General features: G+C 44.2%; 1 protein-coding gene across 1 annotated transcript; it reads right to left on the bottom strand.

Moving 5' to 3' along the window:
• Positions 1-24,068: 24,068 nt before the first annotated feature.
• On the bottom strand, positions 24,069-62,615 carry LOC137379420 (CD9 antigen-like). The gene is made up of 8 exons (XM_068050201.1): positions 62,434-62,615; positions 53,682-53,784; positions 41,962-42,059; positions 37,604-37,678; positions 35,227-35,325; positions 31,713-31,781; positions 27,082-27,165; positions 24,069-26,998 (listed from the first exon to the last, which is right to left on the bottom strand). The coding sequence occupies exons 1-8, from the start codon at positions 62,494-62,496 to the stop codon at positions 26,936-26,938; spliced, it is 654 nt and encodes a 217-aa protein (XP_067906302.1). The 5' UTR covers positions 62,497-62,615; the 3' UTR covers positions 24,069-26,935.
• Positions 62,616-72,089: the final 9,474 nt, after the last annotated feature.

Genomic DNA, 72,089 nt, shown 5'->3' with positions numbered 1-72,089 from the left:
TGTAATAAAGCAGGGCATTTAAAAGCTGACTGCTGGAAACTAAAGGGAAAGCCGGTAGGGTTAATCAGGGCACACCTGCTCAGTGAAGACGGGACAATTATGGAAAGCACAGCAGAGCAAGCTGTGGCTTTAACTGCAGTAAGAGTGAGACCCAGGAAACTTACGGCTGCAAGTGCAGGAAAATTTAATAGGATTCCTGAGGGTTATCAAGGTTTTGTGTCTGAAGGGAAAGTAACTCCATACCCCTTAAGCAAGCCCATAGTAATTCTCAGGGACACAGGGGCCACTAGATCCCTTTTACTGGTGAAAGGCCTGATCTTTCCCCCAGAGAGTGCAGTGAACACCAGAATGGTGGTGAATGGTATTGGAGGGCAGTGTATGCCTGTACCTGTACACCGGGTACACCTAGAGTGCGTCCTAGTTTTGGGACCGGTGACCGTAGGGATTGTCCCTAGTTTGTCTGTGGACAGGGTTGCCCTGCTCCTAGATAATGATCTGGCGGGGATAAAGGTGGTAGTCCTCCGAGTACTGAAAGAAAGACGGCAGCAGGTCAGAGAGACAGGGCCGTGGCAGGAGACCGGCCCCTGCAGTTTCCCTGAATGTGTAGTGGATCAGTCCATGATCAAACCAGCTCCCCCAGAGGAGACTGAATTGGCACTGCAGGCAGATGACCAGGTCTGTCTGTCTGAGACTTTCTTTGGAAAGTTAGGACACCCAGGGAGAGAATTAAATGGATTTTCCATCGCTGAGGCTCTGTGATCCAATCCAGTATTGTGAGAGTTAGCACAGGCTGCCCAGTCTGAAAGTGAAGCAGAGGGAGTTCCTGATTGCTACTATTTAAAGAATGAGGTACTGATGAGGAAATGGAGTTTTCCTCACAGACCTGAGGGCAAGGAGTGGTAGTTCACCAGTTAGTGGTGCTGCAGAGGTACCGGAGAGAAATATTAAGAAAGGTCCACAAGACTACAGTGGCTGTACATGCCGGTATACAAAAGACCAAAGCCTGCATAAGACAGCAGTTTGACTGGCCAAAACGCCACAAAGATGTGGTGGAGTACTGCAAGAGTTGCCACATGTGCCAAGTTGAGGGGAAACCCCAACCTACGGTGAAACCTACACCCTTAAGTCCTATTAGGAGGACCCTTCAGCAGAGGGCTGGTGAACTGTAAGGGACCCCCGCCAAGAACAAAAAGGGACAGGCGGGCACAAGGCTGGCAAAAGGTTAGACAGGGAAGGGGTAAACGTGACCAAGAGGGCAGGTTAAAGAAGTCCGGGAGGAATCCTTTATGAAAACCCCTACTGTCCGGTCAGCCAACCCTGGAAAATGTGAAAGGTTAGACCCACATCCTCCTTCTGGACACTAGAAGCAGACCACCAGAGTTGCTTGTTTACAGAAACCTGCAGAGAGAAAGAAAGATCTCTAGGGGGCTGAGAAATCATGAGGGTGATGTCTCACCTAGCCGAGATGCCACAGGGGAGTGCAGTAGAGTCTGCACAAATACCTGCAGGCAGGAGTGTCCCAGATGACAAAGGGGAGATTAGCAAAGAATCCTCCCCCGCAGTCAGAATAAAGGGAACCACCCATCCCCTGAAGTCCAAAGCCTTTGCATGACTCAGCAAAGCACTGAAAGAGAGTTCCGGATAGACCCGCCCGCTACTGACTCTCCTGAAAAAAAAAATTTAACTCAGGGCTAATTAAACCTAACCATCTCAAAGAACCTCGGCAGTCATGGAAATGGGCAAACTGAAGAAAAACATCCCCAAAGAACCACATGTTTACCGGGATGCCAAAAAGGGGGCAATTAAGGCAGCACTGGCACCAAGATAAGACAGGCTATAATAAGTTTTAGGATTTATGAATGAATGGGAATGAATGAGAGAAATGCATGTTTTTTTCTGTATCTTATATTTTGTCTTGACCCTTTTAATGAAATGTGCTTTTCTCAAATCGCATTTCCTTCTGCTTTGTGTGGAGGTGTCATGCTAGGCCCCCACCTGCCAAGAATGAACATTAATTTTTAACTGTTGTTGGAGCGAAAAAATGACTTGTTAAACAGATCAGCCGTGGCTGGAAAAGAACATTTACATATTAACATTGAAGATGAGGAAGTACATTCCAGGGCCTGCTAAGGAGCATACAATCCACAAGGACCAGGACTGGTTAGATCAGCTTTTCACATGACTAACTGGCTGTTCCAGGGTTTTCCTTTGAATTGGCCACAGAGAGTTTGAACTCAGAGTGTGCCTGTTTGCTCCTGGACTGAGAAGAACTCTCCTGTCTGCTCCCATCTCTTTCTCACAAGCCTCTGAATCCATTGAAGACACATGAACCCCAAGAGAGAAAAGTCTCCTACAGCGGACAAGGTTTAAGAAGAACACTGGGCCCCAACGAAAAGCAAGATCTGCCTACAATCAAGGACTCGACAGTGAGCTCGAAGAACAGTAACAAAATTCTTCAGATATTGCCTCAAACTTTTTCACTTTATTTTTCTTCTGCTCTTTTCTGTCTCTATTTGCATGTGTGTATTGCTTTTGCATGCAAGCGTGGGCGCGTCGTGTATCCCTAGGCATTAACCAAATTAGAGTATAAGTTTAATAAATTTCAACTTTTCTTCTTTAAACCTAAGAAAACCTGTTTGTGCTGGTTTCTTTGCCTGATAATTGGAAAGCGGTGAACACGGATTCACCAAGGAGGAGCTAAAAACACAGTATTTAAAATTAAACCCTGTTACGGTAAGACCAGGTGAATGCTAAGAGGGACCCCTAGACACCTTTCTCACCGGATCGTAACAATATGTTCAAAGAACATTTCAAAATAAATCAAAATAAATTCCATATTAGGTACAAAGTCTTACCTTCCGGGCGGGCAGCAGACAGGAGTGGAGCCGCAGGAGCAACATGGAGCAGAGAGCAGTTATATAAAGGCTGAGCATCGCGGCCTACAGCACTTACCTTCCGGGAGAGCAGTGGACCTGTGGGAAGAACACGGAGCGGGGAATAAATAAATACAGCCCGAGGATCGCAGCCTACAGCACCTACCTTCCGGAAGAGCAGCGGAAAGGACTCCAGGCGCACCAGAGTTTGAAAACAAAGTGAACAGTGACATCACAGGAAAGCTGTAAGGTGATTGGTTGGTGAGTAACTGCTGTTAGGGAATATCAGTAAATAGCTGGGTTAGTACACCACAGATGGGGTGGGTGTGTAAATAGCTGAGTTGTAGCATCTCAACAACTGGCAGACTAAAAATGAGTAAAAAATTAAGTATTAATAATAAGGAACAAGTGAGTAGCTGGTGAGTATTTTTTTGAGCAAGGTTTATTTTAAATAGTGACCTGTATTGATTTTTTGTCGGATTTATCTAATACTAGTAAGATTTTATTAATAATTCTAAGGTGTTATATTATTATTAAGGTTTTTTTTAGCAGCAACAAAGGGTAAACTAATAAATAAAGGGGTGACAGGAGTGCCTCAACCTCGAGAGTGCACCTGCTGTGCTATGTGGGAGCTCCAGGCTGCTTCCCATATCCTGGAGAACCATTTGTACTGGTTGTCAATTACGGCAGCCTGAGCTCCGGGTTTTGGAACCTGAGCGGCAGCTGGCAACACTACGGTGCATTCATGAGAATGAGAGCTACATGGACAGCACATTTATAGATGTAGTCGCCCCACAGCTTGAGTATGCAGGGAGAGAGGGAATGGGTGACCACCAGGCAGGTAGTGCAGGACACCCCTGATTGCATCTCACTCTCCAACAGGTATTCAGTTCTGATTACTGAGGAAAATTATGCTTCACCTGGGGAGTGCTGCCAGAGCCAAGTTCATGGCACCATTGGTGGCTCAGATGCACGGTGGAGTACAGGGAAAACTGGAAGGGCCACAGTGATAGGTGATTCAATGGTCAGGGGAACAGTTAGGCATTTCTGTGACCGCAGACGTGAATCCAGGATGATGAGGTTCCTCCCCGGTGCCACGGTCAAGAATGTCAAGTGGCTGCAGAGCACCCTGAAGGGGGTGGGTGAACAGCCAGCAGTTGTGAAAAGTTTTTCACCAGAGGTGGTGAGGGTGTGGAACTCACAGCCTGAAAGGGTAGCTGAGGCAGAGACCCACAACTCATTCAAAATGCAGCTAAGAGGAAAGATTGGATAGGCTGGAGTTGGTCTCCTTAGAACAGAGAAGGCTAAGGGGAGATTTGATTGAAATGTACAAAATTTTGAGGGGCCTGAATAGAGGGGAGGTGATGAGCATATTTCCCTTAGCAGAGAGATCAGTGACGAAGGGGCATAGATTTAAAGTGATTGTCAGAAAAATTAGAGGGGAGATGAGAAAACAATTTTTACTCAGAGGGTGGTGGGCGTCTGGAACTCACTGCCTGAAAGGGTAGGTGAGACAGAGACCCTCAACTCATTCAAAGGCGTCTGGATATGCACCTCAAGTGCTGTAATCTGCAGAGCCACGGACCAAATACTGGAAAGTGGGATTAGAATAGGTGGATCGTTTTTCAGCCAGCACAGACACAATGGGCCAAGTGGCTTCTTTCTGTGCCTTAAACTTTCTATGATTCTATGGTTCATTGCGAGATGCCCCTCGTCCACTAACCCTAATAATTTCTTTGTAATGGCATTGTTTTTAGTGAAACAATCGGATAGCTGATGACTTGCATCTACCCATTTAAGTTTGGAGATTTCCTTTCTCTCCAGCATTTGTTTTAATCCAACAATGTTAATACGTGGTCTTTTCTCACTCACACTCTTTATAGAGTGTACATTGTCCCACAAAGAACAATTATCCACATAACAGTCAATGGCTATCCTGTCTTCAGGATGTCACTTGTTCAGAATTTCACCTAAAATATTTGACAAATGGAACCGTATACCCACTTCCTCCACAAGACCCAGTGTTTCTGCAGCTAACGTGCTTTTAATGACCCATTTTATTTTCTTAGCTTCCCAAACTAAAGGACAACATTTCCCATTTGCACCCATCATAAATATAATGAAAGCAGCTGCACTCGAATCCCCATCAGGAAGATTAGCATGTGAAGCATCACTAAAAATGATTAGCTTCATGTTCTTTGCATCACCTAGGATGGGAACTTCAGCATACATTTCTCCAGTTTTAATGTTTTTAATGTTTTATTCGCCCTTAAAACTTTCTCAACTTTCAGGTGTTTCATCATCATACTTTGCTCCAGCACATCAAATCTGGCATCACGCTTAGTCTGAGTGCACAACCAATTTAATTGACCAATCAAGCTTCGCCGTTGCTCAGTCTCTGCTTTCGATACATCATCATCTTTCTGTGATGACCTAACACAATTAACTGGGAAGGGGAGTAACACTCTCCTAATAGGATTGTTGATTTAAAGTTATTCCAGGCTTAGTCTGCTTAATAAAAACAAGAAATGCTGGAAATACTCAGCAGGTCTGGCAGCATCTGTGGAGAGAGAAGCAGAGTTAACGTTTCAGGTCAGTGACCCTTCTTCAGAATTGGTCTTCTTATTCTGCTTAATATCTAAACCAATATATTTAAAGGCCCCACAAGCCTGACTCCCAATCTTAAATTCTGCCCTAATCTTATTAATAACATATTTCTCAAAAACCGCAGTACCACTCCTTAAGAAATCATCAACATGCATCATGAAGATGTCTGAAAGTTTCCCTTTATGATGCCAATAAAATGTTGCAGGATCTGCTTTTAATTGAACACAAACAATTTTCAACAAAACAGATCTCACCGAGAAATATCACACCCTGGAAGCATCATTAAGGCCATAGACACATTTGTTCAGTTTCCATAGTTTTCCTTCAGCATCTGCTGCCTCTTTGGGTGGTTTCAGAAACACTTTTCTCTGAAAAGTATCACTCTACAGAAATGTGGCTTTTATGTCAATGGATCTACACTCCCATGAATATGTGGCCAAAAGAGCCAAAAAACATTTTCAAGATTAATTCTCCAGCTATGGGAGAGTCCACTCTAACATTGGTATCACCCAGTCGCTCTTCAAAACCCATCGCAACTAGCCTTGCTTTAGCTTTATAAAATTCCATTGGGGAGGACTTTTTCAGTACAAATCCATCTATGTCCCCTATCTGGTACCTCAGAATAAACACCAAATCCTCTGATTCCTTATGTTTTGCTTCGCTTATTAGTTTATCCTCAAGTTTATTGGCAGCCACTAAAACTTCACGGTCATGAGAACTGCTGCTTCTAGTTCAATTCTGAGACTGCCCTCTAGCCTTTGTTTCATTGTGGAATCTGTTCAAACTACGGCCTCTATTAGCACTGTGGTGTCTTTCGGGACTGCTGCTAGAAGATCTCCCTCGCACATTATCGGAGGCTCTTTCTCCAGTACAGGGTCGTTTCCTGACACAAGAGTCACTTCCAGGCCCACTATTAGAACTTGCACTGTGCTTTCTCACCATCCACTCTTTCACCCCATGCTGCCAGTCCATGGATCTGGCTTCTTGGCCATCATCTTGAACATTTAACCAATATTTAAAGCTGCCTGTAGATTTTCCTGCACATCCCAGAATTGCTGCATCCCTCCATCTATTAGACCCCTCTGGAATATAAGTCACAGGAGTACCTACTCAGGGCAATTGTCCTTTGAATGCGATAGCTCATTCTTGAGTGTCATGATCGGTCACATTACTATCCAACCCTTGATCAACATCATTCTGTTCCTCAGGACCTTCATCACAAAACACATGATCATTTAAGGTACAAGGTGCCTCTGTTTCCTCTATCAGCTGCTCAGATTTAGAGATTTTCTAATCAACCCCAATTAATCATGAGGAATGAACCTTAACAGTTTGATTTCCATGCTTGATAACTGCTGTCTTACCATCCCGACCTATTACCTTATCAGGGCCCTTCTATTCCCCATGACCCTCTCTTTTACAACACGCCAAATCTCCTGAATTAAATTCTACCTCAAATGGCCTTATACAATGCCTCAAAGCTCTCTGAATTTTCTTAGAGACTCAGCCCTTGATCTAAGCCCGTCTCCCAGCATATAAAGCATTCAAATTAGCAGAAAAAAATTGAACTAATTGTAGCACCTTCTAGAGCAGAAGAACAGTACAGAAGATAATTTGGGATTCTGTCCATAGACCAATTGATCAGGACTATATCCTCCAATCATCTGAAGTGAATTCTTCGCAGGAAGTACACATACCAGGGCAGTTGTCAACTTGTAGTTTGGCTGGTCAGTTAAGATTTTATGCAGCATTTCATTAACCACTGCATGATTCCTTTCACAGAGCCCATTGCCGAAAGGACTTTCAGCTGCAGTACTCATAACCATAACGCTCATGTCTTCACACATGTCTCTGAACTCATCATTGGAAAATTTCCCTCCATTCTCTGTCAGAAACTTAGCTGGTGCCCCAAGTCCAGTTCCCATCCAATGCTCCATGATTTTATCGATAATCACCCTTTTGTCCTTGCTATTTATTTTTGTAGAAACAATAAATCTAGTTGCTAGGTCTATAAAATATAGAATGAAAATATTCTTGTTTTTGTCCCATACCTTTAAATCCATGGCAAATATCTCATTAAAGCCATGTGCCAATGGAAGGCTGACAATAGAACATTATGGTGCTCTCCAATACTTTTTTACAGATTTCACACTTTTCACTAATCTCTTCTATTATCCTCGTATACACTTCATCAATCACACCTGCATCCTCTAGCAGGCTTTTAAGGACGAGCAAATTTTCTGTGCAACTTTCAGACAATTTGCTTTTTATCTCTCTGTTTCTTATCACCTGATCCCCTTAATAATGCTTTAACACTCTTAGTAGAAACATCAGGTTTTGTTAAGGGGATGCAATAATGCTTTGACTGGGTAAACTGCAAATTCATTGTCTTTCCAAAAGCAATTGCCTTACCATGATCGATTTCAAGTTTCATTTGTGCCTTTTTCATTGTAGATTTACTCAACAGTAAAAGTATCTGAATAGAGACTGCATCAGTACTGATAACTATTTTACATGGACTTCAGTGACTTCAATGTGTTGTCATCACCAAACCTAAAGCTAGTGGTACTTTTATACTCCTTAACCTTGGTCAATCCTCAATACTGAGTGAATCCAGATAACATTGTAAATAATCTGTTCTACATACTGTCGATGTGCAAGCACTATCTAAAACAGCACAGTTGAAATAATCTGCAACTAACACATTCATCACAGGACTAAAATGCCTTGTGACCACTACAATTCAATCAGATACATCTGTATCTTCCTCTTCTGCCTCAGAATTCTTTGTGCCTTGTGTTATTTCAAGGACTCTGCCCCTCCACTTTGGGAAGTTCATTGCATAATGACACTTTGAGTCATACCTGAGGCACCTATTAACTGTTTCTTGGGCATTCCTGGGATTAACTTGCCTATGATTGCTGTTCCAATTCTGTAATAGTCAGACCTGCTAAAGGTACTTTCATCCTCCTTCCTCCTGTCTTTAAATCTTCCATTATACTTATGCCTGCTTTCAGTATCTGGACCATTTTGAAATCCAGTAAACATTGAGTCCTCCATAGTTTGTGTCACTGCAGAATGCCTTGTTTGTTCTACCAGGGCTGCAGGAAATGACTGTTTCCCCAGGAATTTCTGTAAGACAGCAGACATTTGATCCAACAGGGAGTCTTTGTCCAAGAACCAAGCTCCAGTTAAAACCAAGAGTCTGTCCATATGCAGCACCCTAGCACAATCTAGCAATTTAAATGCTAGCACTGAACGAGGGATCTCCAAATTGAATTTCCTCAATCTTCTAAACAGTCTGTTAAAGCCCATGATATATTCCTCCATTGCATAACCATCTGTTTTCCAAAATCTATCAAAGTCTGACCATGCCCTTAGGCATTCAATAGGTCACCATTCTTGTAAATTTCTTCCACGAATTCTAACAGGAGATCCAACCCTTCATCAGTATCCAACTGATGAGCATCCAGTTCAGAAAACACGTTACTTCTGATTTTACTTTTCGTAGGAAGTGACAACACCAAGGCCGTACCTTGCCTCCTCTTTGGTAGAGATGTAACCCATGTCCACATATTCACTTCATTCTTCCACTGGTCATATGATTCAGACTCAGACAGCATCGGAAGGTAATCATACCCTGACAATTTACACTTGCTTTCTGCCATTTTCCTCAATAGCCAGAGAGATTTTGTTTTTTTATGTAAAAAGAATTTTCCTAATTTCCAACCTTCAGCTTTAGGCAACCATCCTCTGCTACCATGTTAAATTCTGGAAAGCTTGTTGTGGAAGACTGATATTCATTATAAGCCCACCAACTCCCACATCTACCTTGAATACATTTAATCACACCTTGCTTCCGATAAGGACTCCATTCCATTTTCCCAATTTCTCCGTCTCCAACCGCATCTGCTCTGATGATGCAACCTTCCACAACAGCACTTCTGATATGTCTTCCTTTTTCCTCAACCGAAGATTCCCCCCCACCCACCCCGCCCCACTGTGGTTGACAGGGCCCTCAACTATGTCTGACCAATTTCTCGCACTTCTTCCTTCACCCCTTCCCCTCCCTCCCAGAACCGCGACAGGGTACCCCTTGTTCTCACTTTCCACCCCACCAACCTCCACATCCAAAGGATCATCCTCCGCCATTTCCGCCACCTCCAGCGTGATGCCACCACCAAACATATCTTCCCCTCCCCTCCCCTGTCAGCATTCCAAAGGAATCATTCCCTCCACGGCACCCTTGTCCACTCCTCCATTACCCCCCACAACCTCATCCCCTTCCTATGGCACCTTCCCATGCAATCACAGCAGGTGTAATACCTGCCCTTTTACCTCCTCTCTCCTCACCATCCAAGGCCCCAAACATTCCTTTCAACAGAAGCAGCAATTTACTTGTACTTCTTTCAATTTAGTATACTGTATTCGCTGCTCACAATGTGGTCTCCTCTACAGTGAGGAGACCAAACGCAGATTGGGTGACCACTTTGTGGAACACCTCCTCTCAGTCCGAAAACATGACCCTGAGCTTCCGGTTGCTTGCCATTTCAACACACCCCCCCTGCTCTCATACCCATATCTCTGTCCTGGGCCTGCTCCAGTGTTCTAGTGAACATCAACGCAAGCTCGAGGAACAGCACCCCACAGCAACAGCCTACTGGACTGAACATTGAGTTCAATAATTTCAGAGCATGACTGGCCTTGTTTTATTTTTATTTTGTTTTGTTTCATAATTTTTTAACCATGTACTTGCCTACTGTTTTTTTCCATGTTTGTGCTTTTGGCCTGGGCTGCTCATTATTCTGTCATTAACACTCCCTCTGCACTAATGCTTTGTCTTTCACCACGCCATTAGCACACTCCCTTTGCCGTTGCCCCATGACCTCGTTGTCAGATAACCTCTCCGGCTCTCTGTTCTATCACACACCTCTTTTGTGTTCTTTTCCCCACCCCCGCTTCACTTGCTTAAAACCTATCACGTTTCTAACCTTTGCCAGTTCTGATGAAAGGTCACTGACTTGAAACAGTAACTTTGCTTCTCCCTCCACAGATGCTGCCAGACCTGCTAAGAATTTCCAGCACTTTCTGTTTTTATTTCAGATTTCCAGCATCCACAGTATTTTGCTTTTATTACCTGAATGAGCCAATCCTACCAGAGGGAGTTGTGGCTCTACATGCACTTGCCTTAGGAATGTAGGCATTGCTGTATGAGAAAAGACCAAGGTCCATCTCGTTCACCTGCTACCATCCTGGTAATCACATGATATAATGATAATGGAGTTGTTGACCAATCACAGCGATCAATCTCTATCAATGAGTCTACAGCAGACCCACACGACATGAGCAAAACCCCCAGTGGTCGAGAGCTTTGGGAAGCAGAGGTGCAAAATACAATCCGCTCACCACACGTCATGTCTCATATTACTCATACTATATTCCAAAATGTTATTTTGGAAAGGGAAGGATAGAGATTCACCGGAAACTGCAAAGACGCAGTGCCATATTCCAGCAGAGGTGTTTGTGCCCCCAGAAAGTGTGATTGTCAGGAGGCTGAGGAGAGCAGGGCTTTGGAAAGTTGAAGCAAAGGCGGTGCGCATCATCAATTCAGGAAACGTTAGTGTCCAGCAAACCGCAGGAAACAGATCCCTGACTTCCGCACCCCAAATTCCTGACATACCCTCGCCTCACTCAACACTCTGGAAAGCAGCAAATTGTAAAAGATTTTCCCTGCTTTCGTTTCAGCGCAGAATCTGTATTTAAATACTTCAGTGAAAGTGCGTGCTCGAATAATGCTCTGGATTACTTCAGTGTGAATAATATCGTTATCTCAAGCAAGCAGACAACTCAGAGAGAATTAGATTTTGAGATTGGTTCCGCAGACAATGGAGATGTTTTCCTGCAGACCCATGTAATCTCAAATTGCTGAGACAAATAAATTCTCAGAAAATGGGCAGAAACATGGACCATGGAATTTTTGAAATCGACAGAAGTCATGTATCTGTTCAGTTATTCAAGTGAGCTGATAGCCAGCTTATACGATCAGGCCAGGGGAATGCAATCGGAGCCAAGTGTGTCGGCAGCTTAATTCAGATTTAATAGTGTATAGTGATTGCTTCTACCACTTAACCATTAGAATAAGCCAGGTAAACAAAAACAGTGAGTACATTCACAGATGTAATAGGACTAAGTACATCAAAAAAAGTATAAAGTGTTGATTTTAAAGGTTTGATCCCTCAGTATGGAATTTCTCACATCGGGAATGTAAGTGAATCACATTGCAAAACTTTTTAGTCTCTTATTGAACATAGAACTGTGTGGGGATTCTGACTTTTTTTTCCTCTGGTGCTTCAGTACACAATGTGTTACTCTGGGTGTCAGCTGTGGCTTAGTGGGTAGGACTGTTGATGGAGTTTGGAAAGTTGTGGGTTCAAGTCTAAATCCAGGTTTTAGCCACCAAAATCAAAGGCTGACACTCCAGTGTTGTATTATTTTCCCAAAAATATACTTTATTCACAAAAAATTGTAAAAATATATTACAAAGCAATTCAAATTGGGCATAAAGTGAAATCAGTTTCTTTCAATGCAGAACATGAGGTAAAAGTAAAATACTGCAGATGCTGGAAATCTGAAACAAAAACAGAAAGTGCTGGTCAGGCAGCATCTGTGGAGAGAGACGCAGAGTTACCATTTCAGGTCGGTGACCTTTCATCAGAACTGGTAAAGGTTAGAAAAGAATTAGGTTTTAAGCAAGTGAAGTCGGGGGTGGGGGGGGTGGTGGGGGGGTGGGGGGTGAGGGTTGGGGGGTGGGGGTTAGATGGGTGGGGGGTGGGGGGTGGTGGTGGTTTGCTGGGGAAGCGAACAAAAAGGAAGGTGTGTGACAGGGCAGAAGGCAGGAGAGATTAAATAACAAAGCTGTCATGGGACAAAGGCAAAGGGTGTGTTAATGTTTGTGGTGAAAGACAAAGCATTAGTCCAGAGTGTTAATGGCAGAATAATGAGCAGCTCTGTCTATATGAAAAACAGGCACATGGTTTAAAATAAATTAAAATAGAATAATTCCAAAAATATAAAAAAAAGGGCCAGCCATGCTCTGAAATTATTGAACTCAATGTTCAGTCCAGAAGGCTGTAGAGTGCCTAAACGAAAGATCAGGTGCTGCTCCTCGAGCTTGTGTTGATGTTCACTGGAACACTGCAGCAGGCCAAGGACAGGAATGTGGGCATGAGAACAGGGGGGGGGGGGGTGTTGAAGTGGTGAGCAATGAGGTGCCTCATTACTATTGACATTCCAGGCAATATTTGCAATGTACATTTGCATTACATGCCAAAAAAACATTCTCTGATGCATGCAGCCCGAGGGGTTTTACGCAGGCTCCAGCCCCTCATTATACTATGGCTGCAGGACCTTACACTGTGGTCTTTTGGAGTGCTGTACTGTCAGAGCTGTTGCCTTTCAGATGAAGTGTTAAAATTAGACCCTCTCAGGTGGGTGTAACTGATACTCTGTGTAACTGATGGCACTCTGTTGAAGAAATGGGGAGGAGGGTGGTAGTGGTGGTTATCCCTGGTTTCCTGGCCAATATTTTATCCCTCAATCAACATCATTGAAACATATTAGGTGGTCATTATCACATTGCTGTTTGTGGGAGCTTGCTGTGTGTAAATTGATTGCCACATTACAACGGTGCTGACACTTTGAAAGTGCTTCAGTGGCGGCAAATTGCTTTGGGTGATCCTGAAAGGTGCTGTAGAAAAAGAAGTTCATCTGTTTCTCCAGGAATTGTCCCTTAAACCACAACAGTTTTTATTTACAAAATAATCTTCCAAACTTCTGCACTTGTCAGTGACACTGAACTTTCCTATCTCCAGGATCGCAATGTAATAAATCCTTGTCTGAATCACAATTTAATTCCACCTCATCAATTATTGTTTTTTTTGACAGATTATTTCTCGGCCTATTTCCCGGTTCTTGTAACTTATCAGAGCCTCAAAGTTTTCTGATTTACCATTGGCTTGTAAGGTTCAGTATATTCAGGCAAAGAAAAATAATTTTATCTCAATTTTCAGCTGTTTTAATGGTATGTAGAAGAATGCATTCACAGGATATGGTGCAAATTCCCAGAACTACTATGTTTACAGCTTTCTGGAAACTCTTCAATGTTTAATCTCAGCATATTCATTTTTCAGCAAAGCTGATTAAATGAACTTGTTCCATCAATTGTGAAATTCAGAAAAACAGGATGTGCTTTCTACTAAATCAGATCTGTAAAGGCTGCCGTCATGTGCTTAATGCCTTGTCATAACCCAACCCTAACCTTAACCCTCAACCCAAATTAATGATTTGTGCCATCCTATGACTGCTCCTTCCATTAGTTCCTCAGTTGTTTCAAAAGGTGCATGACTTTCATACAATCTTACAGCACAGGAAGAGGCCATTCAGCCCACCGTGCCTGTGCCAGCTCTTTGAAAGAGCTGTCCATTTATTCCCACTTCCCCTTGCACTTTCCCCATAGCTCTGCAATTTTTTTTTCTTTTCAAGTATTTATCTAATTCCTACTTGAAAGTTACTCTTGAATCTGCTTCCACCACCCTTTCAGGTAGGACATTCCAATCACAACAACTCGCTGTGTGAAAATATTCTCTTCAACCAGCCACCTTCCCCCACAACTCCTGTTCATTTGCCAACTATCTTAAATCTCCACCCTCTGTTACCAACTCTCCTGCCAGTGGAAACAGGTTCTTCTTATTTACTCTATCAAAACCCTTCAGAATATTGAACTACTCTCTTAAATCTTCCCTTAACCTTCAAAGATTTGTGTACATACACCCTTAAGTCTGTTTCTGCACCTCCTTAAAAATTATACCAGTTAGTTTATATTTTGCCTTATTTGTTCTTCCAAAATGCATCACTTCACAAATCTCTGTGTTAAACTTCATCTGCCATGTGTCTGCTCATTTCTCTTGGCACTATGTCCTCTTGGCACCTGTTACTATACTCCTCACTGTTTGTGCCCAATGCCAACTGTTACACTGACCACAGACTAGTCTGAGCAAAGGTCACCCTCAAAATTAAGCCACCTCTCAAGAGAAAGATCCCAGTAACAAAAAAACTCCAAGTTCACCTAACTAGGTTTGCCGGAGGTTAAAGTAGAACTTGGAGCAAACTGGTAATTAAGCTTGACTATGGCATGTTCCCAGATGCTGAAACAGACCCAGGTGAACAGTGGAAGCAACTGTGACTGGTTCTTCAGGAAGCAACAGAGAAAGTGGTCGGTTACTCACTGAGGAAGAACAGATACTGGTTCACCGAAAACAACGCTGGAATCCAAGATTTGCTCCAAAAGAAACACTCCTGCTGTACGAAACGGCTTGTGAGACCAGGTGACCAATCTGCAAAAGCCACTTATAAGGAAGCCTGCAGTGCCCTACAAACTGAGCTTCGAGTCATTCAAATCAACTGGTGGCGAGCAATGGCAGAGAAGACAAAGTTACACAGATAGTGGAGACATGAGATCTTTCTACAAGTCCTTGAAGACCATTTATGAACCGTTCCACCTGACACAGGCACCACTGCAATCATCTGACGGCACAACCTTACTTACTGACAAAGAGGCCATCATGATTCAAGGGTCAGAGCACTTTGGGACCCTCTTTGGGGACGTAAATATGGTACAGGAAGCTTCGATAGTGAGGATACCACAAAGAGAAACAAAGTTCGAATTGGATGAGCCCCTTATCCACAAAGTGCTTGTGAGTGCTATAGCACTATTGAAATCCCACAGGGCCCCAAGTATCGACGGTATTCCAGCAGAGGTGCGCAAGCAGGGAGATAGCACACTTCTCAACAAGTGGCACAGTGGCGCAGTGGTTAGCACCGCAGCCTCACAGCTCCAGAGACCCGGGTTCAATTCTGGGTACTGCCTGTGTGGAGTTTGCAAGTTCTCCCTGTGTCTGCGTGGGTTTCCTCCGGGTGCTCCGGTTTCCTCCCACATGCCAAAGACTTGCAGGTTGATAGGTAAATTGGCCATTATAAACTGCCCCTAGTATAGGTAGGTGGTAGGGAAATATAGGGACAGGTGGGGATGTGGTAGGAATATGGGATTAATGTAGGATTAGTATAAATGGGTGGTTGATGGTCGGCACAGACTCGGTGGGCCGAAGGGCCTGTTTCAGTGCTGTATCTCTAAAAAGAAAGCTCATAGAGCTGTTTACGGCTTGCTGGGAGAAAGAGACAGTGCCACAGGACCTTCGCGATGCAGTGATTGTCATCCTTTACAAAAACACGGGGGAAAAGTTGGACTACTCAAATTACAGAGGGATTACCTTGCTCTCCATTGCAGGCAAAATCTTAGCAAGAGTACTTCTAAACAGACTTGTGCAAACAATTGCCAAGGAAACTCTCTTGTAGATTTTGGCCAAGCACAGGAACCATTGATATGGTCTTCGTACTGAGACAGATCCAGGAAAAATTCAGGGAACATAGCATGGGACTATATGCTTCCTTCATGGACCTCACAAAGGCCTTTGATACCGTCAACTGAGATGGGCTGTGTGAAATACTGTCTAGACTGAGTTGCCCACCTAAGTTCCTGGAGATACTCTGAAAGCTGCATATAGGATAGAAAGGTCAGGTGAAAGTGAATGGAGCTCTCTGACAGCTTCGCTATCTGCAATGGTGTAAAACAAGGATGTGTTCTTGCACTGACCCTCTACCCATCTTCTTCAGCATGATGCTTCAGGAGGCCAAGAGCGATTTGACAGAGGGCATTTACATCCTTTTCTGAACAGATGACAGTCTTTTCAATTTACGACGACTCTTGGTGTTTACAAGGACCACAGCAGTGCACATCCTGGAACTTCTTTTTGCTGATGATTGTATCCTTGTGGCCCACACACAGGAAGCACTACAGCTCATCGCAAACTGTTTCTCAGAAGCAGTAAAGGCATTCAGCCTTACCATCAGCCTGAAGAAAACAGAAATGCTTTTCCAATTTCCACCACAGATCAGTATCAATGACACAAGTATCAACACTATTGATCAAATCACATATCTGGGCAGCATTATTTCAAACAATGCCTCCATCAGTAAAGACATTGAAAATTGATTCTCCAAAGCCTCTCTAATCGAGCCTGGAAAAATCACTCTGTGTGCATTTCCACAAAAATCCAGGTGTACAGAGCTGTTGTTATCACTGCTCTCTTGCATGGCTCAAAATCTTGGGTCCTGTACAGTAGACAAATTAAGCTATTTGAATGCTTCTATCAACGCTGCTTGCACTCCATCATGAATATCAAATGGCAGGACTACATTACAAATATTGAAGTCCTTAGAAGAGTGCATTTACCCAGCATTGAGAGCATTCTCCTACAAGGACAGGGCCTGTGGCACACGTGGAGGACACCAGAATGCCTAAAGTAGTGCCATATGGAGAACTGTACCTCGGGAAGTGGAATTGAGGTGCTCCATGTAAACGTTTCAAAGACCAGTTGAAAAAACATCTCTCCTTGGCTGACATCGAACAAAGGAGTGGGAGCAGGAAGCTGCCAACAGGAACAACTGCCACTCAAAAATCAGGAATGCTACACATAGGTTTGAGCCCTTAAGACGCAAAGCTGTAGGAGAGAAATGTCAAAAACAGAAGAAAACTGCTTCTGCCCGGGGCTCCCCCAGCTCAAGAATTCCTGTGCCCCAAACGCTCAAGAGCTGCAAATCTAGAATTGATTTAGCCACCAGTGAGTGTTCCAGCACCTGTAGAGCCGAATCTTCCCTTGATCATTGCCTTTATCATCATCATTATGTCCTCTTGGCATCTGCTATTATCCTGCTCACTGTTTACAAGATTTCTGAGTTTCGTGTCATCTGCAAACTTTGAAATTATGCCGCGTGTACCCAAGTCCAGGTCATTCATGTATATCATGTCCTATAAGCAACCCTTGGGGAACACCACTGTATACCTCCCTCTGATCTGAAAAATAACTATTCACCACAACTCTCTGCTTTCTGTTCCTTAGCCAGAAATATCAACAGCAAATGCTGTAAATATGCAGCAGCTCCACTGGTCCCCAAAAAGTGAAGATGTGGGCTTTATGTTTAGAATGTGTATCCTTCATCAGGACTGGAAAGTCAAATATGTGATCCTCCAGCAAAAGACTGAATAGAAGGAAGGGGGAAAGTGAATAACAGCGAGAAATCCCAACTTCTATCAGAGGACTGAGTGAAATGATTTGCATGGCCAGCAAACTGCTTTATTTAAAAATGCAGTGGATGATTTATGAAGACCATTTCAGCAAGACAGCAAAGTATTTTTGCCAACAACAACAACAACAACTTATATTTATGTAGCGCCTTTAATGTAATAAAGTGTCCCAAGGCACTTCTTGGGAGCATTATAAAATAAAGTCTGACACCGGGCCACAAAAGGAGATATTAGGTCAGATGACTAAAAGCTTGGTCAAAGAGGTAGGTTTTAAGGAGCATCTCAAAGGAGGAAAATGAGGTAGAGAGGCAGGGAGGCATAGGCAGAGTATACCAGAGATCAGGGCCAAGGTAACCAAAGGCACAGCCACCAATGGTGAAGTGATTAAAATCAAGGATGCTCAATTGACCAGAAACAGAGGAGTGCAGAGATCTTGGAGGGTTGTGGGGCTGGAGAGGATTGCAGAGATAGGGAGAGGTGAGGCAATGGAGAGATTTGAAAGCAAGGATGAGAATTTTAAAATCAAGACGTTGCTTGACCAGGAGGCAATGTAGGTCAGCGAGCACAGGGGTGATGGGGAATGGGACTTGATGTGAATCTAAAAATGCACAGCCGTGTTTTGGATGACCTCAGGTTTATAGAGTCATAGAGTTATACAGCACAGAAACAGGCCCTTCGGCCCATCGCATACCCGCCGGCCATCAAGTACCGACTTATTCTAATCCCATTTTCCAGCACTTGGACCGTAGCCTTGTATGCTATGGCGTTTCAAGTGCTCATCTAAATATTTCTTAAATGTTGTGAGGGTTCCTGCCTCTATCACCCCTTCAGGTAGTGTGTTCCAGATTCCAACCACCCTCTGGGTGAAAAAGTTTTTCCTCAAATCCCCTCTAAACCTCCTGCCCCTTACCTTAAATCTATGCCCCCTGGTTATTGACACCTCCGCTAAAGGGAAAAGTTTCTTCCTATCTATGCCCCTCATAATTTTATATACCTCAATCATGTCCCCCCTCAGCCTTCTCTGCTCGAAGGAAAACAACCCTAGCCTTTTCAGTCTCTCTTCATAGCTGAAATGCTCCAGCCCAGGCAACATCCTGGTGAATCTCCTCTGCACCCTCTTCAGTGCAACCACATCCTTCCTATATTGTGGCGATCAGAACTGTACACAGTACTCCAGTTGTAGCCTAACTAGTGTTTTATACAGCTCCATCATAACCTCCCTGTTCTTATATTCTATGCCTCAGCTAATAAAGGCAAGTATCCCATATGCCATCCTAACCACCTTATCTACCTGTGCTGCTACCTTCAGTGATCTATGGACAAGTACACCAAGGTCTCTCTGACCCTCTGTACTTCCTAGGGTCCTACTACCCATTGTATATTCCCTTGCCTTGTTAGTCCTCCCAAAATGCATCACCTGACATTTCTCAGGATTATATTCCATTTGCCACTGCAGGATAGAATCACAGAATCACAGAATAATACAGCGCAGAAGAGGCTCTTCGGCCCATCGAGTCTGTACCGATACATTAAAGAATGTGGGAGGTCAGCCAAGAGTACATTGGAATAATCAAGTCTAGAGATAACAAAGGCAAGAAAGAAGGTTTCAGCAGCTGAGACAGGGGCTAAGTCGGGCGGAAGTGGAAATAGACAGTCTTAGTGATGGCATGAACCTGAGGTCAGAAGCTCAATCGAGTCAATGGAAGCATTCAAAAGGGAACTAGACAGTTATATGAAAAGGAAGAATGTGCTGGGTTATCGTGAGAAGGCAAGGGAATGGAATTGAGGGAGTTGCTGTTCCAGAGAACTGATGCGGACATGAAGGGCCGAATGTCCTCCTTCTGTGCTGTAAAGATTCTGGGACACATGTGACACCAAAGTTGCAAACAGACTGGTTTAGTCTCAGATCGTTGCCAGGGACAGGGATAGATTCGGTGCTAGGGAACGGAGTTTGGAATAGGGACTGAAAACAATGGCTTCAATCTTCCTAATATTTAATTGGAGAAAATTTCTGCTCATCCAGTACTGGATGTTGGTTAAACAATCGCATAATTTAGCAACAGTGGAGGAGTGGAAGAGTTGAGAGAAGTAGTGGTGAGATAGAGCTGATGTCATCAGCATACATATTAAAATTAACTTTGTGCTTCCGGATGATGTCACCAAGGGCAGCATGTTGATGAGAAATAAGAGACGTCAAGGATAGATCCTTGGGCAACACCAGAGGTAACAGTGCGGGAGCAGGAAGAGAAGCCATTGCAAGTGATTCTCTGGCCACGATTAGATAGATAAGAAGGGAACCAGGTGAGAGTAGTCCCACCAGCTGGACGACAGTGGAGAGACATTGGAGGAGGTGGATGTGGTCAATGGTGTCAAAGGCTGCAGAGAGGGCAAGAAGGACAAGGAGGGAAAGTTTACCTTTGTCACAGTCACATAGGATGTCATTTGTGACTTTGATAAGTGCTGTTTCTGTCCTGTGGCAGGGACAGAAACCCGATTGGAAGGATTCAAACGTGGAGTTCTGGGGAAAATGGGCAAAGATTTTGGAGGTGACAACATGTTCAAGGACTTTGGAGAGGAAAGGGAGTTTGGAGTTGGGGAGGTAGTTTGCAAGGACGGTGGGGTCGAGGGTTGGGTTTTTTGAGAAGAGTGTGATGACGGCTGATTTAGAGAAGATATGGACAGCATCTGAAGAGAGAGAACTGTTAACAATATCGGCTAACGTGGGGGAAGTTGGGTGATCAGCAGTTTAGTGGGAATAGGATCGAGGGAACAGGAGGTGGGTCTCATGGACAAGATGAGCTCGGAGAGGGCATCGGGGAGATAGGAGAGAAAGATGTGAGTTCAGGGCGAGGGCAGGGAGAAGGGAATTAGAGGAAGTTTGGCCAGGTGGGCGAGTGGAAAGGAGGAATGCAACAGAGGCAGCTGATTGGATGGTCTCGATCGTCATGATAAAGAAGTCCATGATCACTTATTGTTGGAGGTGAGAGAGGAGGAGACAGGGAAAAAGGGTTTAAGAAGACAGTTTGCAGGGGTTATCTTTGCATTCCAGAATGATCCTGGAACAGTGAGCAGTTTTAGCAGACGAGTGTAGGACTCGATAGTGTTTTAAGTGGTCCACTCAGATCTGGTAGTGGATGGCTAAACAGTTGTCCACCCTATCCTTTCCAGTCTGCATTCCTTGGGCTTAAGGGAATGGAGATGAGGACCATACCAGTGGGAATGGCCAGGGTGAGAGAGAGCAATGGTTTTACTGGGGACTGGGGCATTGAAAATGGAAATGAGGATATATTTGACAATTATCCTGTCCAGTGCATCTGAGGTACGCATAGCTCCTGGGCACAAGTAAGAAGAAAAAGGAGAGAGAGAGGGCAATGCAGCATCTGTGAAGGCCAGGCTGCAGTGATATGGGTAGAGAGAGGGCAATGCAACAGCAGAGGTGGCCAGAGTTCTGGACAAGCACAGCAGGATTTTTGGGCATTTTCCCTTCCTTTTCTCTTTCAACTTAACTCTCTCATCCACACACTCCGCAGAACAATCTGGCAGTGCCCTGCACTATGTGCAAACCCTGTCCATCTCTTTTTCTTCCAGGTTTTATCAACAAAGTAAAACATCCCAAGGTGTTTCACACAAGTGTTTTCAAACAAAATTTGACACCAAGCCACATAAGGAAATCTTAGGACAGATGACCAAAAGCTTAGTCAAAGGGATAGATTTTAAGGAGCACCTTTAAGGAGAGAGAGGTAGCGAGACATTTTAAAGAGGGAATTCCAGAGCTTAGGGCCCAGGCAGCTGAAGGCACGATTGGCCAATGGTGGAGCAATTCAAATTGGGGAAGAGGCCAGAATTAGAGGAGTGCAGATATCTTGGAGGGTTGTAGAGCTGGAGGAGATTGTAGAGTTAGGGAGGGGCAAGGCCATAGAGGGATTTGAATACAAGGATGAGAATTTTAAAATCCAACTGTTGCTGGATTGATAGCCAATGTAGGTCCATGCGCACAGGGGTGATGGGTGAATGGGACTTGGTGTGAGTAAAGACATGGGGAACAGAGTATTGGATGACCTCAGAGTTTATGGAGAGGCCAGTAGAGTCGTTGGCCGGGATTTTACCGAGCTCCTGACATTGGGCCCTGTGGCGACAGTGGCCTGCCACGGAGCCCGACGCCGAGAGTGCCAGGCCAATTCTTCCTGCCACCGGCAAGGCTCCATGGCGGCACCAACCCCCCCCCACCCACTCCCCCCCCCCCCCCCCCCCCACCACTGCTAGACGACAGGACCCGGCTTAACATATTTTTAAAAAGGCAATGAATAAATTTAAATAGCATTCATTGCAACCTGGGATCTTCCGAGCAGTGGCTGGCACTCACGTGCCTTCACTTTCCCGTCCAGGGAAAGCGGGCGCCACAGTGGTGGGGAAGGGGGAGCTTATGATTTTCAGTGCAGTGTTGGGGAGGGGTGGGTCAAATGTAAATTCCTAGTGTAAGGGATGGTGGGAAGGGGGGAACCTCTATACTTTGATGTTTATGGGAGGGACGTCCAAGTGTTGAAAGTAAGTGTTTTGGGGGGAGGGGGAGGACAAATATTGAATGTAATTTTTTGTGGGGGGGGGGGGGAGGGGCGGTAGGTTTTTCAGCGGTACATTGAGGAGGAGGCGGATTGCACTTTACAAATTTAGATAAGCCGCCAGGTCCGGCTGCCCTTTCAAAATGGCCATTGCTGACATCGCAGCGCCTGCCCCCTCCATGTGATTGTTGTGGGGGGGGGCCTGACCGGCTCATTATCCTTGGACGCCGCGAGGAAGATCACGGCGGCATAGAGGTGTGCAGCCCACATGTGCGGGCCACCATTTTTTCTGCCTGCCAGCAATGGGACTATAAAATTCAGCCCATTAAGTCTGGTGGTAACAAGGGCATGGATGGGTGTTTGAACAGCAGACGGGCTGAGGCAGGAGCAGAGACAGGCGATGTTACAGTGTGGAAGTAGGCAGTCTTGCTGATGGAGTGGATATAGGATCGGAAGCTTAGCTCAGTGTGGAATCAGATGCCAAAGTTGCGAGCAGAATACAAGTCAGGGAAGCCAGTGCAGATGGCTGAGGGACAAACTCACTGAAGGGAGAGCTCACAACCCAAATCTGCTGAAGAGGAAAGAGATGCAGACTTAACAACCTGGTCTTGAATAGGCATATGCTTTCAGTACACCATTGATTGCTGAGTGTACTGGGCTACCTGCCAGGGAGTTTCCACAACATGAGTTTGCAGGAGTCCATAATTAAATTGTTTGTAAAGCATTTTGGGATATCCTGAGGATGTGCTATATTTTATTTATTTATTTTTATTTAGAGATACAGCACTGAAACAGGCCCTTCGGCCCACCAAGTCTGTGCCGACCAACAACCACCCATTTATACTAACCCTACAGTAATCCCATATTCCCTATCACCTACCTACACTAGGGGCAATTTACAACGGCCAATTTACCTATCACCTGCAAGTCTTTGGCTGTGGGAGGAAACCAGAGCACCTGGTGAAAACCCACGTGGTCACAGGGAGAACTTGCAAACTCCGCACAGACAGTACCCAGAATCGAGCCCGGGTCCCTGGAGCTGTGAGGCTGCGGTGCTAACCACTGCGCCACTGTGCCACCCCGTCTTTCTTTCTTCTCAGCACTTTACAATGTGGGAAAATTCCATTGGGAGCCCAACTAATGGTGCAATTATCACAAAAGTTATATGCTTGTTATCTATATATAAATGCAAGTCTTGTTTCTTCTTTTTCAACCATGGGGCATCTAGTTACCTCAGTGGTGTCTACCTCTTGGGTCTTTCCTGCAGGTGCCTCTGCCACCAAGAATAACATCAATCAGGGGTGCTCAGATCAGGTCCCTGCAGGTTCTGGGCTCATCATTCTCCCCCACCTTGGATGGGATATGAGATTGATATTAGATAGGGGCTTCATTTGGTACACGCATCTCCTTTGATCAATAGGAAAAAAGAATGTGCATTTATATAGGGTCTTTCACAACCTCAGCATGTCCCAAAGTGCTTTACAACTAATTAAGTACTTTTCGAAGTGCAGTCATTGTTGCAATGTCAAAATAGGGCAGCTAATTTTCATGTGGACTAATTCCTGTTGCCTCAACATGTCCTTTCACACATTCTTAAACCAGGAGAACAAATACATGCATTTTATGGCAACTTACATTTCTACCCAGAAAGTGATTAGAATATGGAACTCACAACCACAGGGAGTTGTTGAGGCGAATAGCATAGAGGCATTGAATGGGAAGCTGGATAAATACATTAGGGAGACAGGAATAGAAGGATATGTTGATGGGTGAGATGAAGAGGAATGGGAGGAGGCTCGTGTGAACTGTGCTGTAAATACTTCGCAATGCTTTGTAAAACACAAGGGAATATCTTTATTGACTTTTTTATAATTAGCATTTACATTTATTTTATATTTTTGAAAGTATTAATCTATATTGTATGAAAGTCGTAACAAAGAAAAGCTGCATTTTATCACCAGCAAAGTTAGTGCTGCAATCAACCTTAAACCATTGATGAATTCAAAGCTATTAACTGTGTTAAGCTCAATCTAGTGTAGAATCACCAACAGATCTCCCATTGTATTAGTCATGGCAGTCTTCCTGACAAAATGGGATGGAGTTACAGAACGCCATTCACAAAAATCTCAACAGAAATCATGTGCAATTTCAATAGAATTTGATTTACTGGGATAGAGTTTCTGGTACACTGGTTAGTAGCGAGTATGGGAATCCCAGGTGGGTTCCATTGCAGGAGTGAAGTCTTTCACCATAGCCAGCTTACCTGGCCACAGGAAGATCTGCCCAATTCAGCCACAGTTAACCCATTTACAACAACAATAACTTATGATTTGCTTGACCCTCTTGATTCAGATGGCAGAGTGTTAACTGTGCTTTATCCCCCGCCCCTTGAGGGGGTAGTCTGGAACTCAGGGCATAGATTCAGAATATGGGGTCACCCATTTAAATGGAGATGAGGAGGAATTTCTTCTCACAGAGGATCGTTAATCTTTGGAATTCTCTACCCCAGCGAGCAGTGGAGGCTGAGTCATTGAATATATTCAAATCAGAGATAGACAGGTTCTTGAACTATGGGCGAGTCAAGAGTTATGGAGAGTAGGCCGAAAAGTGGAGTTGAGGCCTAGATCACATCAGCCATGGTTGTGTTGAATGACAAAGCAGTCTCGAGGGGCTGTATGGCCTACTCTTGCTCCTAGTTCTTATGTTCTTCGATAACTATATTATACCAGATGTGGTTTTGTCTCAATTCTCCACACGATAAAGTTCACATCATGAGTCAGTCATGAGGGGCTCAGATGGAGTACATAAGGGGAAACTGCTTCCACTGGCAGGGGCGTCAATAATCAGAGGGCACAGATTTCAGGTGATTGGCAAAAGAACCAAAGGGAAGATGAGGAGGATTTTTTTTTTTAACACAGCAAGTTGTTGTGATCTGGAATGTGCTGCTTGAAAGGACAGTGGAAGCAGATTCAATAGTAATTTTCAAAAGGGGATTGGATAAATATTTGAAGGAAAAAAAATTGCAGGGCTGTGGGGGAAAGAGCAGAGAAGTGAGATTAATTGGATAGCTCTTTCACAGAGCTGGCACAGGAATGATGGGCCAAATGGCCTCCTCCTGTGGTTTGTCATTCCATTGTAATGAATGCCATGTGGAGGAAAGGTCCTTCTATACAGCAAGGGCTGTTAACTTCATTTTTCCCCTTGCACTTTTCTTCCAATGTTCATCTCCTCACCTATCCACTCCTCTTTCCACTATGCCATGTAAGTGGCCTGTTGTCATTCTGCAGGTATGAGTGTGGACAATGACAGAGTCTATCTGTCTGGAGGAAAGTGTGTAACAACTTTATATTGTCTTTAATATAGAAAAGAAATTTCAATGTGTTTCACAGAGGCAGAGAAAGGACATACTTCCGTCTCTGCAACATCATCAACCTCTAGCCCTGGAGAAACTAAAGTGGCCACCAAGCCAAAGAAAGACATCGTAGGAAAAGCTGGGTTTTAATGAGGGTCTTAAAGGAAGGGAGAGAGGTGGAGAGGCAGAGGGAATTAGGGAGGAAATTCCAGAGGGTGGCATCTAAATGGCTGAAGGTATGGCCTCCAATGGGGACAAAAGGAGAGAGGCACAAGAGGCCAGACTTGAATAAGTGCAGATTCTGGAAGAGTTGTATGTTTGGGAAAGGTAACAGGAAAAGAGACAACCCTCTGAGATCACTGTACCCCTCAATTCTAGCCTCATGAGCATCCCCGATTTTAATCGCTCCACCATTGGCGGCCATGCCTTCAGTTGCCTAGGCCCCAAGCTCTGGAATTCCCTCCCTAAACCTCTCTGCTTCTTTTCCTCTCTCTCATCCTTTAAGATGCTTCTTAAAACCTACCTCTTGGTTACCTGCTCTACTATCTCCTTATGTGGTTCGGTGTCAAATTTTGTCTGATTCACCCTCCTGTGAAGCACCTTGGGATGTTTTACTACATTAAAGGTGCTCTACGAATGCAAATTGTTGTTTTTGGAACAGGTATTGCAGGGGAAGAGCCTGTCCCTGTACAGGAGATAAAGGGGACAAGAAACCATTCCCAAGCCTGCCCCTCAACTCAAAGAATAGGCCATGTCTAATGAATCAAACTGAACTTTTTGATAAAATAGCTAAAGTCATAGACAGGGGAATGCATACGGATGTAGCTTATATGGACTTCCAGAAGGATTTTGATAAGGTTCCACATAAGAGACTGTTAGCTAAAATTTCCACATGTCAGTAGGGGAAGGGATAGCCAGCAGAGATCCTAGAGCTGGGTGGGAACTTTAACTCAGGGTGAGAATGTGGCAGTATAGACCTTGTTTGATTTTGGCTCCTTTTTGGCAGTCACGCTTCCTGACTTCGGGCCTCAGATGTGTTCATTCCACATTTCAGTCTTAAATCTTAAATTACTTGCAGCCACAAGCCAGTTACTTACTAATTCCAAAGGTTGGTAACATAACCCTCAGCATGTAAAATTAACAGAATGAAAATCCCCCAGAACTTTTATTTTTTATAATGCAACTAAGTTTTGACCAAAAATAAACACAAGTCACAAACAGAAAATGGAAATTAATTATTACTTGACCTTTTCTAAAAAAAAGAAAAGCAGCTGCATTATAAAAAGAAAATAGATTTAGTTTCAAAATGGCACTTTGATGTTCCTGGTGTTTGACATTCCAATTGTTAGATGGTACCGGATGGTTTGATAGATCGCTGCATCAGGATCGTGAGGATTATCCCGAAAACCTGAAATATAACAAACAGATGTCAGCAACATGCAAGAGACCAGAACCAAAGGCCTGAATCAAAACATCACAGGGTCTCCTTACTGTAATGAGGGCGATGCTAAAGGCGATTGCTGCAAAGATGTGAAGTTTGGAGTTGATGATTTGTTCAATGGCTTCTAGACAGTCCTGCATCAGAACATTGAAATTAACAGTTAGCTCGCAATCAGTAAGGAAAGACTACATTCATTTACATAGTTCCTGGATTTTATCACTTTAGGAGATCATTTGGGAGTGAGCCTTGGTTTACTGGTAGCCTCCTTACCTCTGAGGTGGAAGGTTGTGGGTTCAAGACCCACACCAGACAGTCATAACAAGCAGAAGACTAGAGTTCTGGCCTTTGAATGTTGGGTTCACATCTAGTCGGGTACTCACATCCAATGGAAGCAGAGTGATGACTCCCCCAAGTACCATTGAGCCAGCTGTCCCCCCTCCCCCAGCCCACCCTGGCCAGGCTAATGTCCTGTCTACATTAAAAGAGTCCTTGTTCTGGTGAAAACTGAGAGCGCGATCTCCTGGGTTGTGAAAGAACAGAATACCGTCCTTTCACCTTCACAATCAACCTAGCCTGAAAAGATGAAAGAACAAAACCTCTCAGCACTGCAGAGGACTGTCTGGGCACTCGAGAGAGAGGGGAATAAAGAAAAGTTTGCATTTATATAGCACCCTTCACACCCACCAGACATCCCAAAGCACTTTACAGCCAATGAAGTATTTTTGAAGTGTAGTTGCTGTTGTAATGTAGGAAATGCAGCAGCCAATTTGTGCACAACTAGCTCCCAGCAGTTTGATCATGAGCAGATAACTTTTTCTTTTTTGTTCATGGGATGTGGGCGTCGCTGGCCAGGCCAGCATTTGTTGCCCATCCCTAATTGCCCTTGAGAAGGTGGTGGTGAGCTGCCTTCTTGACCCGCTGCAGTCCATGTGGGGTAGGTACACCCACAGTGCTGGTAGGGAGGGAGTTCCGGGATTTTGACCCAGCGACAGTGAAGGAACGGCGATATAGTTCCAAGTCAGGATGGTGTGTGACTTGGAGGGGAACTTGCAGGTGGTGGTGTTCCCATGTATTTACTGCCCTTGTCCTTCTCGGTGGTAGAGGTCACAGGTTTGGAAGGTGCTGTCAAAGGAGCCTCGCTGCAGTGCACCTTTTAGATGGTACACACTGCTGCCACTGTGCGTTGATGGTGAAGGGAGTGAATGTTTGTGGATGGGGTGCCAGTCAAGTGGGCTGCTTTGTCCTGGATGGTGCCAAACCTGTTGAGTATTGTTGGAGCTGCATCCATCCAGGCAAGTGGAGAGTATTCCATCACACTCCTGACTTGTGCCTTGTAGATGGTGGACAGGCTTTGGGGAATCAGGAGGTGAGTTACTTGCAGCAGGATTCCCAGCCTCTGACCTGCTCTTGTAGACACAGCAGCATTTATGTGGCTGGTCCCGTTCAGTTTCTGGTCAATGGTAACCCCCCAGGATGTCGATAGTGGGGGATTCAGCAATGGCAATGCCATTGCACATCAAGGGGAGATTAGATTCTCTCTTCAGATTTCCAGCGTCTGCAGTATTTTGTTTTTATTTTAGATTCTCTTTTGTTTGATATGGTCATTGCCTGGCACTTGTGTGGCACAAATGTTGCTTGCCACTTATCAGACCAAGCTGGATGTTGTCCAGGTCTTGTGCATCGGGACACTGGGGAAACCCGCCCTGATCTTCTGCAAAGTAGTATCTTGAGGCATTTTACATCCACCAAAGAAGGAAGATGGGCCTCAGTTTAATGTCTCACCTGAGAGATAGCATCTTCAACAGTGCAGCATCAGAGTGTCATCTTCAATTTTTGTGCTCAAGTCATGGAGTATGATTTGAACTTACAACCTTCCGACTGAGAGGTAAGAGTGTTATCTACTGAGCCTCAGCTGACACTCAAGTGGATATCTTTATGTGTGGGTGGGTGAAATCTCCCAGCTCCAGAATAATGAACTGGAACCTAGACTTTAAATATTTATAAGCTTTTATTTACAGAGACACACATTACAAACATGCATCTCGAGACTGAACAACGACAGTTTCAGTCTGTTCCTGTATATAGGGGCTCAAGTAAATCCCCAGTTAATGACCACCACATGAATACAATTAAACACCCAATTAATATACAACTAACATCCTGGATTGGATAGTCAGCATGCTCGCTCCACCCAGTACTGTCCTGGAATGGCAGACTGAGTCCTATAGACATCAAAGGATCCTAATTCACATGTTATAAGGGCCAGAGCTCCAGCCACACAACTGTAGATCTGGCGGAGGTTTGCAGGGGCCATGGTTATGGCAGTAAGTCATTCCCCACCATTTTCGGAGTGTTACTACCTCTTTTCCACTGGGCAGAAGGCCTCACAATCTAACCCAGAGGGGAGTTTTTCCTGGCATCCTGGACAATATTTATCCCTCAACCAGCACAACTGAAAACAGGTTAACTGCTCATTATCACATTGCTGTCTGTGGGATCTTGCTGTGTACAAATTGGCTGCTGCGTTTCCTACACTGCAACAGCGACTACACTTCAAAAGTACTTCATTGGCTGCCAGGTGCTTTGGGACATCTTGAGGTCATGAAAGGTTGCTGTTTAAATGGGAATCTTCCTGTTCTTTAATGATACCAACAATCTGAGCTCTGCACTTTGCTGTAGTTTATTATCCAGGGTCATTCGTGATCAAACCCCACAAATTTCCCTGAAAAATGAGCACAAACTTTGCTCTGTACCTTTAAAGTCCTTCATGATTTTGAATTTGCAAGTGGACTTCTCCCAAACCTATTCAAGGGCGATTTTCAGCTGGGCTATCGATTCTGCTCAAATCCACCATCATTGTCTTTTATAAGTACTGGACATTTAGGGCCTGATTCTATCTCCCTGTCCCCCATCTGGAGAGGGTAAGATGGTTGGGGGGGGGGTGGTTGTTGGTGGTGGTGGGGCTCGGTGGAGAGGGAGGTTTAACCCAGATTCCCAACATGTTCACATCCCTTGCTATTTTTACTTGTCTGTCTTCAGCCCTAACCCAGAGGAATGGGAATGGGCGCCTAATTGAAATGGCAGTGTCATGTCCTGTGATTCTGTCGAGACATTCCCGCTGTTTTACCAGAAGGCTGACAACGGCCTGTCAGAATAAGGCAAGGTTTCAGGCCAGGAGGAGTAGGAGGTCTGGCCCCACAGATATATTTTAGCTCCCTCGCCTGACACCATCCCCCTCCCTGATTAAGGGAGCATTTCCCTAGCAGCCTGACCCCCTTCACCACCCACCCCCCCACCCCAACAAATGTTGACTCCCGCCTGCTGATGGCAATGCCATTCCCGCCAATTTCAAGCGGGATTCAAAGTTTGGGCTGGGGGGTTGGGAGGGGGGGGTGGGGAATTTTGGGGGCGGGGAAGTTTGGAGGCAGCGACAGAAGGTTTACCACCTGCTTCAGTCCCCTGATTCCTCCCCCCTGCACCGTGCCACCGCCCGCGCCCCCCACCCCCCCACCCCCAAGCTCAAAGTTAAATCAGCTCGTCAGATACAGGAACGCTTTAACATTGAACACGTCTAACATAAAACATCTCAAGGAAGGTCTGAAATGAGAAGTCTGTCTAATTAAATTTTTCCCCCTTATTGTTTGCCATCTCTTCTCTACAGATGTGGAGTGAGTGAGCGGTATGTCTCCAGGCCTATTCCGTTATACTGCCATGCAGACCCCCACCTGCCAAGATTGAGGCATATTAATTTTGTCATATAAACATTGATTTTAAACTGTTGCTGGAGTGAGGAAATGACTTGATAAACAGATCAGCACTGGCTGGAAAAATCATTTACATACTAACAGACAGTGCTTGTGGAGACAAAGGACCATTCACTGACACATTCAACCCACAATGGACTTTGATCACCAGACAGAGAAGGTGAGGAAGCTCACATTCCAGGATGACTGCTAAGATGGCCGAATCCACAAACAGACGTGGTCAAACCAGCTGGTCACATGACTAACCTGCTGGGCAACCTGAGTTTTTTTGAATTGTACAGAGAGTTTGAGAGAGAGACTGTTTGCTCCTAGACTGTAAAGACCTCTCCTGGCTGGCTCGTCAGAGCCTCTCCTGTCTGCTCCCATCTCTTCCTCACAGAACTCCAAACCCACTGAAGACGTAAACCTCAAGAGAGATAAGTGTCCTACATCGAACAAGGTTTAAGAAGAATATTGGGCCCCAACAAAAAGCAAGACCTACCTATAATCAAGGACTCTACAGCGAGCTTGAACAGTAACCTAAAGCATCTTCATATATTGCCTCAAACTCATCCACTTTATTTTTTCTGCTGTTTTCTATCTCTACCTGCATGGGCGTATCGCGTATGCACGCTAGCATGGGCATGTCACTTATCAGTAGGCATTAACCGAATTAGAGTTTAAGTTTAATAAAGTTCAACCTTTCTTCTTTAAACTTAAAAAAACTTGTTTGTGCTGGTTTCTTTGCCTTTTAATTGGAAAGCAGTGAACAAGGATTCACCAAGGGGGAACTAAAACATGGTGTGTTTAAAATAAAACCCTGTTACGGTAAGACCAGGTGAAGGCTAAGAGGGAACCCTAGACCCCTTTCTCACCGGGTCGTAACAATATACTAATCTCACCTCCTGCAAAGACAATATTGAGGGTTAGAACCTTACCTTATATTGTGAACCTTTGCTACATCCCCTGGTGTTCCCCGATTTATCTTTGTAACCACAGCAGTCCAACTAAAGCCCAAAAATATTTCTGTTAGTTAGCACAAAAGAAGAAAACATTTACACCATACAACACAAAAGAGAAATCTTAACAACCATTGGCAAAACAAATATTCAATTTGCCATTAATGTTTCAACTTGTTGCCCCTGATGTAGTCTGGAGTTATTGCCATTGAGGAGGCTGGATCATTGAGTCAGTTAACTTGGGATTAACCTGCCATGAACCTGTTGACCTGTTGAGAGAAGTACCCAGGCTACTTAGTTCGGTAATAACATTATTAGACCCACAGATACAGATCCAATTTTCAAAAGAAAGATCTTAAAACTGGGGCAGGAGCTGCTGATTCCAGAAGGGAGGTAGATAAAGCAAGATTGTAAGTCATCCTGTGCCAATTGTTAATTGGATTATTTTTATTCATTAACGGAATGTGAGTGCAGCAGAATTTAATGCCCATCCCTAATTGCCCTTGAGAAGGCGGTGGTGAGCTGCCTTCTTGAACCATTGCAGTCCATGTGGTGTGAGTTCTAGGATTTTGATCCAGCGACAGTGAAGGAACGGTCGATGTATTCCTAAGTCAAGATGGTGTGTGGCTTGGAGGGAAGTTGCAGGTTGTGGGGTTCCCATGCGCCTGCTACCCTTATCATTCTAGGTGGTAGAGGTCATAGCTTTGGAAGGTACTGTTGAAGGAGCCTTGGTGAGTTGCTGCAGTGCATCTTGTAGATGGTACACACTGCTGCCACTGTATGCCTGTGGTGGAAGGAGTGAATGTTTAAGTCGGTGAATGGGGTGCTGATCAAGTGAGTTGCTTTATCCTGGATGTTGTCGAGTTTCTTGAGTATTGTTGGAGCTGCACCCATCCAGGCAAGTGGAGAGCATTCCATCACACTCCGGACTTGTGCCTTGTAGATGGTGGAAAGTCCAGGTAGGTGACCTGTTCTCCAACTATCTCTTAACATCCTGCTCAGTCAACCAGCAGATGACTTGCAGGGAGGTTCTGTGAGGATTTTCTTTATTATAAGGGTGGTATGTGGAACAGATTACCAGCACAGGTGGTAGAATAAGAAACATTAATGGGTTTCAAGAAGGAATTAGATGGGTTCTTGTCAACAAATGAGATTCAGGGATATTAGAAATGCGCCAACAGAACACTGTGGCTAGAAGAGCTAGATGGGCCAAAGGGAGTACTGAAGGTAGGTGGACTAGATGGACCGAATGTCTTCTCCTGCTTGACACTGTTCATATGTTACTCTGAGTAATCCAGGCTGACAAGGGTCGCCAATTCTGTTTGGGTGTATTCCTGGACTTTTCATCACATGACTTCCCATCTTGATCCAGCCGGCCCCCACACTCGCCATTGGCCCACCTCTAAGCCAATTGGAAAGGACCAAACTCTTCTGTAACCCAATTGGATGAATCTTGATTGTCAGTGAAACAACCATTTATTTCCCCCCCAACTCAAATACTTCTAAAGAAAATAAATTAAAATGTTCAAAGAAAATGTAAAAAACACACTTTTGTTTTGTGCCCACTATGATTTTACTCCCAGGTTTTGCTCTGAGTAGTGTCCAGGGGATTAATCTTTAATTCCTGGAGATACCAGCATGATCCTGGAGGGTTAATAACCTTAAGGATAAATCATCCAGTGATTTTACTCTCTGGAGTTTAGAAGAATGAGAGGAGATCTAATTGAGGTATATAAGATGATTAAGGGGATTGACAAAGTAGACATAGAGAGGATGTTTCCTCTTGTGGGGCAATCTAGAACGAGAGGTCATAGTTTTAGGATAAGGGGTAGCAGATTTAAAACAGGGATGAGGAGAAATTACATCTCTCAAAGGGTCGTGAGTTTGTGGAATTCACTACCCCAGAGTGCGGGGGATGCCAGGACATTGGGTAAATTTAAGGAGGAGATGGACAGATTTTTAATTAGTAATGGGTTGAAGGGTTATGGAGAACGGGCAGGAAAGTGGGGTTGAGGCTGAGATGAGATCAGCCATGATCGTATTGAATGGCGGAGCAGGCTCGAGGGGCTGAATGGCCTACTCCTGCTCCTAGTTCTTATGTTCTTATGTTATGTTCCATAAAGGAGCAATCCTGCTCTCTGTCCCCAATGGTTCCTGTTAATTACATATCTGGGATCCTGGAATCAGTGTGAAGTTATTTACATATCTGACCACCAACATGTTTCACTATTTGGACAATGAGACCGTAAATTTCTTTCTAAAATCTTGCCCATGAGTTGACAAATCCGACAAGCGTTTTGCTGCTGCCAAAGTTGCACAATGCCTGATATTCCCCATCCAATGCACAATTGTCTCCCACTTACATAGAGAGGTTGTGACTCACTGGGAAGTTCTCTCTTGTCTGAAACCAGAAAGCTGTGGGTTCAAGTACTACTACAGAGAATTGAGTGTGTAATCCATATGGATATTGTCAGTGTAGTACTGAGGGACAGCTGCAGTGTCAGAGGTACTGCCTTTTGGTTGAGACTTTACACTGAGGCACCAGCCCTGTGAGATGGCCATAAAATATCCCATGACACTATTTCCAAGAAGAGCTGGTGTCCTGGGCCAATATTCATTTCTCAATCACTGTAACAGATTATCTGGTCATTTATCATATTGCTGTGGGAGCTTGTTGTGCACTAATTGATTGCCTCATTGCAATAAAATGCGTTTCATTGGCTATAAAGTGCTTTGGGAGGTCCTGAGGTTGTGAAAGGTGTTTTATAAAAGGAAGTTCTTTCTTTCAGAGCACTGAAGGCTGGAGAGGGACCACTGGTCAAGCCTCTCCCACCCAATCAGGAATGTTACCATGGAGATAACTGCACATAGGGTTGGTGACACATTTGGCGTAGACCCATACAGGACATCCCCAACACACTAGCAACACCTCAGTATTTACCTGCAGTGACACTAAGGGTCCTAAAGCAAGAGGCACATTGGTGTGAGTTCGGAGTCACAAATAGGCCAGACTGGTTAAGGACATTAGAATTATAGAATGGTACAGCACAGAAGGAGGCCATTCAACCCATTGTGCCTGTGCTGGCTCGTTTAAAGTAAACCATTTGGCTTCAAAGTATTTTGTCACAGAGAGTTATTATGATCTGGAATGCACTACCTGAAAGGATGCTGGAATCAGATTAATAGGAAATTCCAAAAGGCAACTGGACATTCACTTATGATGAGAACTAATATCCAGGGCTATGGGGAGAAAGCTGGGGAGTGGGACTAAATTAAACAGGACTTGCAAAGAGCCTGCACAAGCACGATGAGCTGAATGGTCTCCTCCTGTGCTGTAATATTGTTTGGCCGCTTTTCAAACTGAATTCAAATCTCAAATTGTCATGGTTGGATTCAAAGCTCTTGTTCTCTGGATTATTAATCCAGTCTCTGGATTACTAGCCCAGTAACATAACCACTGCACTAGGGTAACCCACAAACATACTCAACCTACAGTTTTGTGCAGTGCTTTGATCATGCACTGAAAGTCAACATCATCTTCCTTGCTCAAATCAACGGTCCCAGCATAGGCATCCTGCAACTGCTTAATGACCTGGATGGGAAATAGGGAAAAAAACAATCTCAGTTTGCTGGTCTGTTGGTGCAAAGATTTCCTTTCACATAGCACAAGCACTGTAGCAACATATTTGGATTTGTGCCCAAAATCGGTGGCAAAGCAGTGAAGGCGGGTTGAGGCCCAATCAAAATTCGGCCTCGGACCCTTGTTCGCATTAAAGGGGCAGTATTTCTGTGCCTCCTGGAGGGGCACTGTTGCTCCTGCTACAGTTTTGTCAGCCGTAGCTCAGTGGGAAGCATTCTCACCTGAGTCAGGGGTTGTGGGTTCGAGTCCCACTCCAGAGCATGAAATCCAGGCTGACACTCCCAATGTAGTACCGAGGGAGTGCTGCACTGTAAAAGGTTCTATCTTTCAGGTGATATGTTGAACAAAGGCCCCGTCTGCCCTCTCAAGTGGGCATAAAGGATCCCATGGCACTAACTCAAGTTCTCCCCAGTGTCCTGACCAATATTTACCCCTCAATCAACGTCACAAGAAAGAGATTATTTGGTTGCTTATCTAATTTCTGTTCGTTTAGGGATGGAATTTCAGGGCTGGATTTTGTTCTCCCCCAGGCGTTGTGTTCCGTGGTGGGGAGGGCCTGAAGATGTCTCTGGGAGAGGATCACCACGTGCTCCGATGCCGGGAGGGTCTGGCCCAATATTGCCAGCGGTAGCGAGGCTTCGTGGCGGCCCCTCTGCCACTCGGTGATGGGAACCACATTTGAACATTAAAAAAAATGTAAATGAATGAATTAATGAAACTTAACGGCACCACCTGATGTCCCGCTGTGATCTTCGGCCCAGTGGCCGGCACTCCCGCGCGTTTGGATCCCTGTCTGGGGCAATGAGGTGCCACACTAGTGGGGAGGGGGGAGGAGGTAAATTTCTCAGTGCGGGGGTGGGGGGGGGGAGGAAGGGGTCAAAGTAACGTCATGGCTGTAGAGGATGGTGGGAAGGGTTGCAGCTGAAAGTTTGTGCAGTGTTGGGGGGGGGGGGAGGTCAGATGGTAAAGGTAAGTGTTTTGGGGGGGGAAAGGTCAAATAATTAATTTAATTGTTCTTGGGGTGGGCGAGGGGCAAAAGAAATGTATTTATTTGTATTCACTTTATCTTTAAATATTCAAATTTCCTGGTAGGGCTGACAGCCCTTTCAAAATGGCGTCAGTGCCTGGGCACAGCAGCTGAAGCCATTGCCGGGGACGGACAGCCCGCCCTCTCCACGTGATCGGGGGTGGGGGACAGCCCGTCCCGGCTATTTAAATGAGCCGCAGAACGGAAGATTGCAGCAGTTCCGCGACATGGGGCCCGCATGGGCAGGCACCTTATTTTTGTCGCCCATCGCCGACATCAGCAGCGGGCACAAAAGATTCAGCCCTCAGATTGGGGCCTAGGTAGCTGAAGGCACGGCCACCAATAGCGGGGCAAAAGGAAGTGAGATGCATAAAAGACACAGAGTCAGAGGGATGGAGGTTTTGTGAGGGTTGTAGGGCTGGAGGAGGTTACAGAGATAGAGCATGGAGAGGGTCATGGATGATTCAAATAAATGGATGAGAATTTTAAATTCCAAGTGTCGGGATAATTGGAAGCCAACGTACGCCAATGAGATGCGGAGTGATGGATGAGAAACTTCCATGGAGATAACTGCACCGTAGGGTTGGTGACACATTTGGTGCAGCCCCATACAGGACATCCCCAACACACTAGCAACACCTCAGTATTTACCTGCAGTGACATTGAGGGTCCTAAAGCAAGAGGTTAGAATTCCCAGCTGGAGTTGCAGTCTAGAACCAACAGAATGCCATGGGGAATTCTTTGTGAACTGTCCAGATTGTGGAACGTGCCAAATATGTCACATGATGCAATTTTCAACACCTCCTCCTCACTTCTCTGTCCTACCTTCTATTCAAATGAAAACATTCCCTTATATGAATTATTCATTCTCGGTACATGGGCGTCACTGGCAAATAGTCAGTACCTCCCATTACAGCACCATAATCTAACAGATATCCTTTGTAAGTTCATCTCATCTTAATAAATATCGCACTTGATGGTGGCATCATCAGTTTGACACATTGCTGTTCATAACTCAATGAGATCCCAACATTTCATATATTCTGAGACAACACTCAGGGATCCCCATCAGAGGATTGAAATTTTGATAGGATTTTCAACAATTATTTGGGCAAAATGAATTCATACCCAGCCGATGGCCAACACTGACAGCCAGAAAATCAGAAATAAAAACATGCTACGTCAGACACAAAATAAACTTACCTCGTCTTTTTGTACAAATGCCCAGATAGCGACTGCCATTTCAATCAGAAATAAAAGCACAATAAGTGCAAGATACTGAAAGAGAAAGGGAAGGACGAGTGAGATACACGTAACCAGGATCCCCATAATAACTTGTCCGATTTTACCTAATTCATTGTAATAACGATACAGGTCCTGAAACTCCTGGGTTGAAACATAGGAACAGAAGGAGGCCATTCGTCCCCTCAAGCATGCTGTGCCATTCAATGAGATTGTGGATGATCTGTATCGTAACTCTATCTACCTACATTGCTGCTATAACCTTTGATACCCTTACCCAACAAAAACCTATCAATCCCAGTTCTGAAATTTTCAATTGATCCCCTGCTCAACAGCTTTTTGGGGGAGATAGTTCCAGATTTCCACTACCCCTTATGTGTAGAAGTGCTTCCTGACATCACTCCGAGCTCAAATTTTAAAGTTATGCCTCCTTGTTCTGAATTCCCCCACTAGAGGAAATAGTTTCTTTCTATCTTTAATCATCTTAAATACTTCAATTAAATCAGTTCTTAATCTTCTATCTTTATGGGAATGCAAGCCTTATCTATACAACCTGTCCTCATAATTTAACCATTTGAGTCCCAGTATCATTCTGGGGAATTTAAGTCTGCTAGAATTCCGCTGCCATTCAAACTGTATCGTTAAATTCCAGACAGGGAGGATTTTTAGTCCCTGCAACCCTCAGGGGGTGTGGCAGGGGTGGGAGTCTCCAGGAGTTCTAAGGGAATTACCTCCTCTATCCTCTTGAAAGGCTTCAATGGAACTCATGCCATCACCAAACCTTTACTAGACCAAGGTAATCAACTGTAGAGGGGATCAATTAATCTTTCTGGCATTGCAGTGATTCCAGTGGGAGCTGAAGACTGGCCTCAAAGGGGCTGGAAAACCCTCAAGTGGAAGGGCAAAGCACCACTCACCAAACCAATGTTGGCCATTGTGATTGTCACTAGCCACATGTGGCCTATAGGGAATCCAGATGTGGATAATTGCATTTCTGACCAGCAAATCAAAGAAGTGTAATAGACGCTGTCATTGGTCATGTGATCTCAATACTTGTATTCACAGAGTTAGTATTGCTGTCATGAATAGTCGATGCCACGAACTACATCGCGTAAGCACTGCTAATAAATGAGTTAGGACTGGGGTCATTACTCATTCAGTTTCATTGTTCCTTTTCTTGACACTTTTAGTTCACAAGTTCAAAAGGTTTTAGCAACTGTCACTGAAGATAATAAGACGTTCCACAGCTGTAACTCCCTCAAGAGAGAGTCACCGAGCATCGGATTATAATAAAACCACAGACAAAGGTTTGTTCTTGTACAGTGTCGCTGTTTGTTGAGACGAAATCTTGGGCGGGATCATACCAGCTGTGCAGAGGCAGCTTTGAAGGTGGGCAGGGAGGGAAATTCCGTATTTATCGCATCAGGTCGATCACCTGACACTTTCCCGCCTCCGACCAATGTTGCCGGGGGTGGAAGAGTAACAGAAGTGGCTACCCATCCAGCAGCGGTGGATAGTCAATTCGTGGCAATTATCTGGCCACTTGGGGCCATAGTGGGGATGCTGCTGGGATCCTACTGGTGACAAACAGCTGAGGGCAAAGCCCGGAAAGACCCTGCAGGCAGCCTCCGGCAGCAGGCCAGAGGAGCCAGTGAGGCCCTGTGCATTTAACCCCCTACCCCCACCTTCCCAGAGCCATCTCTGCCAGAGGGCCACAGCTGCGGTCACAGGTCATCCTGGAGAGGGACCCTCTCCACAATGACGCCCTGGTAGCTGTGGCCGCAAATAATTGTAAATAGTTTGCAGGTCTCCGGAAGGCACTTCCATCTTGGGGCGCCCTCATCGTCTCCTACCTGCCGCAGCAGCGCCCACCTCTACCTCCGCAGAACCTGTGATTGGACCAGCCCCGTGCCTGCCACACCAGCCATCTTTAGTTGGACGGTACCCCCGAAGGCGGCCTCTTAATTGGCCACCTCCGATAAGATTGCGCAAGCAGCTGGCTGGGCATCACCAGCAGGGTCAGGACCTGCTTTTGGTCCTGTCCTCTGAAAACCTTTAAAGGCAGTAAGATTCTGCCCCGTGATTGGGTTCTATTTTAAAATAAGTTCCCCTTTTGTATAAGATCTGCCATATTTCCATAAATTTTTTAATCAGTCAATGTGAACAGCTGAACAGGAAGTGATGGGTTGTTTGGTAATAGTACAGCACACACACACAAATAATGGCCAAGTCTCAAGTTGCTGATACACAGAATTATATAAAATGTACAGCACAAGAACAGGACACTCAACCCAACTCTGGGAACTGGGAGAGGCTTAAAAAAGAGCAAAGGAAGACTAAGAGGATAGAGCTGCAAAAAAGGTGTACAAAATTACCAAAACAAGACTAAAACAAGAGGTTTTTCAAATGTATTAGAAGGTAACAGGTAGTGAAGGGTAATGTGACCCTTTAAAATATTGCAAATGAAAATAATGAAGTGGAAGACTTGTGAATAATTAGTCTGTCAATCTTCACAATACAGAAATTGGATAGCATAACACGACAGGGAAACTAATGAATGAACAACTAGAACTCACTAAAGCTAACAGAAGCAAGAAAGCGGTATTAGAAAAAATAATGGCACTAAAGACGGACAAAACTGAAGATGTGGAACTAAGCCTGACTGCTCTTTCAAAGAGCCAGCACAGGCACTGGGGCCGAATGGCCTCCTTCTGTACTTTTATTTTCTATGATTCTAAATGCCCAGCACTTCATGGCTTGTACTGCAGTGTTTTAAAGCAAGTACGTGAGGAAATTGTAGATGCTTTAGCTATAATCTTCCAAAGTTCTCTCAATTCAGGAATTGTCTCTTTATACTGGAAAGTTACAAATGTTAATTGAGTTAATTAGTTAAGAAAGGTGAGAGGGGGAAACCAGAAAATTATAGACCTGTCAATCTAATGTCTGTTGCAAGGGCGTTATTGGAATCTATAGTTAAGGACAGAGTGACTCAGTATTTAGATAATTTAAACTGATTAGAGAGAGCCAACATGTAAAGGATAGGCTATGTATATCGAACTATTAAAATCTTTTGAGGAAGTATCTCAAGTAGTAGACTACGGATGTATTTATATGGGCTACAAGAAGGCACTTGATAAGGTTCCACATAAGAGGCTGTTAGCTAAAATTAAAGCACATGGAATTAAGGGAGAATTATTAACCTGATTAGGTGATTAGTTAGGCAATAGGAGAGAGAGTTGAGATAATGAATTGGCAATTGAATTGGAAGGATGTGACCAGTGGTGTCCCACATTATTCTGCGCTGGGGCCTCAACTATTCATCATATTTATTTGTGACTGAGATAACAGAATATATAGTCACATATCCAAGCTTTCCGATGACATGAAAATTAATAGTATAGGAAGTAGTGTAGATAAGGGCATAAAAATATGGAACTACTGATAGATTGGGTGAATGGGCAAAACAGTGAGAGATAGTTTTCAATGTAGTTAAGTGTGAGGTCCTCCATTTTGGACCAATAAAGGAAAGATCCAAGTATTATTTATATAGTGAAAAGTTAGTTTAAAAAGATTTAGGCTACAAGGTACAATGATCACTAAAATACAGTAATTGGGGACAAAAAAAACAAATAGGCTAATGAAATATTAGACTTTATAATTCGAGGGCTAAAACATAAAAGGGAGGAGGTTTTGCTACAGCTTTACAAATCCCTGGTTAGACCACACCTGTGTACATTTCTGGACACTGCACACTAGGAAGGATATATTGGCCTTGGAAAGAATGCAGCATAGATTCAGCAAACTGCTATCAGGAGTGCTGAAGAAGGGTCACTGACCTGAAACGTTAACTCTGCTTCTCTCTCCACAGATGCTGCCAGACCTGCTGAGTGTTTCCAGCATTTCTTGTTTTTATTTTATTATTGTTACCAGGGCTCCATGGGTTAAATTATGAGAAGCGATTACATACACTAGGCCTGTATTCCCTGGAGTATAGAGAGTCAAGGGATGATTTGATTGAGGTTTTTTAGGACTCTGAAAGGAATGGATAGGGTAGATAGAGAGAAACACACAGTCAATGTACACACACAGACAATATACACACACACAGTCAATATACACACACAGACAATATACACACACAGACAATATACACACACACATTCAATGTACACACAGACAATATACATAGTCAATATGCCAGACTACACATTCACTGGAATAATTAAGTTTCAATAAAGTTGTTTTTTTAATCATATTGATATTCCTGCACCAGTACTGACAACATTTCCAGGGCTTCAAGTGTAACTGGTAATACTTACAACCCAAAGCAAACACTTTGATTCCCGAGTTACAGCAAAGTATCCTGTGCAACCTGCAACCAACAACAAGCCTCCCGCTGTCCACATGGCATAAATAGCTAGAGAGAAAGCAGAAATTGGAATTGTAAAATTGTAAAACACAGGATCTTTTCTTTCATTGTGTTTGATTATTGCCCCAATCCCTTACCTCCCCTTCCCCTTCAGGGTGTTATTACCTCCCCGTCCCATGCCCATCTCTCCGTTCAAATTCCAGCCCATCTCACATCACTGAAACAGCTCCAGTCCATGACATCATCATCAGCTTGGACTGTGGTGTGTTTTCTCTCCTTGTCTTCCTTGATCCCTCCGCAGTGTTTGAAAAGGTTGACTGTACCAACCCTCCCCCGCTCCAGTTCTCCTCTGTTGTTCAGTTCTTTGGGACGGGCTTTGCATCATTCCACTGCTACCTGTCCAGACAAAGCAAGCATAACTCCAGTTATCCTCCATCTCCTGCACTCTCATCTCCAGGGTCTCATGTGACACATCCTGGGTCAACTTGTAATTCCTTCTGTAGGTGCTCTTCCTTGGCAACATCATCTGTAGACATGGGCTAGCTTCTGTACCTATATGCACACTGATGGCACCCAGCTCTCTCTCTCTCCACCACTTGGATCAGTCCCACAATCGCAACCCACTTCCCCCACAGACCACCCCACCCCATCTCATCTCCATCCCCACATAGAATTACATAGGATGTACAGTACAGAAATAGGACATTCAGCCCTACTGGTCCATGCCGGTGTTTATGCTCCACACAGAGCTCCTCACACTCCTCTTCATCGAACTTCATCATATAATGAAGAAGGTACGGGTGGAAGAAAGGAATGAAAGAAAGGAAAGAAGTGAGTGAAGGAAGAAAGGAAAGGTAGAAGGAAGGAAAGAAAGAAGGAGGGAAAGAAGAAAGAAAGGAAGGAACAGGAGAACGAAAGAAGGAAGGAAGCAGGGAGTGAAAAAGGAAAGAGGGAGGGAGGGAAGGAGGAAAGGAGAAAAAGAAGGAGGGAGGGAGGGAAGGAAGAAGTGAGGGAACGATAGCAGGAAGAAGGGAGAAAGGAAGGAGGGAATGAAGGAAGGAAGGAGGGAAGGAAAAAGGAAGGAGAGAGGGAGGGAAGGAAGAAGGAGAAAAGGGGAAGAGAGAAGGAAGGATGGGAGGGCAAGGAATGATGGAAGAAAGGCTGATGGTAGATAGTGGGATCAACACTCAGTATCTAATTGCCCGACTGCGATCAACAGCAGCATGAATCAAGCTGGACGGATATTCTATATAAACATTTGTTGCATCTGAGCTCCAGCTGAGCAGGGGAGCGCAATCCTAACAGATTATTTTCATTTCTGAGTGCACAAAATTGTCACATTGTTCTCTGATAACAAAAGCTTGATGAGCAACAGCAGCTTTTTCACAAGAATTATTAATCATTTCACTCCCTTCTATTTGGACTGAGGTTTAATGCATCTCTGTCATCATTGCCACTAAACAACAGGGGAAGTTAATTCCCAAGGATTCGCAAGATCAGCAGAAAGTATTCACAGTCATCCCATTATTACTGTTTCTCACAGTCCCAGGTACAGCTTACAGGAGGGGTGGTTGTTGACACAGTGGGGAGGTGGGCAGAGCAGGGGAAGCATGGAAGGATTTATAAGAGCATTGGAGCAGGAGCAGGCCATTCATCCCATCAAGCCTGTTCCGTCATTCTATTCAATCATGGCTGACTCATACCTCAGCTCTATTTACCTTCATCCCCTTACCCAGCAAAAACCTATCGATTTCAGTCTTGAAATTTTCAATTGAACCCCAGCATCCAAAGCTTTTTGGGAGAAGAGAGTTCCAGCTTTCCACAATCTTTGTGTGGAGAAGTGTTTCCTGGCATCTGTCCTGAATGGCCTAGTTCTAGTATTAAGGTTAAGTTCCCTTGTTCCGGACTCTCCCTACCAGAGGAAGTAGTTTGGCTGTACCAAATCAGATCCTTCAATCACGTTAGACGCTGCAAACAAATCACCCCTCAACTTTCTAAACTCAAGGAATTACAAGCCAAGTTTATGCAAACTGTACTCATAATTTAACCCTTTTACCCCCAGTATCAATCTGATGAACCAGCGATGTAGTAACTCCCTCGGCCATTATGAAGGGGTCAGTTTGGAAGGGGCCGTCAACAGTGCTATCAAACGGCAGTTGCTCAACAATAATCTGCTCAGTGAAGCTCAGTTTGGGTCCCAGGGCCACTCAGCTTCTAACCGCATAACAGACTTGGTCTAAACATGGACAAAACAACTGAACACAAGAGGTGAGGTGAGGTGAGAGTGACTGCCTTTGACATCAAGGCAGCATTTGACCGGTATGGCATTATGGAGCCCTAGCAAAACTGGAGTCAATGAGAATCGGGGGAAAATTCTCCGCTGGTTGGAGTCATACCTAACATAAAGGAAGATGGTTGTGGTTGTTGGAGGTCAATCATCTCAGTTCCAGGTCATCACTGCAGGTGTTCCTCAGGGTAGTGTCCTAAGAACAAACATCTTCAGCTGCTTCATCAATGATCTTCCCTCCATCATAAGGTCAGAAGTGGGGATGTTTGCTGATGATTGCACAATGTTAAGCACCATTTGTGACTCCTCAGATACTGAAGCAGCCCATGTCAATATGCAGCAAGACCTGGACAATATCCAGGCTTGGGCTGATAAGTGGCAAGTAACATTTGTGCCACACAAGTAGCAGGTGTCATGCAGGCCTCCACCTGCCAAGCATGAGGCATATTAATTTTGCCACATGGACATTAAATTTCAAACTGTTGTTAAAGTGAAGAAAGGACTTGCTTTAAAAAAATTGCCAGATCGTGTTTGGAAAAAAATTTGCATATTAACAGACAGTGTTTGGAAGGACAAAGCAGCCATTCCCTGACACATTCAACCCACAATTGACTTTTGATCACCAGATGTTGAAGATGGGGGAGCTTGCATTCCAGGTTGACTGTTAAGATGGCCGAATACACATAAGGACATGATCAAACCAGCTACAGCTAGTCACATGAATAACCTGCTGGGAAACCTGAGTTTTTGTGAATTGTACAAACAGTTTGGGTAGAAAGCAGAATGTTCCTGGACTGAGAATCTCCTGTCTGCTCCCATCTCTTTCTCACAAGCCTTGGAATCCATTGAAGACACATGAACCCCAAGAGAGAGAAGTCTCCTAGAGCAAACAAGGTTTAAGAAGAATACTGGGCCCCAACGAAAAGCAAAATCTACCTACAATCAAGGAATCTACAGTGAGCTTGAAGAACCGTAACAAAAACTCTTCAGATATTGCCTCAAACTTTTCCACTTTATTTTTCTTCTGCTCTTTTCTGTCTCTATTTGCAGGTGTGTATTGTGTATACATGCTCGTGTGGGCTTGTCGTGTACCTGTAGGCGTTAACTGAATTAGAGTTTAAGTTTAAGTTTAATCAATTTCAACTTTTCTTCTTTAAACCTAAGAAAGCCTGTTTGTGTTGGTTTCTTTGCCTTATAATTGGAAAGTGGTGAACAAGGATTCACCAAGTGGGAGCTAAAAACACAGTGTGTTTAAAATTAAACCCTGTTACAGTAAGACCAGGTGAAGGCTGAAAGGGAACCCAAGACCTCTCTCACATGGTCATAACACAGGCAATGACCATCTCAAACAAGAGAGAATCTAACCACCTCCCCTTGATGTTCAATGACATGACCATCGCTGAATACCCACTATCAACATCCTGGGGGTCGCCATTGATCAGAAATTTAACTGGATCATTTGCATAAAATGCTGTGGCTACAAGAGCAGGTCAGAGGCTGGAAATTCTGAGGTAAGTAACTCACTTCTTGTCTCCCCAAAGCCTGCCCAACATCTACAACGCACAAGTCAGGAGTGTGATGGAATACTCTCCACTTACCTGGATGGGTGCAGCTCCAATAACGCTCAAGAAGCTCAACACCATTTAGGACAAAGCAGCCACTTGATTGGCACTCCCATCCACCAACTTCAGCATTCATGTCCTCCACCACTGATGCACAGTGGCAGCAGTGTGTACCATCTACAAGATGCACTGCAGCAACTCACCAAAGGTCCTTCAACAGCACCTTCCAAACCCACGACCTCAACCACCTAAAAAGGACATGGACAGCAGACGCATGGGAACACCACCACCTGCAATTTCCCCTCCAAGCCACACACCCATCCTGACTTGGAACTATATCGCCGTTCCTTCACTGTCACTGGGTCAAAATCCTGGAACTCCCTTCCTAACAGCACTCTGGATGTACCTACACCCCAAGGACAGCAGCAGTTCAAGAAGGCAGCTCACCACCACATTCTCAAGGGCAATTAGGGATGGGCAATAAATGCTGGCCTAGCCAGCGATGCCCACATCCCATGAACGAATAAGAAATTGTGAATATCAATCACACTGAGAGCTAAGCAAATGAAGGAAGGGCAGGGGTAGAAGTACAAGCTCAGCAAGTCCTTGTAATTGTTTAAAAACTATCAGTGAATGATTTAGACAGGATGAAGAGGATGTGGCCTCATCCTGTTGACTTGCTTGTCTCAAGCTAGGGCAGTCACAAGCTGACCTGGACAATCAAGACTCCTGCAAATCTGAACTGCATCATTTTCTATTCATTTCACATGTGTAAGTTTTATGTCTACGGCATGTGCAAAAGGAAGGATAATCACCACACATATCACCCTTGATATATGGGCATAGAGGTGGAGCTGTTGGGGTTCATTGTGTTATGCCCTGTGGACTGGTCCTAACATAAGTCTCACACATGGATTCTTGAACTTGTTCCACAATTCAATTAGATCGTGGCTGATCTGTATCTTGACTCCATTTATCCACCTTTGTTCCCATAACCCTTAATAACCTTACTCAACAAAACTCTATCAATCTCAATTTTGGAATTTTCAATTGACTCTTCTAGCCTGAACAGCTTTTTGGGGGGAGAGAGTTCCAGATTTCCACTGCCCTTTGTGTGAAGAAGTGCTTTCTGACATCACCCCTGAACAGCCCTGTCGCTATTTGAAAATTGCATCGTGCATTTTGTACACTTTAGGCCACTATACATACCCATGCTGGCAGAGGAACTGAAAAGTGAAAGTAACACAGAATAAAGAAGGATCCATTGTTGTTCAACAGTGTGCTGTCTCTAACTCTGTCTCATATCTCTTACTAAACTCATCTAAACCTCACTGCTATCCTGAGAACATCACAATGAAGACAAGGTAAAAAGGAGAAGGATGGTGAAAAATAGGAAATATTGCTTTCAGTTATGAACATTTTGGAAGGTTTTCGTTTTCTCTCTGAAGACAGCATTTTAAGTTGGAGGCTATGTTAGTGACACATGGGAAGCTTATGGATACACACACTGGTCTCTCCAAAATAACCATCCAGTTAAAAAGAAATATATAATCTCGGATCATTGCAGAGAACTTTCCTCTGCAAGGAACGTGATCCCGGATCCTTGATCATGCACAATCCCTGCATTGATGATCAGTCTGGCGTTGTCTATGCCCAATCTACCACCCTTTGATGTGCATTCAGAGACATCATCTGTATCCCCACATTGGCAAAAGTGGCTGCGACGGTTCAAAGGAGCGATGACAGGGTTTGCACTCACCGATGACAAAAGGAAAAAGGCTCTACTTTTTCACTATGGAGGTGAAGAATTAGAAGATATCTTTGAGACATTTCTGCCTGAGCAAAATGACTACAACTCAGCAAAAAAATGTGCTGACAACCTACTTTATACCAAGAAAAATATTATATACAAAACTGTTATCTTCCAATGCACTAAGCAGGAAACAAACGAGACCATTGACAATATTGCACATGTTTGAGGCAACTAACAACCAAATGTGACTTTGGTGATGTTGACCATGTCGACCAGGAAATCAAAACACAAATAATCGAAGGCTGTCTCTCTAGTCAACTATGCCAAAAAGCATTTGAGAAAGACAGAAAGCTGTCAGAGCTGTTGGAGTTAGCAAGATCACTGTCGCTCTGAGTCCAGACCTTTTTTTATTCTTTCATGAGATGTGGGTGCCACTGGCAAGGCCAGCATTTTTTGCCCATCCCTAATTGCCCTTGACAACTGAGTGGCTTGCTAGGCCATTTCAGAGGGCAGTTAAGAGTCAACCACATTGCTGTGGGTCTGGAGTCACATGTAGGCCAGACCAGGTAAGGATAGCAGATTTCCTTCCCTACAGGACATTAATGAAACAGATAGGTTTTTACAACAATCGATGATAGTTTTATGGCACCATTACTGAGACTAGTTTTCAATTCCAGATTTTTTTTAACTAATTAATTGAATTTTGTTAATTAATTGGTGTTAAATTCCACCAGCTGCCAAGGTGGGATTTGAACCCGTGTCCCCAGGGCATTAACCTGGGCCTCTCAATTACTAGTCCAGTGACATTATCACTACACCACCGCCTCCCTTCAATGAAGTTGAGGCTGCTAACAGCAACAACCATGATCCAAGTTCAACTCCTGTGAACACTGTTCATCGTTCGTATGCCAGGAAACCGCCTCCAAAGCAGCAATAGTCATCTCACAAACAGAGCTGCAACTTGTCGAAAGAACATTTCCACTGCAGCAGTGCTTACCCACACGGGACAGAGTGTCCTGCTGCTGGCAAGCAGTGTAAAGTCTGTGGCAAACCCGACCACTTTGCTCTTGTATGTCTCTCATCAGCAAAATCAACTATGAAGACCAATACCAACAGAAGGGTGCCACATATGTGTACCACAGCAAAAAGGCGACAGAAGACCAACATAGAGGCAGATGACCGTGAACACACTTTTGAGCTCTCTCTCAGACATAGCAAACAGCCACGTGTGACAGTGACCATTGGCTGCTTGGATGTAGATGCTCTCATAGACACTGCAGCTTCTGTCAATGTCATGGGAGACAAAACATTCAACAAATTTCAGGATTGCCTCATTCTCTGCAAACCAGGTAACCTGAAAATTATCCCTTACAACAGTGACAAACTATTGAAAACTCTTGGGACTTCTGAAATGCCAGTCTCATTCAAAGACAATAGAATGAATGCTGTATTCCACGTCATATCTGGAGAATGTGACATGCTTATCAGTTTCCACACAGCAACAGATCTGCACATGATTGCAGTCACATATGTGATTCTTTTGCAAAACAAAAACATTCTCAAACTGTATGCTGTTCACTTCACTGATATTGGCAAACTGAAAGTTGTTACATGCAAGCTGCACGTGCCCCTAGTTGCGCATCAGCAGCGACTAATACCATTGCCTGTTAGGAAACAGACAGAGAAGGAACTTCAATACCTACTTGACCTTGACATTGTTGAGAAAGTTGGGGATGAGCCTACTCCTTGGGTCTCACCCATACAAGTCGTTAAGAAACCCAAGAGCAAGAACCAAATTAGAATCTACGTTGTTATGCGATCACCAAGCCAAACCATACAAATAGAAAGACATTTGACACCGACAATTGATGATATCATAGAGAAAGTGAATGGTGCTAAACTCTTTGCTAAATTTGACCTCAATGCAGGTTACCATCAAATCGAGCTTGCTGAAGAATCGAGTTAGCTTACTGTATTCTCTACTCACATCAGACATTTTCGATACAAGATGTTCAACTTTGGAGTCAACTCAGCAGCTGAGGTATTTCAGCACAATTCAGTCTGCACTTCAAGGACTTAAATGCGTGTTGAGCATCAGTGATGATATTCTCATCTACAGTCGCACTGAAAGTGAACTCGAGACATGCCTAAATGCACACCGACAACGTCTCAGAGAATGTAACCTAACTTTGAACTAAGGCAAGTGCTTGTTTAATGAAATAATTGAATTCTTCGGTCATATGTTCAGTGGTGAAGGAGTATCACCAGATCCATGGAAAGTTGAAGCCACTGCAAAAGCTATAGATGCTATAAACGTGCAAGAAGTCTGGAGTCTGCTTGGATTCATCACGTACTGTAGTTGTTTCATTCCTGACCTCGCTACGAGATCTGACAAAAGAGACCACCTAGTGGGAATGGACTAAATCACACAAACAGGCTGTACACCAGATCAAATGACATTTGTTAGCAAGTTGCACAAGTGCCTATTTCGACGCTGAGAAAACCACCCAGCTAGTCGTGGATACAAGCCTGGTTGGCTTAGGTGCAGTTCTCATACAGAAAGAAGACAGGTAACCCATCAATCATTGCAATGATGGCAAGCAGATCAATAATGCCCGTCGAGCAGTGTAATTCACAAACAGAGAGTGAAGCATTCTCAATCACATGGGGTATCTTACAGTTTTATTTCTACTTGTATGGAAGTGAGTTTAAAGTAATAACCGATTATAAACCACTAGTGAGCTCGTTCAACAATCCACCTAGCAAACTACCCACCCAAATAGAATGTTGGATACTCAGATTACAAGAGTATGAGTTCCAGGTTCAGTATCAGCCAAGCAAGCTCAACCCAGTGGACCATCTTTCACGATACCCATTACTGACAGTCAGTCCTACTAGTCATGAGGAAAAGGTTGCTGAACAACATCTTAACTGCGTAAGCATAAATGCAGTGCCAAAGTTGCTAAAGGTAGCTGACTTCAAAGCAGCTACAAAACAAGATGAGGCTTTGCAATTATGTATGAAGGCTATGGAATCACAAAACTGGAAAGATGTGATTGAGAAAGCATCTTCAAATGAAATCGTTCACACATATAAAGTCTTCACATTGTTCAAAATGAGCTCACGGTTACAACCACATCTGATCTCATGTTACGCAACAATTGTGTTATCATTCCACACTCATTAAGGGAATGTGTTGTTGATATAGCACATGAAGGACACCAGGGAATTGTGAAAACCAAACAAGTCCTTGGGGTAAAGATATGGTTCCCACGAATTGACTGCATGGTATAGCACAAAATCAATCAGTGTTTGCCATGTCACGCAACTACAATGTGAAAGCTTCATGATCCTTTCAAGATGTCCAAACTACCTCCAAGACCATGGATTGAAGTTGGCGTTGACTTCATAGATTTACCCACAGGTGAACATCTACTTTTTGTCACTGACGACTGCAGCAGGTTCCCAATCGTGGAATGAGTTATGTCAACTTCAATGAAAGCCGTCATCCCAAAGTTTGACCTGATCTTCACCTTGTTTGTAATCCCTCAAACAGTAAGTGACAATGGGCCCCCATTCAACAGCGATGAGTTCAGTAAATTTGCAAACTACCTCGGGTTCACTCATAGGAAAATCACACCCCTTTGGCCAAGAGCTAATGGTAAAGTTAAAACATTTATGCATACCTTGAAATAAGTGATAAATGTACACTGTAGCTGAGAACAAATCATGGAAGCAAGAGTTATATCATTTGCTGTGTAATTACAGAGTGACTCCTCACTCGACTTTCAGAAAAACTCCAGCTACACTCATCTTTGCACATCCTATGCACAGTCTTCCTGAGCTACCCTGTGGAGCTAATGATCAACATGTAGGTGAACACGATCGAAAACTGAAGGATCGAATGAAAGTACATGCAGAGCGAAACATGAAACTTTGAGCTATGCTGCTTAAGCCAGAAGATAAAGTACTTGTGAAACGTAATGGTCATGTTGGAAAACAAACAACCCCTTAAGACATCCAACCATTTGTTATGACCAACACAAAAGGATCAATGATCACTGCTAAGCACGGTTCACAAATCATCACAGGAAATGTAACATCCTTCAAAGCACTGGAAACACCACTTGTAAGCATCGAATCCGATTTCGACATCGAAATCTCAGATGAAAAATGAATCAAATGAGATTACACCTGATGTCAGACGATATCCTACTCGCGACAGAAAACACCCACCATACTTAATTGACTGTGTTACGAAGTGAACTATTTAAGTTTAAGTTTGTTGTTTGCACTTTTAGAAACAAACCGATGAAACGTACTATGTCTCTCATTTACTAAGAAGGGAAGGGGTGTAGTGTTTTGAAAATTGCATTGTGCATTTTGTACACTTGAGGCCACTATACACATCCATGCTAGCAGAGGAACAGAAAAGTGAAAGTAAAAGAAATAAAGAAGAATCCATTTTTGTTCAACAGCAAGGTGTCTCTGTTTCTGTCTCATGTCTCTTACTAAACTCAGCTAAACCTCACTCCAGTCCCGGGAACATCACAAGCTTCGCTCTCATTTTAAGATTCTGCCCCCTTGTTCCGGACTCCTCTCCCCCTCCGTCCCCCTCCCCACCAGAGGAAATAATTTCTCTCTGTCTATCCTATCAAATCCTTTAATCATCTTAAACACTTCAATTAGATCAACTCTTAATATTCTAAACTCAAAGGAATACAAGCCTGTTCTATGCAACCTGACCTCATAATCTTTGCCCTTTAACCCTGGTGTCATTCTGGTGAATGTTTGCACCTTTTTGGGGTGTAATGCCCAGAACTGAACACAATACTCCAGATGCAGTCTAACTGAAGCTTTATAATCTGTAACTTAACTTGCACCTCTTTGCACTGCAGCCCCCTTGAGATCCCATTAGCCTTTTAAATATGTTTTTGTAATTGTCCACTAGTGTTTAGTGATTTCTGTACATGAACACCTAAATTGGTCTGCTTTTCCACAGTTCCTAGCTTTTTACCATCTATTATTTAGAAAATACTTTGTTCTCTCTTTCTTCGGTCCAAAGTGATGACCTCACACTTTCCCACATTTGAACTTCCTCTGCCACAGTTTTAAATATAGAAGGATATCAAGTTAGTTATTATAGAAAACTAAATGGATTAGTTCCACCCGACTGTTACATAAGTAAATAAATCAATAGCGTGTGTAGTTCCATAAATTACAAAAAAAGTCTTGTATCTGAAACTCTGCTGCCTGTGTTCTAACTGTACCAAGTCTGTTCACCCATCAACCCCTGTGCTCGCTGACCTACATTAATTCCCAGTCCAGCAACATCTCAACTTTAAATTCCTCATTGTTTTCAAATCCCTCCATGGCCTCGCCTCTCCCTATTTCTGTAATCTCCTCCAGCTCCACAACCCTGTGAGATCTCTGCACTCCTCCAATTACGGCCTCTTGAACAGCCCCAATTTGCATCACATTTGATCCCGAAATGAACTTCTGACCACATATCCACGGTATCACTAAGACTGCCTATTTCCACCTCCATAACGCACCCCCATCTCTACCCCACCTCAGTTCATCTGTTGCTGAAACCCTCATCCATGCCTTTCCTGCCTCTAGATTTGACTATTCCAGTGCTCTCCTGGCCCACCTCCCATTTTCCATTCCATATAAACTTAAAGTCATCCAAAATTCTGCTCCTCATGTCCTAAATCGCACCAAGTCCTGTTCACACATCACCCAAGACCAAGAGCAGGTTACCAGGGTTGGAAGGGGAAAAGCCATGGAGAGGTTTGAAGAAAAAGATAAGAATTTTAAAATTGCAATATTGCCAGAGATGGAGCCAATGTAGATCAATGAGCACAGTCGGTGATGTGTGAACGGGACTTGGTGCGAGTTGGGATTCGGGCAGCAGAGTTTTGTGTTATAGCAGTGGGGGGACCTGGAGAGAGCGGGTGGGTGGGGGGGAGGAAGAAATAAATTTTGGGAGAAACAAAGGTTTTAAGCAGCCAGAGTTCAGAATTTAATTACAGCTGACTACATAGGAAGTCTCTTCAATAACTCACCAATAAGGAATTTCTCCCCATGTTCAGCAACTTCATAAAGGTTCTTTGTTCTCTCATCAAAACGAAACCAAAATGCCAGTAGCAAAATGATGAGGCCCAGCAACTGGAAAGCAACAAATAAAAGGATGATTCTTGAGGCCACAACATTGTCAACATTGAACGTTTTATGGGAAATAGTGGCAGATGTTAATATAGTTATACTTATTAAACCATAGTTAATGATGGGACAAGCTATTCTGGTTGGTCAATTATCTTCTCCTTCACCACCTCTGCATCAATACTGCGGCATTTCCTATTTAACACCATTTGTGGGAGAACCTTCATTACAAGGTGTAAGCTTAAAACCAGCTGCTCAGGGAAAGAAGGAAGAAATTGTATTTCCACAGTATCTTTCCTGGCCTCAGAATGTTCCAAAATGCTTTACAGCCAATGAAATAACTTAAAAGTAGTTACTGTAATGTAGGAAAAGCGGCTGTCAATTTGCGCGCAGCAAGTTCACACAAACAGCAATGTGATCATGAACAGTTCATCTGCTTTGTTAATGATGTTGATTGAGGGATAAATATTGACCAGGACACCAGGATGAATTCCACGGCTGTTCTTCAAAATAGCATTGCGGGAACTCAGCTTAATGTCTCATCCAAAAGACAGCACCTCTGATAATGCTGCACTGAGTGTGTCGGTCTGGATTTTATACCCAAGTCTCTGGGCTGGGATTTGAGCCCACAACCTTCCAACTCAGGTGAAAGTGCTACCCACTGAGCCACAGCCAGTAAACGCTAATCTTGTTGGTAACGCCCACAACCTGAGAGCAAAACATTTTTAGTTCCTGCACTCAGCCAAGTTGCCTGCTAAAAGCAGATAAAATAATTGTCCCTCTGTTGATATGCTCAGGTCATTTATAAATAAGTCTGCTGATTGGCTGAAAACATTGACCTTGAAGCCAGTTTTTGACCAATCAGAGGTGCACAATAAGTGATGTGAATGGTGCGTTGGTCAAGGCAATGGGAAACAGGTAAGTTTAAACAAAGTAATTAAAAAATAATAGAAAGTACAGGGCAGAATGGAGAATCGTGAAAACACAAAGGGAGAGGAATAGAAAGGAAGGAAAGAGACACAGAAGAAAACTAATTTATAGCTCTTTGGGCATGAATATCCACCTCAATCCTTCTGATCATCTACCAGAAATTCAGAGGAAAATTCATGGACATCTCAGTAAAACAGTGTGGCCTAGTACATGCTGTATGTATAGGGTTTCCATAATTTTTCCCAAAGTTATGGAAGACCATCAGGGGAATATTATAGAACTTTGTCCCCTTCGTTTCTATGTTGCATTTTGATACTCATCGTTAATACAATAACACAGTAATAAAGCAACTGCTAACATCTTGGTGTATTGATCCTTTCTACATGGAGAGCAACTAGGAACTGAAGGGGCAGAGTGATTTAGGAATCCAAGAACAGAAATTACCAAAAGCTAGTGGACAGGTACAAAAAAGTAATTAAAAAGGCTAATGGTCCAAATGAACACTGTATCATGCAGACCGCCCACCTGCCAGGAATGAGGCATATTAATTTTGTCATATTGATTTGAAACTGTTGCTGGAGCGAGGAAATGACTGGTTAAACAGATCAGCCATGGCTGGAAAAAAACATTTGCATACTACCAGATAATGCTTAGAGGGACAAAGGGGCTATTCCCTACTCCAATTTAACCCACAATGGACTTTGTGCACCAGGTATTGTGTGTAAGAAGAGACATTCCAGGGTCGGCTAAGACCAGAGAATCCACAAACAGATGTGGTCAGCCCAGCTAGTCACATGACTAATCTGCGTGGTGACCTGGGTTTTTCTGAATTGTACAAAGAGTTTGAACTGAGAAACTGCAGTTTGCTCCTGGAGTAAGAAGACCTCTCCTGTGCACTCCATCTCTTTCTCACCAACCTCTGGACCCACTGAAGAGACGTGAACGTCTAAGAGAGAAAAGTCTCCTACACTGAACAAGGTTTAAGAAGGATACTGGGCTCCAACGAAAAGCAAGACCTTCCTACAATCAAGGACTCTACAGTGAGCTCAAACAGTAACCAAAACCATCTGCAGATATTGCCTCAAACTTTTCCACTGTATTTCTTCTGCTCTTTTTTGTCTCTATCTGCATGTGTGTATCGTGTATGCAAGCTAGCATGGGTGTGTCGCGTATCTGTAGGCGTTAACCAAATTAGAGTTTAAGTTTAATAAAGTTCAACCTTTTTTCTTTAAACCTAAGAACACCTGTTTGGCTAAGTTTCTTTGCCTTATAATTGGAAGTTTGTGAACAAGGATTCACTAAGGGAGAGCTAAAAAGATAGTGGACTGGATTTTACCTTAGGCGAACAGGAATTCACCACTGACATAAAAGCTGCTTCCGCCTAGTCCAGGGATACGTCCCATATATTATGGGTCCCTGGGCTTTAATTGTCCCGAGGCAGGACCTCCACCCGCTTGAGGGAGGAAGTCCCACCTCAGTGAGCTGCCGGTCAATCAGTGGGCCGGCAGCTCTTAGTCAAAGCAGCGCCACTGGGAGCGGTGGCCACTGCTGGGACTGCAGCCCAGCCGACATCATGGAGCCAGGACCTCAGGTAAGTTGGGCATGCCTCACCAGGCAGATTGGTCCTTCCCTGGTGAGGCTAGAGTGGTCGTTTGGGGGGAGGGAGGTGTCTTGGGTCCCGGGGTTGGGTTGGGAGGCAGGGGCGGCCCTCAATTGGGCACCCTGACTGCCATAAGTGGCCACTTAAGGGCCTTGATTGGCCTCGGGCGGGCCATTTCCCCCCCACCCCACCCGACCACAGTAAAATTGACCAGAGGTGGGAGCGGGGCGGGTAGGCCTCCCAGAGCCCTCCGCTCAATTTTACACCGCCCCCCCCACCAACCGACCCACTGGGGCGGTGTAAAACTCAGCCCGGTGTTTAAAATTAAACCCTGTTGCGGTAAGACCAGGTAAAGTCTGAGAGAGAACCCTAGACCCCTTTCTCACCGGGCTATAACAACTGAAATGTGGTGTATCACTGGAACCCTCAAGTCTACCCAGCGAGCCTGGCTGTCCATGCTGTTGCACACCACTCACTCATTCATTCACTGCGATGTCACAAACTTCTGGGAAGTCCAGCGAATCGAGGAAAATGAACATCTCCCCATCCACCAGGGCCTCAGTAACTTCCCTGAAAACCACTTGCATCCACATCAGCCCTTTTGGACCCACGAACGTAACCTTTGATATTGCAACTTCAATCCCGCTGAAGCTTCAAAAACCAAATGGAGTTCTCAAGAAGTCACACAAAAAAAAGTTGTCAAAGATCTGACACAGAAGACACCTAGCTTCTCTCTTCTGTGAAGTTCCTGGGCAACATAGTTAAAGTTAAAGCCCATGGAATAAAAGGGACAGTGGCAGCATGGATATGAAGTTGGGTGAGTGACAGGAAACGGACAGACAAGGTGAACAGTTATTTTTCAGACTCCAGGAATGCATATAGTGGGGTTCCCCAGGGATCTTATTAGGACCATTACTTTTCTTGATCTATATTAATGACCTAGACTGGGGTGTACAGGACACAATTTCAAAATGTGTGGATGATACAAAACTTGGAACTGTGAGGAAGATAGTGATAGACTGCAACACCAAGTTGCAGACTGGTGTAATAGGCAGACACGTGGCAGATGAAATTTAATGCAGAGATGTGTAAAGTGATACAGTTTGGTAGGAAGTACGAGGAGAGGCAATATAAATTAAAGGGTACAATTCTAAAGGGGTTGCAGGAGCTAAGGGACCAAAGTGTTGTGCTGTGTTATTTAACTCTTAATTAAGTGATAACTGCAGACTTTATATTTAGATTCAACACAAACACTATTTATTGTCTCACTGATCTACATTGCATGATCTCAGGTCGTGGTCTTTTCCTCACTGGTCTGTGTATGCTCTTTGCAAGCCATGTGCTGAGTATATCTATCAAAATGGTGTCTCCGCCTTGTACATGTCTAATGTTGTCATCAGTTGCATCAGTGGCCTGGTCTCTTAAAGGTGAAGTTGCCACCACACTATATTACATTACCCACTTCTTTTAAATTTAAAGTTGCCCCTTTTCTTTAAAAAACTAACAATTACTCTCTAGCTGCTTAATCATGCAAAATTATATTGAACACAACTCAGTTGGACTGAAGTTTGAAAACTGGGAGGGGAGAAGTTTCAGGCACATCACCCTCAATATCAGACTTTTTTTCCACCTGTCTCCCTTCATCATCAATGCATGACATAATCTTTAAATCAGACAGGTAATTAGGTCAAAATGGATCGTGTAGTATCGATTAATTTGGCTGTGTTGCTTCTTGAGGTATCGCAGGCGTGAAGTCATTGAAGTCGTCTTTGTCACTTCCTTCTGGAATTGTTTTAGCATTGACTCTTTTGAAGAAGGTTACATCTCTCTTCACAATGTAGTTTCCTCTTTTTGCTATGATCATGTTTCCTTTTCTCTGAACTACCATGAATACACTTGGGTCAAATGGCGAAATAATTTTTGATTTTAATTTTTTCTCTTGCCGAACCAGGACTTTGTCTCCCTCTTTTGTCTCGCTATCTTTTGTGTGCATCCAGTTGGTCTGCATGTGTCTTTATCTTCTGTTTTTGACTATTGTCTCTATCCTTCAATGAGTGTGTGTAGGGTTGAGTCAGTGTGAATTGTGGCAGTTCACACTTTATCTGCCTTCAGTTTACAGCGAAGCTTGGTGATATATTTGTGGTCAAATGAGGGGTTTTCCTTTAAAAATTTAAAGAGTTGTCGTTTCCAGCTCTTTCCTTCAGCAATTAAAACTTTCTACGTTTCCATTCGCTCTCAGCCATAAGGGTACAATTCTTCAATGGGTGAATCCTAAATGGTTAGCAAGTTCGGCGAATTCATGACTGTTAAATGGTGGGCCACATTGTCTGTTCTTACTGTATCTAGTATCCCTTGTCTCGTGAAGACAGCATCAAATTTGGGTAGAGTTGCTCTTGCAGATGTCGATGTCACTATTTCTACCTCTGGATACCTGCTGTAGTCATCTATTGTGACTAAAATGTATTCAACAGAGGGACAAGGTCCTAAAACATCAGCTGACACTTCCTTCCAGGGCGTCATAGAAACATAGAAAATAGAAGCAGGAGTAGGCTATTTGGCCCTTCGGGGCCGTTCAAAAAAGATCATGGCTGATCATCTAATTCAGTACCCTGTTCCTACTTTCTCCCCATATCCCTTGATCCCTTTGGCATTAAGAAATATATCTATCTCCTTCTTGAATATATTTAATGACTTGACCTCCACTGCCTTCTGTGGTGGAGAATTCCACAGATTCACTCTTGGGCAAGGGTGTCATCCTAGGTGGTTCAGGCTTCTCTGTACCTTCATTCATGGCTGCTTGGCATGGTATGCATTCTCTTACTACTTTACCATTTTGTCAATTCCAGGAAACCATATTTTCTCTCACAGAAGGCTTTCGACATTATGATCCCTTGAAGCGTTGCATATGTGATCTCAATTGCTTTTCTCCTTAAAGATGTACGGAGGACAAGTCTGTTGCCTCTGAGTATGAGTCTGTCATGCATTGTAAACTCATCCTTGCATGATTGGTATACTTTCACATCAGGGCGTTTCCAAACATCATGGCCTTAGGCGCAGCATGACCACATATGTAATTTAGATAGTCAATGTCTAGGCTACTGAAGATTGTTGACCCATTCACGTCTTCAATTATCTCATCTAGTATTGGCATTGGGTGCCTTTCTTGTTTTATCGCTTTGTTAGCCTGTTTCATGTCCATGCAAATTCATACTTGTCCTGTAGATTTAGAGCAGGATTGTCCAACGTTTTTGTGTGGGGGGCACATTACAATTTTTGTCTTACATAGGGGGGCCGGTGAGACAATTTCAGAAAGATAAAGGTATTAAAAATGTATCTTACTATTAATCAAAACAACAACAAATGTGCATTTTTGTGAAGAAGCTTTAAATGAGAAGATTAGTTTATTGACAATTTCTCGTCACTATGATTTAGTGAGATACCTGGCATTGTTTTGCTTGCACAAGTAGTCATGTTTGCCCGTACACTTGTATTCAAGACACGGAGTACTCAGGATAGATGTCCATCTGTAAGGAGTGATCTTGATCAGTCTCTCTCCCTCTCTCTGTCTATCCATCTCTCTCTCTGTTCCCCCCTTTCTGTGTTCACTTCTCTCTGTGTTGCTTCCTCCATGTGATATTCCTCCTGTGGTCTTCCTTACTCTCTGTAGCCCCCCCTCTCTGTCCCCCCACCCCCCCCCCTCTCTCTCTCCCCTCTCTCTCTGTTCCTCCCCCACCCCCCTTTCTCTGTTGCTCTTTCTCTCTCTCTGACAGTTGCAGATAGCAGGAAAGCTGAGCAGAGCAGCTGACAGGTGCATGAGAGTGGGAACGGTTGTTTCTGAACTTCGGACCGATTCGGGGTTTTCCGCCAGGCCCAATTTTTTTAAAATTTTATTTTATTTGCCTCTTTCCCTTCTAAGACTTTGGCTTGTCTTTCACAAGCTTCCAGGATTCTGCCAATATCTAGTAACCTTTGCATGTTTAACGATTCGCCCTCTCTCAGAGCTTGCCTTCTTAGTCTTGGTGATTGGCAGGTCATAATGATCTGAGAGATAATTTCTTTGTCCACGTCTGTGAAGTTGCAATTCTGGCTCAGACTTCTGAGTTTCATTACACAGTAGTCAATGATCTTGCATTTATCTTGTTTTGCTTGCCTGAAGACATTGATTTTGTAGTGAGGATATGCTTTTTGGTTGAAAATATCTTGTTAGAGCATTCTTCGCTTTGTCATAATCATCGTCGGTTCCAGTGTCAGTGAGTGTATCGAAGATATTGTCAACGTTTGGTCCAGCATTGCGTAGGAGTAGTGCTCTATTTCTTTGGGGTGTTTTGCTATCAAGTGCCACTGTTAGGTGTTTGAATCGTGCTAGCCATTTACTACACTGTGTCCCTGGGTTGCTGCCTGTCTCTGTAAAGGCTGGAAAGACTTTCAGTTGTTGCAGACACATGGTGAGTGATTTAGCATAAATCTGGAACAAAACATTTTTTTTTCTGTATTCCAGTCCATGTTTTCTCTCTGATACAGTCCTGGTTTTCTCTTCACTTTCTCTCCCTGTGTTTTCTGTCCTTGCATCCTTCTATGCCTTTCTTTTCTATTTTCTACACGTCACCAGAAATGTGTGGTGTTGTACTGTGTTCTTTAAGTCTTCATTAAAGGATAAGATAAAGGCTTTATATTTGGATTCAACACAAACACTATTTATTGTCTTACGTATATATATTGCATGATCTCAAGTAAAGGTCTTTTCCTCGCTGGTCAGTATGTGCTCTTTGCCATCCACATGCTGAATGTGTCTCTCCAAATAGTGTCTCCTCTTTATATATATACCTGATGATGTCATCATCAATGGCCTGGTCTCTTAAAGGTGAAGTTACTTAAAGGTGAAGTCACCACTACATTACATTACAGGGACCTGGGGGGTGTATGTGCACAAATCATTAAAGGTGGCAGGGTAGGTTGAGAGAATCATTAATGTGGCAGTTAGGATTCTGGGCCTTATAAATAGAAGAATAAAGTGCAAAAGCAGGGAAGTTATGATAAACCTTCATAAAACACTGGTTCGGCCTGAATTAGAGTATTGTGTCCATCTCTGGGCACCGCACTTTAGGAAGGCTGAGAATGGTTCCAGGGATAGATTGGAGAAGCTGGGGCTGTTCACCTTAGAGAAGGGAAGGTTGAGAGGAGATTTGTTCGAGGTGTTCAAAATCATGAGGGGTCTGGACAAAGAAGATCGGGAGGATCTGTTCCCATTGGCAGAAAGGCTGAGAATCAGAGGGCACAGATTTAAGATGATTGGTGGAAGAACCAGAGGCGACATGAGGAAAAACTTTTTTTTATGCAGCGAGTGGTTGGGATCTGGAATGCACTGCCTGAGAGCGTGGTGGAGGCAGATTCAATCGTGGCTTTCAAAAGGGAATTGGATAATTGTCTGAAGAGAAAAAGTTTTCAGGGGAAAAGGCAGGGTCGTAGGATTAGATGAATTGTTGTTGCAGAGAGCCAGCATGGACACAACGAGCCGAATGGCTCCCTTATGTGCTGTAACCGTGCTATTGTTCCGTAAACCCTAAACTGCATCTGCACAAACTATAGCAGATCTGGTTATCTGATGCACAAATGGAGAATTAAAAACTCTAGTGTGCAACTGTGATCACCCAGAACAGATCATGGAAATTGTAACAACTCAGTTCCCGATTCACAAATACGAAGGAGGCATCACAGTGATACTCTCTGTTACCCTTGACACAATTGGTGGCTTAACCACCAAATGTAAAATAATAGTTGTTGCTCTATATCTGCATCAGCCATAACAAGGAGAGATCTTATTGGGTATTGTTTTCATCCCCATTTTAAGACACAAAAAAATTGCTTTTACGAAACATACTTGTTCATGATCAAGATACATACTTGTTTGGAAACTTGATAAAAAGAAATAGACATTGGTATATAATTAACCATACAATAAACAAAAGCAACAAAAAAAAAATCCCCAACACTTAAAATACAGCCCAGGATCAACAATGACCTAATTGTAGCCAATATTCAAATTAGAAATTGTTAAAATTTGTATCATTAAAAAGCAATTTAACTGGCAAGCAGATAGAACAATGAATAAACAAAGTCCAACTTACTGAAAATAGCAGATTGAGTATGATGAGACAGTATTTGATGCATCTTGCCTGAACCTTCACCATTCTGACAATCTTTTTCGCAAAAAGTTTCACCCTGCACTGTTTTGATGCAGAACGTAATCAGTCCAAAGAGACTGGCACACTGCTATTTCACGAAAGTTCAGCAGAACAGACAACTTCCTGTTGGCCCTGTGACTCATAGCAAAATGCAATATATCCCCAGTGAATGTTAGATACAAGCCCTAAATATCAGAATGATTTCAGAGTGGGAGTCAGCTCTCAAAATGGAAAGCTAACATCGTAAATGCTTTACAAGATTAGTTCCTAATTGGTAGATTATTAATATAGTTTTACTGTGTGTATGGAGTTTTCAGACTGACGTAGTACCTTTGTATTTTCAGTCAGCTGCATCCAATTTCGTAGGATGCACTAGAAATCATCGACACCCAGCTCTCACTGCTGGCTCCAAGTGCCACACCCCGGTACACCGTCTCAGCTGACGGGCGAAACATAGCGAGGGGAGAAATGATGAACATGACACCACCTGGGCAGATGTCTTTCTTGATAAAGGTAACAGCCAGGGCGGAAGTGGCTCAAGTGACCATCATTTATTTTTACTTAGTTTTTTAAAATTTATTTAGAGATACAGCACTGAAACAGGCCCTTCGGCCCACCGAGTCTGTGCCGACCAACAACCATCCATTTTATACTAATGCTACATTAACCCCATATTCCCTACCACATCCCCACCATTCTCCTACCACCTACCTACACTAGGGGAAATTTACAATGGCCAATTTACCTAATAACCTGCAAGTCTTTGGCTGTGGGAGGAAACCAGAGCACCCGGCGGAAACCCACACGGTCACAGGGAGAACTTGCAAAATCCGCACAGGCAGTACCCAGAACCGAACCCAGGTCACTGGAGCTGTGAGGCTGCAGTGCTAACCACTGCGCCACTGTGCTGCCCTGTTCTGCACCAAAGATGTACCACGCCATATTGCATGGGCTACGATTGTTGGTATACCAGCTTTGGATAAAATAGCAAGGGAAGGAGGGTCCCTTCAAGCCTTGCTCGGCAACCCACCCAGGAGAGGGAAACTCTGAATCAAAACCTACGGTTTGGAGACCTCGCTGCTGCCATCCCAGTTCACTGGGCCATGATAGGTGAGCTCCAGACTTAAAGGGTGGGGTCAGTCAGTGCAAACTGTACTCCACCTTAAAGCACCACTGCACAGGCAGGAAGGAAATCCACCCACCCCAATTATAACTCAACAAGTAAGTCCTGTAGCGACGGGAAATGGGTGAAAAGGGCAGGTGCAAGATGGCACTGGCAGCCGCAGTTCCAATCCTGCATGCAGGCGGCTCAGGATATTGTTCATTTTGATGATGACCCCGAGACAAAATCATCACCCGGTAGCACCCTGAGCGACCAAGCATCCTTTCGGAAGGACAGCACTGCTTGCTCCGATATTGGAGAGGGCCCTAGAAAAGATGGCCTGAACAAATGCTCGCCTCCCCACCACCCAGTTGGCTTGCCGCGGTCAATGGGCATCTCTTAATGCGGTCAAACTATGACAGAGAAGCAAGCGCGAACTCCTAACCTCGCTTCAAAAGGTAGGAAAAGAAGAAAAATTCTGAAACTTGCCTGCTGGAACGTGAGAACAATGCTCGACTCTGGTGACAACAGCCGCCCCCAAAGGCTCAGCCCTGGTGGCCAATGAGCTAGCCAGACTAGACATTGATATTGCTGCCCTGAGTGAGGTCCGCTTCTCGGAGCAAGGCAGACTAACAGAACACAACGCTGGCTGCGCCCTCTATTGGTCAGGTAGACCTCAAGGTGAACAATACCTCTTTGGTGTCGGCTTCATGGTGAAGACTATCACCACTGAACTTTCAAGCCTGCCAATTGGCCTTTCCAAACGCATCATGTCCCTGTGCCTGCCCCTCCAAGACCAGCAGCATGTAATTCTCATCAGCGTTTATGCTCCAACCCTGAAGGCTAACCCAGCTAACAAAGATAAGTTCTACACAGATCTCCGTGAACTCATCCAGAATGACCCTCCCAAGGACAAAATTGTCATCCTTGGCGATTTCAACGCCAGAGTGGGCCGTGACAGCCTGGCATGGAAGGGAGTGCTCGGAAACCATGGAGTTGGAAACTGTAATGAAAATGGATGTTTACTCGTGGAACTCTGTGTAGAAAAGCAGCTGTCCATAACCAACACCTTCTTTCAACAAAAAGATTGCTTCAAGACCACATGGATGCATCCCTGCTCTTAACACTGGCACCCGATAGATTACATCTTGGTGCGCCAGTGTGACCTAAAGGACGTCCTGCATACTAGCGTCATGCCCAGTGCTGACTGTCATACAGACCACTGGCTCATTCGTTCAAAGCTGAACTTCCACTTCAAGCCTAAGCCCAGGAACAAGCCTAGAGACAACCCACCAAAGAAATTTTGAGTCAGCAATCTGCAAACCTCATCGTGCAGAGATAGATATCAAGCAACCTTACAGACTAGACTGGAACATCCTGATCTCACTGCTGATTCCACTCCAGAAGAACTCTGGGAATGCATCAAAGCTGCAGTACTGGATACTTCCAATGATGTCATCGGACCCAGCAACAAGAATAGGGACTGGTTTGATAAAAATGACAAGGAAATTCAAGATCTACTAAAAATAAAAAGGTCAGTTCATCAGGTTCACCCGGCTCAGCCGACCAGCCGGGAGAAAAAGACAGCCGACCGTCAAGCACGCAGCACCCTTCAGTGTAAACTGAGAAACATCCAAAATGACTGGTGGATTGCACTTGCGGAAAAAACTCAACTGTACGCTGATACTGGCGACATAAGAAGTTTCTATGAAGCACTAAAATCTGTCTATGGACCAGCACGTCAAACCCAAAACCCCCTGAGGAGCGCCGATGGCAAAACCCTACAAACCGACAAGGAGTCAGTCCTGGATCGCTGGTCGGAGCACTTTGAAACTCCCTTCAGCACCAAGTGCACAGTGCATGATACTGCCATCAATCACATCCAACAACAGTCCATCAAAGAAGAACTGGATGACAGCCCAACTCTGGAGGAAACTGTGACCGCCATCAACCAGGTGAAGCTCAACAAAGCTTCCAGAGCCAATGGAATTCCACACGAAACCTTAAAGCATGGTGACCCTGCCCTGTACACCAAGCTCCATGAATGCTTCACGGCCTGCTGGGAACAGGGCAGGATTCCACGGGATCTTCGTGCTGCCGTTATCATCACCTTGTACAAAAACAAAGGAGAAAAATCAGATCACCCTCCTTTCAATTGCTGGGAAGATCCTGGCTAGAATACTTGTGCCTACCATTGCGGAAGAAAACCTCCCAGAGCACCAGTGTGGTTTCAGAGCAAACAGAGGCACCACAGATATGGTATTTGCACTCAGACAATTACAAGAGAAGTGTTGTGAGCAAAACAGAGACGTCACCAAGGCATTCGACACCGTGAGCAGAGATGGACTTTGGAAAATCCTTGAAAAACCTGGATGCCCACCCAGGTTCCTGGCCATGGTGAAGTAGTTTCATGAAAATCAGTACAGACAAGCCAAGCAAAACAGTGACCTCTCGAGTCCCTTCCAAATCTCCAATGGTGTGAAGCAGGGATGTTTGCTGGCCCCGACCATATTCCCATCTTTTCCAGCATGATGCTGCAACAGGCAATGGAAGACCTTAAGAAGGGAGTTTACATACGCTTCCGGACTGATGGAGGTCTTTTCAACCTCGAGCATCTTCAGGCTCACACAAAGACACAAGAAAAACTCATCCATGAACTTCTTTTCGCCGATGACTGTGCTCTCCTGGCCCACAGTCACTCAGACCTGCAACGTATAACAACACATTTTTCCAAGGCAGCACAACTCTTCGAACTAAAAATCAGTTTAAAGAAAACTGAAGTCCTGCATCAGCCTGCACCCCAAGAAGAATATAGACCACCAAGCATTGTCATCGAGGGAACCGAGCTGAATGCTATCAAGCAATTTACTTATTTGGGGAGCATCATCTTGTTTGATGCCACCATAGACAAGGAAGTGGGCAATAGGCTCTCAGAAGCAAACAGTACATTCGACAGACTCTACAAACGAGTGTGGAGCAACCACAGCCTCAGAGCACAGACCAAACTCAATGTGTACGAAGCCATAGTCCTCACCACCCTTCTGTATGGCGCTGAGTCATGGGTCCAATACCGCTGTCATATACGCCTTCTAGAGTGCTTCCATCAGCGCTGCCTCCGCAGCATCCTCAAGATCCACTGGCAGGACCATATCACAAACATTGAAGTCCTGGAAACAGCCAACATCACCAGCATCGAGGCCATCCTCCTGCAAAGCCAACTGCGTTGGGTGGGTCAAGTTGCCCGGATGGACGACAGTCGCCTGCCCAAGATCATGTTGTATGGAAAGCTGACCACGAGTGAAAGGAACAGAGGGGCCCCATGCAAATGTTTCAAGGACTCCCTGAAGAAGTCCCTCTCTATGTGCCACATCGACCATCACCAGTGGGAAGCACAGGCCATAGATCATGCTGCCTGGAGATGCTACATCAGGAGGGCTACAGCCACATTTGAGACTGAGTGAAGAACCAGCATGAAAGAGAAAAGGAGGAGAAGGATAGATCCAATTGCCCCCCACCAGTGACTACACCTTCATTTGTACCTCCTGTGGGAGAATCTGCTGGTCACGGTTAGGCCTGACTAGCCACCAGCGGGCCTGCAACTGATGTCGACAAACTTCCCAAAATCTTCGTCCGTGAAGAAATGCCAAGAGGCATTTGAATCCTTTCATGCTTTTGAGCAGTTGGTTTAGGGATATTTTGACTATGAGTAACACACAGATAGATACAGAGGAGGAGAAATAATTAAAGGGGGAAGATTTGAAGTACTAGATGGAATTCAGTTACTGTTTTTGGGTTGGATGTAAAATCTCTGAGCGAAGTTAAGTCTTGCACTTCACATTGGGACCCAGTGCACACTTTCAAACTTATTATGCTCGTGCCAGAAGGCTGCAGGGGTCTTCTGTCTTGAGGCTTAAGTTACTACCATGGGTCCCTGAAACTTTGCTTGAGAGAGAGACAGAGAGAGAAAGACACCTTGCTTTTCTTTGGTCTTCAAAGTTGCAGTCTGTCTCAAAACATTACTGTGAGCACAATTCAATCAATTTCCAGGTTGGCCAGCAGGTTAGTCATGTAACTAGCTCTTTGTTTGAGACAGCATCGCCTACGAGCTTTGTTGATTCTTCAAAGTTTACTAGACACACTCAGTTGGGGTGGAGGGTGCGGTGGGGGTGGGGGGGCGGGGTGGGTGGTGATTGGTGGAATGCTGGCTCTTACACAATGACTCTCAATGTCTTTTGATCATCACTATTGACAAAACCCATCTGGCTAATTGAATCAGGGAGCACTTCCATCATCTCTCTGTGCAACTGTCTCTCAGAATGCAAATATTCAGCCATGTTTTCAGCCACTGTTCTGTGGGCTTTTTAAACAAGTTATTTTCAATGTTCAAATAATGTTGCATATGACAAAATTAATATGTTTCCATTTGGCAGGTGTGGTTTTCGTCACACCTCCAAATCTGGGCAAATGAAATGTGACATTCAGGGAGCATTTCATTATAAAATAGAAAGAAGAGAAACTACAAGAAAACACACATGTATTTCTCTCATTCATTTTCATTCATGCAGAAATCTTAACATTGTTACAGCCTGCCTTTCCTTTGTAGCAGTGCTGCTTTACACTGCCCTTTTCCCTTGATGTGGGCCCGAGATAGTTATGTGTTGCCTGAGGGGTTTAAAGTTTCTTCACTATCAGCCTGAAATACATTGGGAATGGGCATCCCAATAAACATGTGATTTTTTGGGGAGGTTTGCTGTTCGCACATTTCCATGATTGTCAAGGATGCCTTTGTTCCTGTTGGAGTCTTCAGTGGGAGGGTTAGATTTAATTAGCCCCAGTTTGGAGTTCTGATCATGGGAGTTGGTAATGGGTGGATCCACTCTGATCTCTCTTTCATTGCTTTGATAAGTCATGCAAGTGCTTTTCACTTTAGGGGATGATTGGTTTCCTTTCTCCTGACTGTGGGGGTGGCTTCTTTGCTAATCTTCCCTTTGTCCTCTGGGACATTCCTGCTTGCAGGTATTTGTCCAGATTCTACTGCACTCCTTTGTGGCCCTTCGCCTAGGTGAGGCAACACCCTCATGGTTTCTCTGCCCTCTGAGGACATTCTTTGTCACTGCAGGTTTCTGTAAATACTGTTAGCAACCCTAGTGGGGTACTTCTGATGTCTGCATTTACATAGGAGGATGTGGGGTCTAATTTTCCAAACATTTCGGGGTTGGCTGACCGGACAGTAGGGGTTTTTATTTGGGAATCCCACCGGACTCCTGTAACCTGTCCTCCTTGTCCCTTTTTCCCCTTGCCTCTCTAACCTTTTGCCAGCCCTGTGCCTGTCTGTCCCTTTTTGTTCTCGGCAGGGGTCCCTCACAATTCACCAGCCCTCTGCTGGAGAATTTCTCAAAAACCGATACAGCAATGAGGGGTAGAGATATCACTATAGGTTGGGACTTCTCCTCAACCTGGCACATGTGGCAACTCCTACAGTACTCCACGACATCTTTATGGAGTTTTGGCAGGTCAAACTGCTGTCTTATGCGGGCTTTGGTTTTTCATATACTGACATGTACAGCCACTGTAGTCTCATGGGCCATTCTTAATATTTCTCTCTGGGACCTCTGCAGCACCACTAATTGGCGAACTACTGTCCACTCTTTGCCCTCAGGCCACCCCGCCCCCACCCCCCACCACCGATCACTTGGAGGTCACCAGATAGCTGATGGCAAGGGTTGTGTCCTCATGATGGCGAGGTTGTGCAGCATGCTGCAGACCACCGTGAATCTTGGCAGGTGCTCTGCTGAGTACTGCAGGGCTCCTGCAGCACGGTGGAGGCAGTGGAAGCATTTCTTAAGAAAACCAATCATCTGCTTTGTCACATTTTGTTTGGCAGCATGGGTTTCGTTACATGCATACTGCCCACGTGTGTGTGGGTTGTGCCTTGGAGCTATGAGCCAGGTGGCCAATAGATAGCCCTTGTCGTCAAGTAGCCACCCTTTGGTTTGTCATGGTGAAATGCAGATGGTACAGCGGACTGCCATAGAATGAAGGTGTCAGGACTGCTGCCAGGATATCAGGAATCAACCTGTGGGTTATGTTGTGTATGGTGGTACACCAACTGGGTTTTGAGGAAGTGGAATCCCATTCAGTTGTGGTATATCTCAGAACTGACATGTGCACCTGCGAAGTGACGTGCATGCAGTCAATGGCACCCTGCACCATGGGGAAGCTTGCAACCCTCACGAAGCCATGTGCTCGCTCCACCTGCATCTCTAATCTGAAATGTATTCATCTCTCTTTGCATACAGAGCCTCAGTGACCTCTTGTATGTAACAGTGGATGGCAAACTGGGAGATATTGGAAATGTCGCCTGCTCCAGCTTGAAAGCAGCCAGATAGGTAAAAGGTCACCATCACCTTCACAGCCACTGGTGATGCCATCCTTGCCCTGCTCTGAGGCTCCCTTTGAGGCTGCAGTAGTTAGCAGATCCGGTCACCTCATTTACCTTTTTGGTCTTTTATGGACCCTACTCTCTCCTTAGTTATCCTCTTACTCTTAATGTATTGATAAAATATCTTTGGGTTCACCTTGATTTTGCTTACCAATATTCTTTCATGCCCTCTCTTTGCTTTCCTAATTTCCTTTCTGATTTCACCCCTGCACTTTCTATATGCCTCTGGGCTTTCTGTGGTATTGAGTTCTCGGTGTCGGACATAAGCTTTCCTTTTCTGCCTTATCTTACCCTGTAAGCTCCTTGATATCCCTGGGGCTCTAGATTTGGCCGCTTCAGCCTTTTTCTTTGTGGGAACATGTTTACTCTGAACCCCTTGAATCTCCCCTTTGAATGCCTCCCACTGTTCTGACACTGATTTACCTTCAAGTAGCTGTTTCCAGTCCACTTTCTCTAAATCACTCCTCAGTTTAGTAAAATTGGCCTTGCCCCAATTGAGAACTCTAACTCCTATTCTATCTTTGTCCTTTTCCATAATTATTTTAAAACTGACTGAATGATGATCACTATCACCAAAATGCTCTCCCACTGCCACTCCTTCCACCTGCCCATCTTCATTTCCTAAAACTAAGTCTAAAACTGCTCCCTCTCTTGTTGGATTTTCTACATACTGGGCAAAAACGTTCTCCTGAATGTACCGCAAGAATTCTGCTCCCTCAATTCCTTTCACACTAAAACTATCCCAGTTAATATTGGGGTGATTAAAATCCTCTACTATTACTGCCCTATTGTTCTTGCACTTCTCAGAGATTTGCCTACATATCTGCTCTTCTATCTCCCTCTGACTTTAGTACACTCCCAGCAGTGTGATTGCCCCTTTTTTGTTCTTTAGCTCAATCCATATGGCCTCATTAGATGAACCTTCCAACATATCATCCCTCCTCACAACTGTAATAGTTTCCTTGACCAAAATTGCTACTCCCCTTCCTTTCTTATCCCCCTCCCTATCGAGTCTGAAAACTCTGTAGCTAGGAATGTTGAGCTGCCATTCCTGCCCCTCCTTAAGTCATTTTTCTGTAATAGCTATGATATCATACTGCCATGTGTCTATCTGTGCCCGCAGCTCATCTGCTTTATTTGCTATAATAAAAACAAAAAATGCTGGAAACACTCAGCAGGTCTGGCAGCATCTGTGGAGAGAGAAGTAGAGTTAACGTTTCAGGTCAGTGACCCTTCTTCAGAACTGGCAGATATTAGAAATGTAAAAGGTTTTAAGTAAAGTGGGGGTGGGGCAAGAGATAACAAAGGAGAAGGTGTAGATAGGACGAGGTCACAGAATAAATGACCAGAAGGTCATGGAGCAAAGATATGTTAATGGTGTGTTGAAAGACAAAACAAATTCTGTGACCTCGTCCAATCTACACCTTCTCCTTTTTTAAAACAGTGACCCCTTTTCTAGATTCTCCCACAAGGGGAAACATCCTTTCCACATCCACCCTGTCAAGACCCCTCAGGATCTGGTATATTTCAATCCAGTCGCCTCTTACTCTTCTAAATTCCAGCGGATACAAGCCTAGCTTGTCGAATCTTTCCTCATAAGACAGCCCGTCCATTCCAGGTATTAGTCCAGTAAACCTTCTCTGTACTGCCTCCAATGCATTTACATCCTTCCATAAATAAGTACTCCAGATGCTGTCTCACCAATGCCTTTAATTGCTGAAGCAGAACCTCCCTACTTTTGTATTCAATTCCCCTCGCTATAAACGATAACATTCTATTAGCTTTCCTAGCTACGTGCTGTACCTGCATACTAACCTTTTGTGATTCATGCACTGGGACACCCAGATCCCTCTGCATCTCAGAGCTCTGCAATCTCTCACCATTTAGATAATATGCTTCTTTTTTATTCTTCCTGCCAAAATGGACAATTTCCCACTTTCCCACATTATACTCCATTTGCCAGGTCTTTGCCCACTCACTTAACCTATCTATATCCCTTTGTAGCCCCCTTATGTCCTCTTCACAGGTTACTTTCCTACCTATCTTTGCGTCATC

This window comes from Heterodontus francisci, chromosome 18 (genome assembly GCF_036365525.1).
Source record: "Heterodontus francisci isolate sHetFra1 chromosome 18, sHetFra1.hap1, whole genome shotgun sequence".
Classification (NCBI taxonomy): domain Eukaryota; kingdom Metazoa; phylum Chordata; class Chondrichthyes; order Heterodontiformes; family Heterodontidae; genus Heterodontus; species Heterodontus francisci.
Note: the sequence above shows the minus strand (reverse complement) of the source record. Positions and strands in the feature narration are given on the sequence as shown.

What these genes read in the sequence shown, in the direction of transcription:
- LOC137379420 (XM_068050201.1), bottom strand. Translation starts at nt 62,496, where the DNA reads ATGGTGAAGGTTCAGGCAAGATGCATCAAATACTGTCTCATCATACTC. An exon ending in TCAAAGCACTGCACAAAACT is followed by an intron (nt 31,782 to 35,226) that starts GTAGGTTGAGTA and finishes TTTGGGCTTTAG; the next exon opens with TTGGACTGCTGTGGTTACAA. An exon ending in GCAAAGGTTCACAATATAAG is followed by an intron (nt 27,166 to 31,712) that starts GTAAGGTTCTAA and finishes GTTCTGATGCAG; the next exon opens with GACTGTCTAGAAGCCATTGA.